The following is a 66,952-nucleotide window of genomic DNA, read 5'->3' as shown; positions in this document are numbered from 1 at the left end:
TTTTTTATTATTGAAAAAAATTAATTAAAAAATCAAATATTCATTCATTCTTATAATTTAAAATCTCATTTTATAAGGTAAAAAAATAATACACTCACATGTTTCACAATTCATTTCGTTTCATTAATTAAAAAGTAATTTTTAATTGAAAATTACCTTGATGTTTCTATAGTTTAGTAAATAACAGTTTATATTTTGGATTAACGCAATTTTTAAATCTGGATAAAAAAATGAATCTCTTGTCATATATAATATAACATAAACACCCACAATAGATCAAATAAATAAAATTTATTTCTTTTTAGAAATAATTTATTTCTCTTCATGCAACAAACACAATTTTTGAACCAAAATCCAAACCTAATATACTGTTTTCAATTAATTTGTTTAATCAAATAAACCCTCAATGAGATTTGCAAGTGGGAAAGAAATTAATCATATTTTTCAAAAATACCTAAAACTTACATTAACCGATCACATTCTTCTTAAACTTTTTCTCCATTGATGGACTTGTTGTAAAACCTTGTTCCTCTAGATTCTTTTTAAGTGTAAAACTTGACGGCGTAAAATGGACGGCAATAACTATGATTGTAACTTAATTTGCTGCCAAATATACTCAACATAAAACCTATCAATCAAATTTGATCAAAAAGCAATTTAAAGACATGGAGATTTGTTGAAGAGGAGATATTTTTACAGGCTGTGTGTGCCATTTCAAATAGTAAGGGCGATGGTGCTAGCCATAGTTGTGTGCTTGTAGGTTTTAGACGAAAATGGTGAGTGAGGTTTAATGGTTGATGTTGTCAAGGTTTTAGGTTCTTCTTTTCTCTTTATGCAATCCCAAAAACGAAAGTAGACATGAGACTTCGACTAATTTCTTCATAATCCCTCATTGCACTCCCCGTTCTATCAAAAGCCCAGGATTCCTCTATCTTCACAGCCTGAACACCCTATTAACTTGATCTCAAAACCCTCACTTTTCTAGAATCCTAATCCAAACACTAATTTTGCTAAAAAGATCATTATTTTCCATGGAAAATCCACACCAGCCTCATAATATTCGATTTTAAAAGAAACTCATGTCATCTAAGCCCTCCCAAATCACGAAAATGTCCACAACCAACTAAATCCCACAATAACCCAATCTTGGAATCTCCACCTTCCCACCTTCTCAATCCATTGAAAGATACAATTCAATTGTTTTAATTCATTGATTGAGAAAGACCCAGTTCCTTTTCGTAATGCTATAAATATAATTTTAAGTGAATTAATTAAGAAAAGTATGATATATGAGGTTCGGGTGGCGGGATTTTGAGGAGAATAAATGAGGATTATGACTAGGGCTTTTTTTTTTTTTTTTTTTAATTTGATAACAAAGTTGAAATACTTAATATAAAGGCTTTTTACTAATTAATTGGAATATAAAGACAATCTTGTAAGTAATCGGGACTTTTTTGTTTTGGTTTTTTTTTTTTTTTTGCTTAAATTTGAGGATATAAAGTTTTATACAACTTTAAAAATTATTTTGACTATAAATGTAAACTGTAATTTTCAAAAGAGTTTTATACAACTTTAAAAATTATTTTGACTATAAATGTAAACTTTAATTTAAAAAAAAATGAAAAAAAATGAAAAAAAGAAAAGAAAAAACAATTAGACTATAAAAGGAAAAGGGTAATGTTTCCTTTTATTAATTAAATATCTTAATTACTTCATTCATTAATTATATAATCTAGCTTAATTATCTATAAATCTTATTGAATCTCTTACTTTGGTTATTGAAAATTTACATGTTAATTTGGATAACACCACTTTTTTTCTTTCAAGTGATCATGTATATATGTAAAATATATTTTTTCTCAACAAAACTAATAGGAAATACCAATTAAAAGTGAAACATGGTACAAAAGCAGTTGTTCCTCCAACAGGATGTTCTTTAAGCAAAGGAAGAGCAATATCATGATATTCTAGCACTTGGACATTATGAGACACTTGGCTAAGCTTATACATGGACCATCCTCTTCCCTGACCTGCAAGATGTCAAAAACAGTAGAAGCTGAGTCCAAAGTGGCAGAATCCAGTGCTATCTCATTGATACGCTCCAAACAGAATGACTCTATACCCAGCAAGCTCCATTCCTGAGATTTAATCCAGCTTAACGCCTCAACTGCAAAAGCTTCCATAGTTTCAGGACTTGCCACTGAATTCAAAAACATATAGCCTTTGCAGCAACGAAATTGCCAGACGAGTCTCGTACCACATAGCCAAAAACAACATTTCTGGAGCCCTCGTACCAATTCGCGTCAACATTACATTTTAATAGCCCAAACTCAGGAACTTGCCAGTGAACAACTTGATTCATTGCATGTGAGGGAGCCGAGAAGAAATGATGAAAATCCGACTCCAATGCCACTGAGTATTCCCAAAACCAGGCTAACTCCACTGTTGATAACGCATAAGGCTGAACTCCTCTTAAAACCAACTCATCCCCCTGATTCCAAATTCTCCAACAAAAATGGTTTGATCATTATGAAAGGGTTCTCCAACAAAAATGGTTTGATCATTATGAAAGGGATCATAAGAAACTACATCAATACAATTGTACCAAAGCAACTTCCCGGCATGTGCAGCAACATTGCTAATACAATAGCATTCTGTACCAAACAGAAGAGTATCATTCCGTTCTCTAGCCTCAGAACAATACATATCCACGGATAAACGATCCTTTACACACTACCTTAAATTGACTTTCATATTGTTGTCCTTGCGTAATCTTTGATAAATTGGCTTACAAACGAATCCGAAAAAGAGCAAGCCGAATCTGTATTTCTTTTTTCTTTCCTGACAGGAGTTGTAGGGAGAAGAAGCCGTTGCATTGTGAAGGGATTACGTACATATGTAATGAGTATCCGTGTAAAGTATACAATACTGTGCTTCGCTCGGCAAAATAATAAATCATTGCATGAAGCCGCAATAGAAACAGATTCCCTTTCATATGGAATGAATTCTAAATGGAAGTTTACATATATATCTTTTGTACCAGTTATAGTGAAAAGCTTCTGTTTTTTTTTATCTCTACTAGTAATAAAGAGAATAGGAGGAATTTGACATGCAGCATGATGATATAACTGGTGGTTTTGTTGCTGACATTGATATAAATTTCTCAGCAAAATAGGGAGTAGAAATTAGTGACCACCACTGACCTTTTGGAGACCAACTTTAAGCCACGGGCAGATTTGCCGTTGGAAGTCGATGTAGAGTGAAACCAACAGATTGCTAAATCTCTAGTTGTTCTTGATTATGAACTAGCCTTTTGCTTTTTCATTGCTGCTGCTTCTGCTGATTTATCTTCGTTTGCAAGGTCTCCAGCCATTAGGGTTTTTCTTCGGTGCTCAGTGTTATGACAGGACGCAAAGAGGACTCTTTTCTTTTTATCAAGTAAGATAAAGGATACTTAAATTGCATGTATACAAGGATTCTTCTATAGAATGAAATTCCCTATCAGCTTACTTGAACACAGCTTGTGAAATGTGATAAGTTTGCTTATTTGAGATTTCTTCTGTTTACCAACAGAACAATGAATTGAAAGAATACATTAATATTATCGCAAGAAAAAAGAATACATATTTCCAACAGAACTCACTAACTTGTATTTACTTATAGTAACCAAGAATATAAGAATTAAAGAATTTGAGAACTACAATACATATTTCCAACGGAACTCACTAACTTGTATTTACTTATAGTAACCAAGAATATAATTAAAGAATTTGATAACTACCCTCCTATGATAGACCTTGTAAACCAACCAAAAAAAAGAAACAAAACATTATTTCTTGCACATACAAAAAATATACTACACTCTCTACTCTGTCGTTGGTATTTTGGCTCCATCATCAGCAGGAGCAGCAGCTAGCTCTGGCTTAATCTCCTCAAGTTGCTGAACAACTTCTTCGGCTTCAGGACGAGCAGTTGGTGTGGGATCAACACAATGCAGAGCTAATTTCAATGTGTTAAGTAACTCATCAACTATAGTTTGTGAATCCCTCACGAGCTCTAAATCAAAGATTTCATTAGTCCACTCCTCCTTCACAATGGATGCAACCCATTGGGGCAAATCCATGCCATTCATTGGTTCACCTGGTGATTTCCCGGTCAGAAGCTCCAAAATGATCACTCCAAGGCTGTAGACATCAGTCTTTGTGTTGGCATTCTTGAGTTTTGAGAGCTCTGGTGCACGATAGCCAAGTGTTCCAACAGTGGAAATCACGTTGGTGTTGGCAGCAGTAGTCATGAGCCTGGAGAGGCCAAAGTCCGCAATGTGAGCATTAGTTTGCTCGTCGAGTAATATGTTGCTTGATGTGAGATTCCCATGAATGATCTCCTGCTGGGTGTGGAGATGGTTTAGTCCACGCGCAACACCAATGGCTATGTTCATCCTTGTTGGCCAATCGACAGCGATTTCAGGCCCACGAGCTGCAAAAAAATGATTTTAAACCAAATTGCTCCTGATGGTTAGGAATTTGCATAGCATGACTAGGTAGTTGTTACTCAAAATTATCGAAAAGCAGAAACAGAACAATATCAAATTCATCACTCAAAGTTTTATCTTTCTACGTCCAACTATTTATGTAGAACACAATCATCATTAACTCTCTCTTCTTTTGGGATATTCAAGGAAGCACACAGTTATTATGAGTCTGAACAGGATCATAATTTCTTTTTCATTCAATAAGCTTCCAATGGTAGCTTCAATCTTGTTAATTAGATTGTATTGCAAATGTTTTTAACACCTTCAGGGTGGAGTCTCATGTGACTTGAAATTTCCAGATATTAAATTTTTCATTTCATCCTTGATCTTTAATTCCTTGCAATCAATGGTCATCAATCCATCAAAGCATAAAAGACAGTTCTTACTCAAAATTCATCATTTTACACCAAAACTATACAATACAAGTTCAATGCTATCATCAAGAATCTGTTTTGGTTATTCAGAGTTTATGAAAGCAAGCTATTATAAATGAATAATTACGAGCAGACAGAATTTGATATATGTATGCACTGATAGAATTGGTGGAATCAACTTACCATGGAGGTAGGATGCAAGACTCCCTATGGGCATATAGTCAAAAACAAGAAGCTTCTCTCCTTTGGGACCCAAATAATAGGCCCTCAGTGCTAAGAGATTCGGGTGCCGAATCTTACCGAGAGCAGCAGCCTCTGTTTCAAAATCCATCTGCCCCTTTGTAGTCTTCTCCCTCAACCTTTTCACTGCAACTTGACTGCCATCCTCTAATGTTGCCTTGTAAGCTGTTCCATAACTACTCTTCCCCATTATCTCCGCAGTTGCACACAACAAATCATCTGCTGTAAACACAAATTGCCCATCAAAGTGGACTAATTTCCCACCCATTTCACCTCCAGATTCAACTTCAGGACCTGCCACAGCACCTGTCTTCTCACTTTTCCCTGGGAGCCCCCGCATAGGAGCTTTACCATGCTTTCCTTGTGAAGCGGACCTTTTCTTCATCAAACAACATAGTAGAATGAAGCAGAGAAGAAGCAGCACAGCAAAGAGGACACCAGCTGCTATGAGAATAATATCTTTAGTGCTAAATTTTCTGCGATGACGTTTTGGTTCTTCTTTTGTTGGAGTTGGAAGAACCACAGGTGGGGGTGAAAGACATGGAGTTGAAAAGCTGTAGCCACATAGCTGAAGATTTCCCACAAAAGAGCTTGAATTGAACTTCTTAGCAAGGGAAGAGGGAACAGAACCAGAAAGATTGTTATAAGAGACATTGAAGTAAGTGAGAGTGGCTAGGCGAACAAGAGAAGCTGGAATTTCTCCACTAAAATTATTTTGGGCTAAATCAAGCTGGTTGATACTGGAAATGTTTCCAATAGAAGCTGGGATGGGGCCTATGAACTGATTATTTTTCAGGTTTAGCACTGAGAGGTTGTGTAATCTATCAAAACCATCTGGAATCTGGTTGTCGAGACGGTTTCCCTCTAGATTCAGTGAGGCTAGAGAAGTGAGATTGGAGAAGCTAGATGGAATACTTCCATTGAAAGCATTGTTCGAAAAATCGAGCTTTTGAAGCCTTGAGAGACTCCCCATTTCATTGGGTATGGCCCCGGAAAGCTGATTATGACTAAGAGAAATCTCTTGAAGTAAAGCCAACTTGTTAAGACTAACAGGAATAGTTCCAGAAATGCGGTTATGATCAAGGATCAAGAACTGAAGGTGATAAGAATAGTTTCCTTTTCTCCCCCAAGTATCCGGGATTGACCCAGAGAGGTAGTTGTGTTGGAGAGCAAGAACTATGAGAGAAGTGGACTGAGTAAGACTAACTGGGATCGACCCCATTAATGAATTAAAGCTCAGATTAAGTCTATATAACCTTGTAGAATTCGCAAGACTAGGAGGAATTGCGCCAGTGAGAGAATTGTTACTTACATCAAGAGTCAGCAGGACAGGACAGTTACCAATGGAAGGAGGGATAGAACCCGAAAGTCGGTTGTTGAAGAGGTAAACCCCTCTAAGATTGTGAAGCAAACCAAGAGACCTAGGGACAGTACCACCAAGTACATTGTCATGCAAACTAATCTTTCTGAGTGCTTGAAGCTGGCCAATCTTCTCAGAGATTCTGCCACCTAGTCCCTTCCAAGGAAGCTGGATAGCAATAACTTGTCCTTTGACACATTTGACTCCTGCCCACCGACCAGAGCAAGCTCCATATCCACTGCCATTCCAGCTTCGTAAAAACCCTTTGAAGTCGATTAGTTCATTCCTTATAGCTCGAAGAGCTTGATAATCTGCTCTGGTGACCATTACACCATCCCATTTTTGGCTTGAAGAAAATTGGGGTAAAAAAACTAGTAGAAATAAGCACAAGTGTGTGTAAAGAAAGTACTTGTCGCGGAAGTGACAAGTATTTTCCATGAACAAGTTCAAGAAACAAAAAAAAAAAAGTTGAAAGAACTGAAGAGAGTTTCTAAGAATGTCGTGCTCTCCTCTCCTGAACAATGAGGGGAAAGTTTGGTCTGTTAGGGAGCAATGTAAGGGAGGAGATAAGGGAGATACAAAAGGAGGCAAGAGTTAAGGTCCTTCACTGTTTTGGCGTTAGTTTCTCCTGCTTCTAACGGCTAGTTTTCCTCGTATTGTATACAATATGTTTCATGAGCTGAACCAGTCTTCTTCCCTGACCGGGACCCTTCACTTACAACGGTTACATTTCTTGGTCCAGGGCACATAACACACATGCTTTACTCTTGGTCAAAATCACAAATTTGCCACTGTAAACTAGCATCCGTCCTCGAGGCAATTTTTGGTAGAGGGCCCCTTCGGCATTGCCGCTAGTTTTATCCTACTTTTAACTATATTTTAAAAAAATTCTAATTTTTTTTAGTTTAAAATTAATTTATTTTAGTATTTTAAGATTGTTTTGAGATGATAATAATAAAAAAAAAATTAAAATATTTTAATATATTTCCAAGCAAAAAATTCTTTTTAAAAAAATTCTTAAATTCATTTCCAACTACCTTAATTTTATTTGTAAATCAAGAGAACACTCAGTTTTACGTGTCCTTTTTTCTAGGTTAAAATCATGAAACTCAAGCTTTTGCCTGCATGCGGCCTTCTGGAGTCTGACTCATTGCTCAAGTGATCAACAGACAGGTTTGCTCTTTGTTATCACCAAACTTGGGGGCATCGCTCCAAAGTCTAGGCCTCTTGATTACATTGATGGATATTTTTGGACTAAATAATTGATTACTTGTAATAAAATTGCATTTTCAGCTTTAGAAAAACATATAAATCCGCTGCCACAAGCCACACTGCACTTCCCGTGAATGAAAACCTTGTTAATTCTTGAATCAATAGTTGTACCGTCACATTTCAAAATTTAAGCCTGGCATAGAAGCCCACTGAGATGAGACTTAACTCCATCACCACTTTCCAAGCGGCGAAGGAGAACTGAATTTAATCGTTAGAGAACAGAGCCATGAACCATAGGAGGTGTAGGGCATCTTCCTCCATTTGACTGCAGACTTGAGAGTTATGGGTTTAGCAAGGAGCATGAGATATGGGTCCCTGGCTGGTAGACCCAGGAATCCAACTTGGGATTTGCTAGGTTTAAATTACAATGCTGAAGCAAAAACCAACAGCAATAACCCCTTTTAAAGTTCAGAAAACCAAAATGCAACGAACAATCATGCAAGCATGCTTTCTCAACAAATAAAAACAAAAAAAGCAAACTTGCTGCATCACCTGCATGCAGACAGCCAAGGCTTCTGGAGCACACCAAAATTGATAAATTCAACTGTAACAAAAGAGCGGGGTGACCAATAGAGAAAAGAAGGATCGATCAGGATCAAGATCATCTTGCGGGACCACTTCTCCACCCAAAAAACTGGTTATACGTATCTGAATTAAATTTAGATTCCAATATAATTAAGCACAAGGCATAGTCACAATCACCACACTGAAAAGAAAAGCCCCATGCAATTAAGATCGTGCTCAAATGAGCTTGCAGTGAGTTTACGAGAATTTTTGTGATCCGTTCTCCTCAGCAACTTCTTTCGACAACATGGGAGTATAGCCTATAAAGAAGGCTATTAATGAGGCAAAAGGAACAAGCAAACATCATCATACAAGAAGTCTGCAAAACCCATCCCTTATTGGCAAAAATTATAGCTAGTGGTTCACACAATATGGATCCATTGAAGCCTAAGAAGACAGGTTGCATGCTTGGAAAAGTAAGGAGCAGTGCTATTCTTTAAGAATCCATGGAAAGGATATTAACTTTTAAGTCAATATTGACTAGCTGTAAGTTTAATATACCCACCAAACCCACTGTCAAGCTGCTACACACACATAGACCACATAGATACCCCGGGCTCAAACCTGGATCGTAATACCCACTAAATTAGGCAATGTATGGTCAGATCAATCAACCTGGCCATTGCATATAGCTGGAGCACAATCAACAAGCAAGCACACCTGCAAACTAGAGTAAATAAAGCACAGAAAAATCAGAAGAACACACTTCCAAGACAGCAATAAATCAGATGGCAAGCAGCAAATAGCCTGTTTCAGATTATCCTATCAACATGACGCAAGTTCCGTTACATTGATCTCAAAAAAGGATAAAGGGGAAAGTAGTGTATTCAGAAGATCACAATGGCAAAAACTATAGCTGAAAAACATCATGCATGGAAAGCTTTTAGACCCCATCCTAAGATTGACAAAATCACAAGTAAAAAAAATTGAATTGATCCATTTAAGCCTACAATCATTTGTATCTAAGCGAATGCCAAATAGAGAATAGCAGGTGCAGGTTAGCGAGCAACGAATCCAAAGGAGACCACCGTATCTAAGTACGACCTGAATTGCAGGACTACTACAGCACTTAATCCAATTTCCCCAAATCCTGAATATTTGATTGACCATGCATTCCAATTAGACTATCTAGAAAGTTCATCAGCAATCCCAGTCATTGGACTCTGCCGGTGAGATCACAACTATCTCCTAGCCGTGCATGACCAGGAAGATCCCACGCATCTGTCTACAACGTACATCAAATACGAACCATCCAATCACTTATAGACAAGATGCAAATTCAGTAATCTTCAAATCAAACTAATTACAGTATGAACCATCCAATCACTAATAGACAAGATGCAAATTCAGTAATCTTCAAATCAAACTAATTACAGCCCAATCATATGAATTGCATCCTAAAAAAAATGAAAGAAGGAAAGAATTTATAGATCCGTTTCCACAATTACAAAATCCAAAAAAAAGAAAGACAATTTTAACCATTATTCATATAAATTCTGTATTTGTTTCATCTATCAATTTAACCAATTCTCAAACACGGGCGGCTGCCACAAGAGGCGCCGCAGAGGAAACAACATTGGAGGCAGCGCTGCCGAGGAAGGAAGACAAGAAGCCAGTGTTCGCATTTTCTGGAACGTCATCCAAGAAAAGATCCTCAGGAACACGAAAAGCACCATGAGCACAAACGATCCCAACACCGACCAAAAGCGCCGATATTATCACAGATCCGACACTAGTTAGAAAAACCACGAAAACACTCAATGCAATCAGAATCCCGAGCGTTTCCCGGTCACTATAAGTCCGGCCGAAGAGGACCAAAGGCTGATCCGAAGCGCGGAAGAGATACAAGAACAGCCAAGAACAGAGCAGGCCGAGGAGGAGGAGGAGAGAGAAGGGGTGAGAAAGGAGGGAAAATGCGAGGATTACGGAAATAGCGGTAAGATAGTTGATGCGGAAGTAGGAGTAGTTTTTACGGATGCGAGTTGTGGCTTCGGATATGGATTCAGGTTTAGAGAAAGCGGATCGGTCGATTAGTTCGGAAAAGGGGCGGCGTTGGGCGAAACCGTTGCGGACGGATTCGGTAATGTTGCTGAGGAATGCGCGGAGGGCGTGTGGAGGGAGAGGTGGTTGGGATGCTGCAGCGGCGGGTGGTTGTTGCTGGTTTGTGATCGGGAGGACTGGCGGAGACTGGGATGACATGGTGTAGATTTGTTTTTTGATTTGGGGAGGGGGAACAGGGAGATTGCAAGGGAATTTAGGGAGGGGAATAGGCTTAAATTTAGAGAGGTGTAATTTAACGGATAGAGAAATGAAAGGGAGTTTGATAGTTTATTTTACGGTGATTGCTTGCTTGCCTTCTTTAGTACGGTTCAGCACCGACACGGACCTAAGACCTTCCTTCCTAATGTCAATTCACAAATAAGAAGTTGACATATCAGCTTTCTTGGTATGTGCTTAGTTTCCGGGCTCTTTCTGCCGGAAGGAAGGGTTATATTAGGGAAGCCCAGTGGGCTTGGATTCAGGTCTAACTTGACCCGGGTATTACGGGGAACTTGGGGTCATAATGGTTTATGGTTGATTAAAAAATACCACCAATAAAATAGAAAAAAAGAAAAAGAAAAATGAAGAGCCCGAGCAACAATACCTTGTTGGATTTCTCCTGCGTATAGTTATTTGGAAATTTGGTTATAGTTATTTTTTAAAATATTTATATATCCACTTTCACTCTTTTCTTGTGGGTTCTTTCGGCAATGGACAAAAACTAGAATGAAATATATTTAGAAATTTGGTTATAGTTATTTTTTAAATTATTTTTTATTTATAAATATATAAAAATAATATTTTTTATTTTTTAAAAATTATTTTTAATATTATTGTATTAAAATGATTTAAAAATACTAAAAAAATTAGTTTGAGATAAAGAAAAAAATAAAAAAATTTAATTTTTTAAAAAACATTTTTGAAACTAAAAAACAAATCGAACCTAGAGTCATTACTCCTAGCCCACCTTCTCTTCCTATCTTCAATGGCTCGCGCAACAGCTTAAGCTTTTCCAATATTTTTTTTTCTCTAAATAAAGAAATTAACCCTCTTAAGAGCTGGGATTGTTGCCGATGCAGCAAAAAAAACTCAAAATTTTAATTCTCAAATAAATCACAAAATTCAAACAAGATATTTACAAAAATATTCAAGCTCACATTATCCTTACCTAGAATTTATAATTCCTAATGTCGCATAAAAGGGAGTTGTTGGAAGTCGCAACCTAGTTGTTTGGTTTAAGATAGCTAGAAAACTCGAGTGTACTAGTCTTATTAGAAATTCAAAGGATAAGTGATTAATTGTGGCTAGAGAATGTATTAACACCCCTAACACACCCTACTTGAAATAAATTACATTGCGTGGTTTAAATATGGTTTAAAGGTTTTGATGAGTTTCTAACTAATAATATATCTATGACTTAAAATTGAGATTTATTCGTGTGAATAAATCCAGCGTTAAGAATTTATTATGAACCCGTATACCAAAATAATTTTTTAAAAAAGATTTTCTGTAATTCGTATATTGTGGTGAAAAATACTCTTAATTAAAATTGATGAATATTTAGAATAACTCTAAGAATTTTTTAGTTAACTCTTGATATTTAAATATCAGCCTTACTTGTAAGTCAAACATTTATACAAGAATATTGGCTACTAATTCTCATGAATTAAAATTTTAGTTATTATTAGAATATTGGTCAAATTTTCATAGATTCAATAAACTGATTATTAAATTCAAAATACATGCTAAAAAACTAAAACATACTATATGTTTTATTTTATGAGATATGAGTTTGTATTTTTTTTTTTTAAGAAACTTAGTTGTATGCAACATACATAAAGACATTATTTTTTATTATTTTTTTATATTTTTGTAAGACCATATTTGAAAAAAAAATATTTTTTCTTGAAATGAAAACTACCCAAAACAACCCTTAATAGTGTTTGACAAATACATCGTTGAACCAAATAAACTTTAACAAAAATAATAGCTAACCAAACAGGGTCTAAAAACTAACTTAGTTTTGACCTGATCAGGCTGACTCAAAAACAAAGGCCCAAAACCAAACCAAAACAAAAACCCAAAACCCAAACAGATTAAACATAACAAAAACACGAAAACTGAAAATCTTCCAAACAAAATAGATTAAACATAAAAAAAATAAGAAAATATGAACATCATTTAAGTGTGAACCCAGCAAATTTGAATGTCTTCCAAACAAAATAGACTTTTAATTTGCTTCAATTTGACCCTTGATTTCACTAATTTCAGTCCTCGAAGTTGTGTGCCTTTTACAAGTTGACTCTTAGTTTATAAATTGTTCAATTAATTCTCTAATTATCCATCAGATTTTAATTTTTAAATAATTAAGTTCTTGATTTGACCAATTAAACTTTTCAAAGTTCAATTTTAGTTCCTAAACTTCAATTTGTTTCAATTAATATCTAAATTAACTTTAAAAATTGATTTTCCTCGTGATTAAGTCCTCAATAAATTTAATTAAACCTTCCAAAATTTCAATTAAGTCCTTAAACATTCAAATAAAAATATTTTCATCAATGAGATCTTTTATCAATAAAAATTGAATTGCTAGTTTTGTCAATCTTGTACATTTTGATCTTCTACATTTCACTTATCATTTTAGTCATTTACCATCAATTTGAGTAGTTTTTTAGGCTTTTTTTATATATACTCTCTTATATTTTTTTTGAATTTTTTTTGTGTGATAAAAAAATAGATAACAACATCTAATTTAGTCAAAGTCACTAAAACTTTGCACATGCTCTCTCTCACAAAACCTGAATTTCAAAATCAAAATTCAAATCATTAAAACCAAACAAAAATTCAATTTGAACTCTAATTTGAAAAGGAAAAATAAAAAAATCACCACTGATTTTTGTGGACTTCCCTCTATAGCCTCTTCTTCCTTGGTGTGGCCTTGCCTCTCTTTCTTCAATTTGATCACCTCTTTTAAGAATATTTGAAAACATGTGCCAACTTATTTTTTAAAATAATTTTTTTGTATGATTTAAATTGTTTTCATGCTTGATCTTAAATCAATTTTTTTAAAATTAAAAAATATTATTTTAATATATTTAATATAAAAAATATTTTAAAAAATAACTACAACTAAACCCCAAACAAGGCATTTATTCCTCTCTTTTGTCCTTTGGGAATAGACGTGAGTTCATATGTAAAAAGAAAAGAAAAAAACGCAAGCAAGATATTTAAAAAATAATAAGTAAAAAGTAAATCAAAACAAGGCTTACATAATCCTGACCCTGAATTTTTAATTCCTAATTCAGTCAAAGCAGCTAAAACTCCACACATGCTTTCTCCACTACACTCAAATTCCAAAATTAAAATTCAAAATCATTAAAACAAAACAAAATTAAATTTGAAACCCTAATTTGAAAAGGCAAAAAAAAAAAAAATTCACCATTGACTTTCATGGACTTACTTATGCAACCTCTTCTTTTTTTGTGTGGCCTCGCTTCTCTTTCTTCAGTCTAGTCGCCTCCCTCATCCCTGTCATGTTCTTTTGGTTGTGAGTTCAGAAGGATAAACCACATCCCCCATGAAAAATTAAGGAGGAGGAGAAGTACGGTGCTTTCCATCCCTTCTAGTTTTTTTTGTTAATGTGATCTTACCATTCATCTGCTTTTAGTTAATCGGATTACAAGTCATTGAACATATTTTCTAATATTTTTGTTTTATTATATCCAACAGCTTAAAACAAGAGAAGAAATGTGATACAAAGATGGCAAGAACATAGAATAGAAACAAACAAGAATAGTTCATGCTCGCCACTCTAAAATGCAAAATCATTGAAGTAAAGATACAAATTTACTCACCAATTTAGAAATACAGAGTTATGAAATAAAAGTATCACACGCAATGAGATGTAGAACTAAATAGGGTGTCAAAAAGGGCAAATAAAAAACTTTTCAGTTCAAATTCTTCAAAAGATGCTTAATATATGGTTTGAATAGTCATTATATACTTGGAACAATATTCTAAGTCTAAAGATAAACTAAAATAACATAATTGTGTTCAGAATAAATGATTTTTACATAAAACTAGATAAATAATACTTAGCACACATTTTTGACTTATTAAAAACAAACAAATATATGAAAGCTTAAAAAATAAAACAATCACAACTTCTTTTACATAACTTTAATATATGCATGATTGGATAATATGAAAAGATCACGTTTTGAACTTTAAAATCACATGATAGACTTATTTTCCTATGCAATGAAAAAATGCAAATTCAGACTCAAAATTGATTCATAGGTTGATAGCAAACAACATCAAGAACTTCATTCATCCATCTACATTACCAAACCAAACTCATGTAGCTCAACATCAATAGGAATAGGATCATTAGAGAACACTCGTATGTTCAAAAGGTGCATGCAGTTAGAAAACCAATATTAGGCTAAATCATGCACTAAGCCCCTAGCAATTTGGTTTAGAATATGCTCAGACCATTACCTTAGCCTTACAATGCTAACTCCTCTAGCTCCATTGAGAAGTCTTTACCGATGGGATTGTAGAGAGACCAACAGAAATAGTTGTTCAGAATTTTAGAATGGATGAGCATCATACGAACAGAAAGGATGCATGTAAACAAGCAGGTGCCAAGGCACTTTGAATTACAGTTTTTTGATTCACGTATTATCATTTTAAACTGCCTGAACAAGAATCCATAACCAGTTTAAGATCGTGGAGATGCAAAGTCTAATAAAGCAATGCTGAGCATGTCAAAGAACATTCATTGATGATTAAACGGTTATTTAGACTAAGATTTCACGCAAACATATTGTTTTCCCATAAAAGAGGCACAGTTTAAAAGCTTTCATGTTCTAGATATCATAAGCCTAGACAAAAACAGACATACTCTAATTAATCAAGTTTCTACAATAGTAAAACACCACAGACACATCTGTCTGAACACATGGTGTCAAGTCCGAGATCAACTCAGGTGAAAAGCTGGATTTAGAAGGTGGAACCATTCCATCCAAAGTGGGATCCCTGCAAAAGACAGCAAGCAACAAACCATTATTCGTGGCAGAAAAAACCATAAAATGGCAGCCAATATGAACATAATCTGAGAATAAGTTGAATCCTCAGGGAATTCAATAACAATGCTCACAGTTTAAAAAACAGTAAGTATTTATTTACATGATCTACTGCTGGTGTAAAGCATGCAAACACTGTGCATATTCTTGGCTTTGATGGGCCTAAACAAACAGGAAGAATGCAATGAGAAGAAATGTGTGCATGGAAATGATCTATCTTCTTGACAATTAAATGTTGTGATGGCTTGCCTTGGAATCAAAAAATTTGAGGAAGAACCGTGACTTGGGCACCGACAGCTTCGACTCAAGAATGATAGCAATTGCAGAACTCAGTTTCTTGTTCACATCACCGCTAAGGCCGCCAACAGATACCAACTCACCATAAGCTGCTGGCTGTTCAGTTCCTCCAAATGCAATTGGTACCGAGCCCTTCAACACAATCATCACATACTGCACAATCACACACATAAAATAGTTAACTGACACGTCCAGTGAGCAAAATATGGTATCAATCAATGCATATTATGAGCAAACTGTGGTATCAATCAATGCAAATATGCAACTTCCTTCTAGGTTGTAAAAATTGAAAAATAACAGACGAAAGCACAAAATATTGAAACAAGGAGGTTTGCAGGTGTAGGTGTACAAAACACAATCCCCGTCCACTATAGAGATAAACTAGCAAAGAACATGCAAACAGAGATAAAATCCATTTCTTCTTTCAAGGCCAAATAAATGATACTAGAATCAACTGTATTATAAGCTACACAAGACACTGCAGCCAAATCACACTTTGACCATCATAGTTTTCAAGGGAACTCTTTAAAAGAGACACCTCCCAGGAATTAAAAAGAAAAAACCCTTTGTACAGTCCATTGTGAACACAAGCACAACTAGATAGTAAAAACCTTAACTTATCCAGTTCAAAATCAAATGATAAACAGCCCAATCATACCAAACGATTCTAGAACCATACCACATCAACAACGCAAGTATCCAGAAATTCTTTCCGATGTAGTTGATAGAAACTACTTAATAGAAACTACTTACAGTTATTACTCTATCCTTGTCACCTTGAAAATGAGCATACAAATACACTTCACAGTAACCAAGAAACTCACCCCCATTCCCCCTCCATCATTACAAAAACTATTTACAATTATTAGTATTAACAAGCTAAAACAATTTTAATACCAGCTAGAACACACATTAATCAAACCCTAAAAACCCACTATAAAACTTGTAGCAGGCCAATTGTTGAAATAGTTCAAAATCTTTCTATATGCACCGAGGAACCCACAAGCTAAAACCCATTTTAACATTTTATCCATATTTCAACAATCAAATCCAAAAACAAGCATGTATTTACAAGAATCCGAGGCAAATGGAAAAAGAAAATCTTACGGACTCAGGTTTGCCGATGATTTTGGCCACTTGAGAAGAGGCTTCAGAGAGGATGGCGGATGTGTTGACGCCATCGAGATTAACGTTGGTTGAAATGTTCAAGCAAGGCATTTTCTCTGTTGATAACAACACTGGTTCTATTTTGCTACTAGCGTCCATATATACACCTCAGCTGAGCTCAGTTGCCTTCACGGATTAAGGTATGGTTACCGTAGATATTATTTTTTAAAATATTTTTATTTAGAAATATATTAAAATAATATTTTTTATATTTTAAAAATTATTTTTAATATAAATATATCAAAATTATTTAAAATTAAAAAATTAACAAAATTAAAATTAAAAAATCCACAACTAATCACATAAACAAAAGTTGCAACGGAGACAATACTGCTTCATTCTTTATATGTACGGTAACAATTATAAAATATAATTTTTGATTAATTTAATATTAAAAAATAAAATTAAAAAAATTAATTCAACTGGTTTAACCTATAACTCAAGTTATAAAACTATTATAATCCCCTAAAAAACAAATAAAAATCAATTTATAAAACTCAATTACTCATCAATCCAATATTAAAAGATTAAATTGAAAAAAAAAAATAATAATAATAACTAAAAGCAATTCAAGTTAACTTATCAAACTTAAATGAAAAGACTAAGATAATTGAAGCCTCAATTATCTAGAGAGTTTGATATGAAGAATTTGTGATAAAATTTAATTACATATCAACATAATATTAAAGAATTAAATTAAAAATAAAATAAAATAACAAAAAAATAATAATAATCAAAATTAACTCAAATTAACTTGTTAAATTTAGATGAGAAGATTAAGATAATTGAAAGATCAATTATCTAAAGAATTTGATATGAAAAATTTGCGATAGCACAACAGGGTTTTAAGAATGCAAATTCATTAATTTAAAAAAGATAAAAAGATTTAATTTTCTCTAAAAACTTTCATTGGAAAAATCATACAAGTCAATTTTTACCCCACTTCATGTCAATTATAAATTGTTTTCAATAATGAGTGTTTGTAGTGAGGTACAGAAGATGTAAATGTCTTGAGTTCTTGAAAAGAAGTTTATTTTTTTTTAGAGTCCCAAGGATTTTGTTAGATATATTTAGAGTTGTTTAGGATTTATATTAATATTAACTATTTTTTTTTCAGCTTTGAATAATTACTTAAAGGTTGTGCTATTGCAAACTATAAACGGCTCAAGTATTCGATCTTTAACATTAATCCATACAAACTATTAATAACAAATCTCATAAACTCTTTTAGAAAAAAGAGATTGTTATATCTTAGAGATCTAACTATTTTATTTTGTGTTTAAGATATTTCTATATTGTACTGTACTCATCTTAGAAAATAAGAGATATACCTTTATATTTATAGAGAAATTTAAAAATTTTATAAATAAAAAAAATATCATTTTTTAAAAATAATATTATCTATATTATTTTAGTTTAATTTTATAAATTTATCCAATCAAGTCCTTACTTGATTGTTTTTAGTAAAATTATAATTTTCTATAATAATTACATTCTAGTACTCAATTTCTAAAACTTATTTACAATCAAGTCACATTTGATTAACCATTTCATTTTAATATCTGACCAATGATTTTTATGTGTGTGAATTATTAGGTTTCCTAATAAGTTGACCCAAATATATATCGTAATCCTAAACAAAATAAGATTAAATAAATTAAACAAATTAATTTATTGTTAATTTAATAATTGATTAATTTACATTTGAAGATTAAGTGCAATATCTAACAACCTATAATGATTCATCAAATATTAGAAAAGTTATGAGTAGTTTGACTTAACCTTTCATATACTAATTGAAATTTTTCAATGTAATTATTATTCATTCATCAACAATATAAATATGAATATATAACAACTACACAAGTTTGCAAGAAAGTAGTTTGGATTAAAAAGCCAATGGAAGAACTCAAGCATAAATAAATAAAAAAGATTTTGGATTAAAAGGCTAATGAAGAACTTGCGCACAAATATATAAAAGAAATTTTTATGAATTTTGATAATTAGAGTGCCTTGTATATTGCAAGTAATCTTTTCTTACATTTAAAGACAAATCAAATATAGGATTGCAATATGACGCGGAAGAAAATAAAGTGGATATACAAAAGATTCATACAACAATTTAGCATATGAAAAAGCCAATCAATATTGATAAGTCCTTAATCTTGGGGTGTAGATCAACTAGTTAGGCTTTATGTTTACTCTTCAATAATCACGAGTTCGAGTCCTTTCAGAGCTACTAGAGACTTATATGATCGTTAATTTTAGGTCCGTGTGATTAATTAAGGTATATGTAAACTAGCCCCCCTTCACCACACACACACACACACATATTAACAAATCCTTTTATGGCTTAGCATAAATATAAGCGGCGTGTAGTTGAAAATAATAAAAAAGAAAAAAGATGTGAAAAGTGAGTTTAACTGAAAAAAAAAAAAAAAAAAAAAAAAAGATGTGAAAAGTGAGTTTAACTAGGAGAATTAAGTAATAAGCTAAAGGGTATGAGTGATTCATTGTTCATCCACACCTAATGCATTCTGGATTATAACAGTAATCCATCATGCATTCTTCTTTTTTTGTTTTACTTTTTTTTCTTTTTTCCCTAACTTTCCTGCCTTTTTTTGTTTATTTTTTATTTTATTTTTCAAAATTCCTTTCTTTTTTTTTTCCAACTTTTCCTCTTTCTTTATTTATTTTTTTAATATTATCTTTGTCAATTTTATTTTTTTAATATTGAGCTGGTTAAAAATTTTGTTTTGTAATTTTTTTTAAATATTGTGGATTACTATGGTTTTTCTATTTTATTTTTTATTTTTCAAAATTATTTTTTTTTAATTTTATTTTTTTAATATTAAACTGATTGAGAATTTAGTTTTGTAATTTTTTAAAAAACATTGTTGATTGTTACAATGTTTCTCAGCATGATTTTGTTTTTATTTTTTTGATGATTTTCTCTTATTTTGTTTTTGTTTTTTTGATGATTTTCTCTTAAATTTTTTTTTTAATTTTATTTTTTAATATTGAATTGGTTAAAAATTACATTTACAATATGTGAGAAAAACACTGTAATTTTCCTCATAAATTACTGTGAATTAGCATCATGTTTTTTTCCATATGGTTTTTTTCCAGTTTCTTTTGTGTTTTTTTTGTTATATTTTTTTATTATCTTTGTTAATTTTATTTTTTTAATATTAAGCTGATTAGAATTTAACTTTGTAATAAAATTTAATCATGTAGGGAAACCATTGTAGCTTTCCTCACAAAATACTGTGGATTGCTAGAATGTCTCTCAACATGGTTTTTTCTTTTCTTATGATTTTTTAAAAATTATCTTTATCAATTTTATTTTTTAAATATTGAGCTGGTTGAGAATTACAATTACAAGTCATTACAAATAAGATTAAATTATGTGGGGAAGTACTGTAATTTTCATCACAAAACATTGTAAATTGCTACAATGTTTCCAAAATTATTTTTCTTCTTTTTTTGTTATTTTTTCTAAAATTATCTTTGTTGATATATTTTTTTAATATAGATATTATTGAGAATTTAGCTTTGTATTTTTTTAAAAAATATTATAAATTGTTGCAGCGTTTTCACATATAATTTTTTTTTTAAATTATCATTGTTGATTTTTTTTTAATATTGAGTATGTTAAGAATTATAATTACAATAAAGTTAAATCATATGGGGAAAGTGCTGTACCTTTTTTCACAAAACATTGTGAATTGCTATAGTATTTATCTAAATGGTTTTTTATGATTTTTTTTAAATTATCTTTGTCGATTTTATTAGAAAAAGCATTATAGTTTTCCTCACAAAACACTGTTAATTGCTATAATATTTTTTCTCATGGGTTTTTTTCTTTCAAAAATTATCTTTGTTGATTTTTTTTAATATTAAGTTGGTAGAGAATTTAGTTTTGTGACTTTTTTTTATTTTTTATTAACAAAAAAACTAAATAATATGACAAAAATACCATATCTTTCTTCACAAAACATTGTAAAATGCTATAAAGTTTTTTGTTCAGTTTCTAAGTTTTTAATTATCAACACAATTTCTTCTCTTTTTTTTCTATCATAAAATAAGTTTTTAATTATCAACACAATTTCTTCTCTTGTTTTTTCTATCATAAAATATTAGCTTTATTATACTTTTAGTTTTTATTATTTATCTAGCTCTAATTTATAATTATAATACTATTAAATATATTTATTTTATAAACCTGCGATTTATAGCTATAAACTCACATTTCGTACTTGGAAAGTCAATTACTTGGAGAAGAGAAACATGGAAAACAATCTTCTTCTGTCTTTCGCAAAGTATATGGTTGGAAAATCTGGACATGAAAGTGTCGAAGATGGCAGCATGCACAATTGCAAACGCTGAAAGCGGAGGAGTATCCATGTCAAAAATCGATACTGAAAAGGTAGCTAAGCTAGAGTGTTTAGCTGGGTTTTTTTTTTTTGGCTTAATAAGCAAGGCAGCTCTCTAGAGACCTTTTGTTTCTCTTAATTAACAATAAAAGAGAGTTCGTGCTGTATCATCCATTAAAAATCCTTCGATTTTTGTTTATTGTCTTTCCCTTAAATTTGTTGGGAGTTTCGTTTTTCAATTTGTTGGGAGTTTCGTTTTTCAACTTGAATCTTTGTCTCAACACTTTAATTATGTGATATTGTTTCAACCCAACTTAAACCATTAAAATCCTAACAAGCTATACAAAAAAAAATAATAAAAAAAATCAAAGAATTCCTTCTTGCCGATTTTAACATGGCATGTGAATCCATCTTTTAAGTCTCAATCCCTTTTTGAAATACAGATACTGAAAGAAAAAAGCCGTGATATAATTTGGACATTTAAGGTTCTGGATTTTGCATTGAAAGAACATTTCGTGAACCTATATTTATTATTTCGTTAAAAAGTTCACCTGAAATTCTTAAAAATGAAAAAAAAAAAAATCAAATACAAAACACCACAAACACCCTTTAAAGTTTAAACACTAGTAAAAGAAAGGTCTGTTTTGGCTAATTTGCTAAAATAAGGGAAATACCATCTCATAAAGCAAGCCTAGAGCACGTCTAAGAACATTGCTCATAGGCTGACAATGGCTCAAGAACAATAGATATTCACTCCCAAATCATGTGCCATGAGCACCACGATACAATACAATTGACTAAATGCCCAGCAAACGTAGTGTTTCCTCATAGAAGGACACAACAGCATTCACATTCTATATACATACATGCATATGCCTAAATGGATATCTATATAACTCAACAAGGCAATGTTTATGCAATAGCAGAACACCAAAGGCGCATAACTTATTGAATCTCCAACGTTAAGTTTGAGGGCAACAAAGAAAGAAGCTGGATTTAGAAGGTGGAACCATTCCATCCAAAGTGGGTACCCTGCAAAAGAAAGCAAACATCCGTATCATTGATAGTGGCTGCAAAATGACTTTTTATGAGGACATAATCTGAGAAATATGTAGAGGTTGACTCCTAAGGCAAGTTTAATTTAATAACTATGCTTGCATTCAGGAAAAAAAATGATTTTGTTCTACAGGAATTAATGCTATGACCGGGCCGGCCAAACAACAGAGAATGCAATGCGAAGAAAAATGTGCACCGCAATAATCTATGTTCTTGGTGACAATTAAAAGTTGAGATGGCTTGCCTGAGAGTCATAGAATTTAAGGAAGAGCCGAGACTTGGGTACTGACAACTTTTTCTCCAGAATTGATGCAATTGCAAAGCTCAGATTCTTGTTTACATCAGGGCCAAGGCCACCAATGGATACCAACTCACCAAAAGCTGCTGGCTCCTGAGTTCCTCCTAATGAAATGGGTATCGATCCCTTCAATACAATCATCACATACTGCATGGCAACAAACATTAAATACTTAAGAAGGCACATTCCATAGCCAATATACATCAAACAAACAGCTGGGCAAGAAAAACTTAAAAAGAGTATGATCAAGATCACTTTTTTCACAATACCAATTGTAAGAACCGGTAACAAGCACGAAATGGGGGTTGGAAGTTGATGTCTAAAGAACATATTCTTGTCTAGTTTATTTATAAACGAGTAAAAACACACATGGTGATCCATCAGAACCCATCTCAATTTCCTAAAAAGAGACACACTAAATGACATTGTAAGCTAAATAACATATTCTTGTCTAGTTTATTTATAAACGAGTAAAAACACACATGGTGATCCATCAGAACCCATCTCAATTTTCTAAAAATAGGCACACTACAGGCCATTGTAAGCTAAATCAAAACTCAGATCAGAATTAAATTATCCAGAACCCAGTGTTGTGGATTCTTCATCAAGTGGCTGCAGAATCATAAGGAAACCAAACTTCTAAGACCCCACCAAGAAATCAAGCCTGATCTCATCTGACATCCAATAATTCTTTATGTGGTCACAAATTAAGATTTTCAAACTTGAAAATAATAAATAAATAAAAATAACCAGAATAAACAAGCACCATAGCTTTCAAGAAAAAAGACATATTTGTTTCATGTGACCAAATAATAAACAACTAGCACACCTACCATACAGCATCTGTCAGACACAAAGGAAAGAAAGAAAGAAAGAAAGAAAGAAAAATCGATAACCCGCAAAAGTTTAGTATTATTATAATTGAAAAATCCAAAAGGATATGCATGTAATATTTACAAGGAAATCATAAGCTTTTAGGTCAGATCATATACAAAAACCCTCAAAATGGATTATTAAGAGTAAAAACACAAACTTAAAATTAAAGAACTGAAGAAGACCCCAAGAACGAAAATGAAAACAAAACTTACATTGGCTGGCTTGCCGATAAGCTTGGCAACCTCAGAGGTGGCTTCGGAGAGGATGGAGGAGGTGTCAACTCCATCAAGGCTGACGTTTGTGGAAATGATCAAGGCAGGCATCTTCGATCTCTGTCAAAAAATAACAAGGCTCTCTCTCTCTGGTGCCTATTCTCTGTTTGCAAGTGTGAAATATCCATCATACATAAAAAGGCATAAGAATTGTTTGTTACCAAATAGCCCTTCGTTTTGTGGCCAGCTAACAACTTACATATATTTAAGAATAAGACGGTGATTGTTTTTTAAAATATATTAAAATAATATTATTTTATTTTTAAAATTGTTTTTTATATTTATACATAATATAAAAATATAAAAAAAATATTTATTTAAAATAAAATAAATAAAAAAATTAATTATTTTTAAAAAACACTTATAATACCAAATATATCTCTAATAAAAGAAGTCAATAATATGGAACTGAGGTTTAACGTGCTTTTTATTGAAATTTAATTTTTTAAGTGTTTTTTAATTTTTATTTTGATGGATTTATATAAAAAAATATTTTTTAAAATAAATTAACGTAATATAATTTTTAAATTTAAAAAATGATTTTTACGTCACTTTTATATCGTTGTTTTATGAAGGGACCACAACTTTCCCACCTTGTCGGAATAATTTTGTACCATTTATCAAGTTTCTTTTCGGATTTCACTGTTAAGAAGTAGTTTTGTTTTTATAAAGAAAATAATTATGAGAAAGCATTCTTCAGAACAACACAATCTAGAAAAATTCCCACGCTGAAAAGCCATTCAAGAGGGAGACGGTCAGGAATATTAAGATTTTATTTTTTTTTGTTTTTTAAAACTATTTTGTTTAAGATTTGAAAAGTTTTTATTTTTTATTTTAAATTTATATTTTTTTATTTTTAGATTATTTTAATACATTCACTTTAAAAAATAAAAAAATATTATTTTAATACATTTATAAATAAAAAATATTTAAGAAAACAACTATAAACAAACTAAAAAAAATCTAAAAGCTGATTTCTATCCTCCTCCTCTGTAATTTAGAAACGTGATGTGTTTTTTAAAAATTTAAAAATTTATTTATTTTATAAAAATTAATTTTTTTATATTTTAAATTATTTTAATATGTTGATTTTAAAAATAATTTTTTAAAAATAAAAAATATTTTAATATAAATTTTTATAAAAACAACTACACTTTTAAATAAAGACTAAATTTAGACTGTCATTTCTACCCTTTTTGTCTAATAAAAATGGTCCACAAACTAGGGCAAGTAATCAAAATTGTTTTGACGGATCTACAACAAAAATCTTACATGCATGAGCATCCAATCACAGAATTAAATCACAACTTCAAAAACCGCATGATGTTGACACGTAGACAACTTGCCCTGATGGGGTCTATCAGGATCATTAAATAGAAACCCTGGCCAGTGTGTCAGGAGGTTACATGGTTAATTTCTCATCTCAATCTGTAATTTACATTTAATTTATATATATATATATATAATTTTTCTATTTTAATTTATAAATTTAAATAATATTTATTATCTGCAGATTAAGACAACCGCTGCATTAATTTAGGAGATAAAATAATGCTAGAAATGAGAATAGGATTCAACATTAATTTTGACGACACAATTAAAAAAAAAAGACACAAAGCAAGAAGCAAGAGGACTCGACCTAGAGAGCGAAAATACAAAAAATAGAGAGGGAGAGGGAAGAAATAAGAGAGTTTTGAGCTAGCAATGAGAGTTATTTTTGCTAGAAAGTAGCAGAGAGGAGAAAAGAGAAAAGAAAGAAGAAGAAGAAGAAGAAGACCTAAAAAGAGAGAGAACTAACCAAAATCGAACCAAATTGCGGTCTAACCACCATATCTACCACTAATAACCACCACAGTAGCTCCGCCTTCATCTAGAACCAGCTGAAATGTAAAACTCTAACTCTCTTCCCTCTTTTCTTCTTTTTACCTTAGGTTTTTGCATGATAGTTACTATTCATTCATGAGGTTTTTGCATGATAGTTACTATTCATTCTTTTTTTTTTTTAATCGATTTGCAATAGCATTAGATTCATTTATAATTTTGTATTTTCACCATTTAATGTACACACGTGTGCAAAAAAATTCATTTAAAAAAATTGTTAACTTCATTTTCATTCATACATTCCTTTTATTTTATTTTATTTTATTTTTCATATCTTCATTAAACTCATTTTACAAAATTATACTTTCACTTTCGTAAGAACGCATGTGTTTGTAAAAAATCATTTTTAGAAATTAATAACTTTTCATTTATGTATTTTTTATTTTATTTTCTTTAATGGCTTCACAATAGCGTTAGATTTACTTTACAAAATGCTACTAGCTATCACTTTTTTTAAGTACACGTGTGTGTAAATACTTATTTTCAAAAATCAACAACTACATATTTTTTATTTTATTTTTAAGACTTAAAAGTAGCATTATATTCATTTTATAAAATAGTATTGTCACCTTTTAAATATGCCATGTGTGTGTATTATTTTTAAAAATCATATATTTTTCACTCATCTAGTTTTTATATTATTTTTATTGGCTTCACAATAGTGTTACTTCCATTTTGTACATTTTCATTGATTCCTTTTTACGTATTCATGTCAGTGTAAATATTTATTTTTCAAACTAAGAATAAAAATATTTCTACAAGTTTTCATAAAGTTTAACATTATATTTTGATCAAAGTTAGAGTTTTAGAATCTAGGTAGACATTTCTCCTAGTCTTAAGGACCGACTTAGGCCTAGCATAATATTTTGATTAAATTTTGTTTTTAATAGCTAGGTTAGCAAATCTTCTAGTTTTAAAAACTAATTTAAACCTAGCGTAATACTTCTAATTAATAATAAAAAACATAAAGAATAAATTATTAAGTAGCGAGACCTCTGCTTAAGGGATTGATACATACTCAGTGAACATCAATCAATAATAAGTCAAATAATCTTAGAAAATAATTTGGATAGTAATGACTTGTATAAAAATAAATTTAAAACGAAACATATAATTAAGATAATCTTTCATTAAGAATGAATTTTATCTTTTCTAAAGTATAATCAATCCCTTACTCGATGTACAGTATTAATGTATACCAATATTTGTTTATAATTTTGCATGTATTAGGATATTACCTCATTATTACAAGTAAACCTGAGTTGGGTTAATATAACCCTACGAAGACTCATTAAGTATGAGTGAAAGCTTTAAGTTTATTTAGACATAACAAGCTTAAAATTTAATCTATATTCTAAAAATAAGAATTAAGTTTTATTGTCAGGTTTCGATTTCAAATCATTATTATAAGTTTTAATAATTTTTTCTTTTAATAACGCATATACTAGTTTAGACAAACTTTATAAGTTTTAATAATTTTTTCTTTTAATAACACATATACTAGTTTAGACAAACTTTAGCTAGAGCATAACATGTACCTTATCATTAAAAACAAAAAACAATGTAGTTCATTTTATGTAAGATGTATATAATGATTATTATCTTTTTTGTTAAATAATCAATCTCGTATTTATAAGTCTAAATACTAACTAAAGTTACTAGTTATTATAAAACTAGATAGTAACTTTTATTTTTAATTTTACCTCATATAAACCCTAATTATATATCTTCTAGATATCTATTTGGAAATATAAACTCACAAGGGTATATGAGATTTTTTAATTATATATCTTCTAGATATCTATTTGGAAGAAAATATAAACTCGCAAGGGTATATGAGATTTTTTTAAAAATATATATAGAATAGCGCAACTATTTTATAATAATTTACTTGTATCGTATCCCAAAAAAATTTAGAGTATGTTGAGCAGTGTGGTAGCGGTTACTTTTCAAATAACTTTTTGTGCCGAAATATATGTCAATAATATTTTTTTTATTTTTTAAAAGTTATTTTTAATATTAGTATATTAAACGATTTAAAATATACAAATTATATTAAATTTTAACAAAAAAAATTAATTTTTTTAAAAATATAGATTGAATCACGTTTCTAAATGGTTCTTTAATCTTTTGGTCAGATCTTAGTCATAAGGTTAAGGAACTTCGAAAGTTCTAAATGGTTCTTTAATCTTTTGGTCGGATCTTAGTCATAAGGTTAAGGAACTTCGAAAGTCAGTCAAGAAGTGTTTGAAAAGACTTTTGATAATACGAGTTCAAAATGGTTGTGGTTGCTTATGCGAGAGAGATGTGTGCCTGTGGAAAGACAGAAAATAATGTAGAATGTTAATAAACATTGAAGATAGGTAAATGTGTATCTTCATATATTAAAAAAAAAAAAGAGTAAGGGAAAGGAAAAGGGAAGAGGGAAAATAATTTCCCGTTTAAAATCAAACTCCATTTTTCTTTTTTTAAAAAAAAAAACAATTTCCAACCCCATATAACATGGTTGTGAAACATGAAAGTAAGCCTGTATGTTGTCGTAGTCTTCCGAATCTAGTTTAGTTTCCTTCATTTTTTTTGGAATTGAATAGAGCGTGTTCGCTATACCTTATGCTGGCTGTTTATTTATTTTTATAATCCTTACTGGGAACTTTCAAGATTAATTAATTAGCTAGATTGATTAAATTTATTGCTAGCCCTGACTATGGGAGAATTTAGAGGTATTGATGGTATTAAGAAAACTTGGAAAAGAACTGCAATGGTCCAGTCAGATCTCAAGACTGAGGGATCTTTTTAACAGCATCTGCACACATTGATAGACTTGCTCTAAAACAAAAATGAAAAAAGAAAAAGAAAAAGTGGGAGGATATGCAGTGTTTACATCTAAATAGAATAACCGTCAGATTCGGAGTCATAGTAATCATCCTCGTCCTCATCCTCATCCTCATCAAAGTCTGTATCATTTTCAGCATACAAGATATTATCCTCATCCCAGAGTGGACAAGAACATGTTGCTTTCTTGTCCTTCCACTCAGCTCCACAATTATAGCAAAACTCATAGCCACATCTGGAAAAACATCACACGCATCAGAAAAGAGTGAGAATCTAGTTAATGTTAAGAAACATGTCATACTCATCATCTTCAATGGAAGCAATTACAAAAGGAATTCATCTATTCACTTCATAATTATCAGTAATATATTCTTCAGGTGAAAACATTGGCAGTAATATAGCTCCAAAAGACTCTGCTCGAGTCTTTCCTCCCGTGGATTGGCTCTAACTGACGTTCAGATTGAGAGACTTTCTCATGATGTACCTTCATTGAATTAGAACTACTACTAAGCAGTGAGCACCATGAAAGATGTTTGTCGTACAACAAGGGGAAAAAAAATCCTCTATTTACACTGGTTGCAGTTTGCACCCATTGTTTTATAAGTTGCACTATCCTTAGTTAACCACATAAAAAAAACACTTCGTACCCCATATTTCTTCTCTCCTAACACTTAACACCTATCTTTAGTTGAAGCCTTTAAGAAGATTCTTAATCGAGAATGGCAAGTCACCACAGTGCAGATCTATCATGAGGGAAATTTCCAACTTGATGCCACGGCTAGTATGGGAACAGGGGGGGCTGGGGGTTGCAGAATTTTCTTTTAAAAGGGATCTAATGGGCACAGCAGGCCCTAGAATTTCATCTTTTTTGTGAGGGTTTAGTGTGATTGGTTTTGTTTGTAGGATTTTTTGAAAGATCTGTTCAGTTCATGATTTAACTTTTGATGATTAGATTTCAGTTTACTTTGGAAGTTGTTAAACACAATTCAACTTCCATTTTGAACATTGCCTGATGTAATGTAAATCCACCAGACTGGACTTATCTTGCTCTGTCAGAGCCAGCAAAACAGAAATTAATGCAATTGTTACTTCTGATCAATGTTCCTGTTGACTCTGTGATCATTAACTCCAGATATCTGTACTGGTTGGTATTTCATTCATTTCAATAATTTTCTTCAGTAACCTAGATAGAATGCCGCACTTCATTTTAATCAAAAGAGTCTCTTTTGAATCTACACTTATAGATAGCAGCTTAACACTAGTAGAAAGCACTAGGATGCAATCTGTGAGAGAGAGGCCGAGAATAGGCAGGCACAAAATTATCATCAGACTTTTACAGTGACAGAATCTCTGTTAACATTACCTGAGTGTACTCAGCATAATAATAATAAAAAAAAGAGGATGAAAAACATCAGAGTGTAAATAGAGGATGTTTCTTGTAATTTTTCCTTAACGGCCTCCTATATAGGTTTGAGGATTCATCAAGCAATAGAAACCATGCATTCTTCAGCTTCATAGGTGGTTTGTAAATCCAGAAATTTAATTCAACAAACTTTTATTTGCTAAAGAAAATGCATTTAACTATTCTCAGACAAGTCAATTTGAAAGGAGGGTGAGTATTGTACCTGCAAGTCATGTGGTAACAACCTTCAGCAAGTTCAATCATATGGTTGCACTTCACACATTGGCGCCATAGGTTCCTTGTTGCAAGAGATTTCAGTTTGACATCTTCTGCAGGGTTGTTGGGATTCATCCTTTTGTAACTAGAACATGTCATGTTATTATGCCATGGGACCTTGCAATTAATACAAAAAAGACCATGGCATTTCGAACATTTCCTTGCACCAACACATTGCAAACCAGCAGCAACTGCACTTTTAGCATATTCAAAAACCTCAGTTTTCGACATCAATGCAGAGCATTTAGGATACGGGCAGTAGATTTTCTCCGAAACTGGGATCGAAGCTTCCTTTATACGGAGGCACATCATCTCAATTAATTTAGGTGTCAAGAATTTCCTACAACTTTCAACATTAAGCAAGGACTCACATCCTTCGTGAGGGCATTTCGGCATCATTCCATGGAGCAATTTAACCTCCACATGCTGTTTCATACAAGAAAAACAGTACCTATGCTGGCATTCATCAACCGAAAAGATATGTTCAACATCAGTATCTTCAAGACAAATAACACAAGCCTCAATAATGGCAACCCTCTCGTGGGTGGATTCTGCTGGCTGCATCGTGATCTGCGAAATTATAGCCTCTCTAGCAAATCTAAACGCATATTCAATATCATTCCGTGGCACAAGAACAGGGTTACAATAGACAAACTTCCTTCGAAGAAGAGCTAACTGATTGATTAACACAGCAACCTTCCTCTGCTTCGCAAACCATCTCCCAGTAATAAAATTATAAAGCGGAAAACAATGGCAATACACAGCAATTCTCTTCAGGTCCAAAGCAAGAGCAGCATTAAGGCCTTCGATCAAAGCCTTAGCTTCGGCCGCATTCTTGCTCCTTCCATTCCCAATCAGTGGCTTGCTTATTTCAAAAACCAAATTATTCACCGGGTCACAAATCGCAATTCCAATTCCACCAAGAACTTTATTCCCTTTTTCTTCACTAACCAAACCCTTGAAATACAGCTTGAATACTACTGATTCAGAATCTTCTTCGTCTTCTTCTTTTACGAAATCATCTCCCCAGTCTAGCCACTCTTCCTCTGGTATTTCCAGAATCTCTCGAGCTACTTTCTGGTCATGGATTCGACGGTCGAGATCTTTTCTGATCCTGCGCGATTCGAGTTCTGATTGTCTGCGATCTTCTAGCTTTTGCTCTAATTTTGAGATTTCTTCAAATTCTAGAGTGGATAGAGGTGCAGTAATTTCGACTTTGCCAATCGGAGGCGACGCAGTTGAGGTAGAGGTGGAGGCGGATGTGGAGGCGGACGTGGAAGGGAGGACAGGTATGGAGGCGTTTATGGCTTCTTGGAGTTGAAGTCGGAAGGCAAAGTCCAGGTCGGTTTCTAGGGATTGGGCAGCCATTAGTTCTCGCCGCTGTTCTGAAAGGAGGGATAGAAGGTCCTCGTCGTCGAAGTCGTTGTCGTCGTAGTCTCCGTTGGTAAACGTGCTCATTCTCAGTTTCAGAAGGAGAATCAAAAAATAAATTTATCTTCTGGAGAGGAAACGACTGACTAGGGAAACCTAGACAACTGAATTTCAAGGCATTTTTTCATTCGGATTAGGATCCGAAGCCTTTCAAAGTCAATCGGACTCTTTCTTCAGAAAATAATTAAAAAACAAAAGGATAAAGAATTACGTTTTGGGCCAGGAGGCCCAGGACCCATTTACTCATGGATTTCTTTTCTTTTGCTTTTATCTTAAAAGCAAGGGCAAACCTCATGTTAGTCCCCTAACTATCTACCAGTTCTCAGATAGATTCGCAGCCACGCCTTGGATTCTCTATTAGGTTCCTAAATTTTTATAAGAATGGAGTCCATCTAGCATTTTGGGTTAATTTTTCCATCTATTTTGTAAATATTATGTTGGATTTGACGCAATTATTAAGAAAGAACAATAATTTATAATCATGCAATCAATAGTTAGTACATTAAACATAATTTCTTTTTACAAAGCTAACAATATGTTCTGGTTCTTGATTAAATTTTATTTTATTAGATAAATATAATTAAGTTTTTCTAAGTAACAATCTTGATAGGAAAAAAAATTAATTGAAGCTTTCTGTTCTTGATGACTCTGAATTGATACTTTGGTGAAAGACAAACTGAATTGATAATTTAATATATTGTGCAATAAAATGACACTATTTTAATGAAAATTTACATAAAAAAAAGGGAAGATTTTAAACAAGAGGATGGGAAGAACATGGTAAATCGGGGACCTAACTGAAAACCGTGATAATTTAGAAATTATATTTACAATCAGCTCATAGTTTGGTGACTAAACTGAGATTTGCCATGAAAGCAAATAGCGAGTTTATTGTTGACCCCAGCAGGAGCATTTGCCGTTTCTCTTTTGCTGGGTTTTGGATTAAATTCCCGCAACTTCTTCTTTTCTTCTTCTTTTTTGTTTATTTTCTTAAAACTACGGGGTTGGTTTCAATTTGAGGTGTGTGTTTCTGTTGACATGTGTTTATTTCTTGAACTGGCAATGAATTCGTTAGCATTTCTAGCTCATTTGTGACGAATATGGCAACCAATAAAGTTTAGTTGCTAAAGCTGAAACTTGATTTCAATGTAGATAGCAGCATTCATCTTTCTTTTGTTCAGGATAAGCTCAAATCAACTAGTTTACAACGACCCGATGAAACCATGTTTCTCTCTCTGTTTTTTTTTTCCTTCATCTAGTTCTGTTGTGGACCGAATTCATTGTAAAATGTGCACCGTTTCTTATTCAAGATGTTGCAGCAACTATACTTTTAGAATGTTGCTCCCAAGAGGTATATTTGTGTGATTTTTGATAAATCTATGGCAATATAGTGGCAGTGACTGAGCCATGCAGCATCGTCAATCACCATAACTGATGCCTGATGGGATCAGTTATGGTTTGGAAATGACATCATGCTTTAGATATGTTCTTCTGCAAAACACAGATCATCAACACATAGCCAGCAAACAACCCTGAATCAAATTCCTTTTTTATTTGCTTCAATTTAGTGGAAATCATGATCATGTAGGCCTTCTTCAACATGTTAATTTCCTTTTCTTGCCCTTTTTAGCTTCCCTGACAGGATGTCTTCTAACAATTTGAAAATAAGCAGGCATAAAATGAAACATCAATATGGTTAGGATGAGACTCGCTGATCATCCTATCAGAAGCTACAACTTGGAGCTGTTACCAGCAGCTGTTGTATCACAAACTTTAAGGAAGAATCGTGCCCTGGGGATAGATAACTTGGCCTCAAGAATTGTGCCGAGGGTAGCTATTAGATTCCTCTTAACTTGTTTGGTAATGCCACCCATTGACACAATCTCTGCATATGCAGCTGGTTCTTTGTTCCCATTGAATGATATGGCCACCAGTCCTTTCAGAATGACCATCACAAGCTGCATAGATATAAGTACATGGAGAATTAAAAGAAAATAAACAAGTGAGAGGAATATTTGCAGGATTTTGCTTTGATTGCAAGTGAGGAATATGCTAGACACACGCAATAAGATTTCATCAAATCAGCCGGTCTCTTGTCGTCTCTTCTGCATCGTTCAAAGTATTCTCCGCAGATGTCGTCTCTTCTGCATCGTTCAAAGTATTCTCCACAGATGCCGTCTTACTTTTACTTTACCAATTAGGATCTCCACATCAATAGTCTATTTACGAGGAATTTCTTCCTCGAAGTTTTTCTTAAAAGTTCGATGATAGCATTGGAGCAAACCCTCTCACTATCTATTCAAAGCATAAATTGGATCCTTTTCCTCCGGTTAGGCAAACCCTTTTATTACTTTGTTTCCACTTCCAGCCAATTCCATGTTTCAAGATTAGACTCTCAAGAAAAAGGAAAGTTTGATGTTAGCTCCAGGCCACCAGCTATAGGGCTTCTTTTTTTTAATTGATATGGATACTTTGATAAGTTTATATGTATTTTAACTAGTTTTATGAATTTTAAAATTAATAATTATATAAATTTTTAATAATTTTAAAATTTATAAAATTCAAACCAATAAATTTTAAAAATCAAATTCCAAACTTTCTGCTTGGTATAATTTTGGAAAAAACAGATGAATCAATGCAAGTCAAGGTGTGAATATAATGTTATAACATAGTGAGCGGTATGCTAAAAGTAAATTTTTAAAGTATTTTTTATTTAAAAATATATTAAAATAATATTTTTTTATTTTTTAAAATTTATTTTTGATTTTAATATATCAAAATTATATAAAAATATTAAATAAATTCAAAAAAAAAAAGAGAGTTGAATCTTGAATGTCGGTACTGAAGAGGAACTTATAGTAGTTTTGGAAACTGAGGATGCTGGGCGGCAGACATTAGTTCTTTCTCACTTGTCTCTTCTGTATTTTTTTGATAAATGGACAATCCATTCGTTCGTTCGTTCACATTTGCCTGTGGGACCTTCTACAGGACCACTTTTCCAGGTTTTTGCACTAACACAACTCTCTGTCAAGTGGCTATGGGATTGATAGCTACAGCCATTGATACCAAAAAGATCCGTGATCTTTATCCCACTAAGAATACCTTTTTCTCGTTGTTTCCATTCCAGTCCACTCAAATGATACGATGCAAAACAACAATTAATGAATAATGCTTAGGAAACAACTTGTGATTAGTCGAAGGAGGATAGGACTTGGTTAGGTCAAGTTTACTTGTCTCACAGTGCAACAGTTTTCTCAATTCTCAAGCATCCCAACTGGGTTCTTGTTCATCGTCATCCTGGGAATGCGTTTGGGTTTGTGTAAAAATGAATTGACTATGTATCCCTCCTTCTCAATGGCTAGAAATCATGTGCAGTTTCTTTACTTCATATTTAATCAAACACTCTATTTTAAATTTGATCAGATGAACCCCTGCGCTTCATATAAAAGTCGATTCAAGGTTCATCATCCAAGCCCTTCATAGCATTTGGCACTCAGTTGGCAACCGAGTTGGATAAAATGGCTAAAATTACCTTCAACTGAAGGAAGGGAAGTAGATTTGAACAAACATATGCTTGGTTTGACCACATTTGTAATCGTAGAGGGACCAACTAGATTCTAGCGTTGCCTTTAAAAAAGGGGGAAGAAAAAGCTGGTTTGGAGCATCTCATATAGTAGATAACCCCTTCAGCTAGGAAAAATGAAGGGAAATCAAAGCTAATAAAATGGTCATGACTCGTTAGCATTACTCTAAAAGAATCTGGATTGTAACTTCAAAATATTGTCCCAAAACTTGGAAATGAAAACTGAAATCATCATAAACAACCACAGCAAGTTAGGTCAAATGCATTGAAGAATGAATAGGGGAACATGATCCTTGTTGCAAGCTGACAACTTATTCTACTCACCAGAGCTCAGAGCATGGCCTGCTTAAAATACTAACATTTATAATGTGCAACCGATCCTTCTTCCACATCTAATCTTCCCTAAGGATTACCATTAAAGAACATCAACATACAAAATGAAAGATCTAATCCCTTAATTTCTATATATGTGAGACATGCATTTGTAGGCCACAGAATTTAAACCTGAACAACTCCCTAGTATATATATATATATATAAGGCTACAGGCAAAAGAAATGAATGTAAGGAGTTGAAGGGACAGAGAAATTTTACGTGTTCAGGTCTGCCGATGATGGTAGCAACAGCTTTTGTTGCCTCGGAGAAGATAGGATCCTTATCAACATCATCAAGGTTGACGTTGGTGGAGATATAAAGGCAAGGCATCTTATCTAATTTCGATCTTTATATCTCTCTTTCTTACTTCTCTGTGATTGAGTGAGTATATGTGTGTGACAAAGGTTCAGTCACCAACGTATCTGGGTCTGGGAAATCTATACTACCGGCTTAAAAAATGACGCTTTAACTCTACTTGTATAATCGAGGATGAGTTGCAAAATTCGAAAAAAGTCGCACTTGCCCCTGTCACGCTTCCTTATCTTGAGCTGGAATGCAAAGGATGTACAGGAAAGTGGTAGACAGGCGTTCCTCGCTGGGTTATAGTTAAGGGGTTTTTTTTTTATAAAAAAATTAAAATATTTCTAAAAATACAAATAAAACTTAACTTGATTTAATAAATTTATTAAGTTAATAAAATGAATAAAAAAAAGCAACTAAATCAAATAAACCAAAAAAAATGACAATGAAAAAATATATAAAAAAATCAATTTAAGTCCATTCAGGTAAGCAAGTCAAATATACGACTTGGTTGTAACATGAGGGTAATTCTATTAAAAATAAATTAAATAAAAATATAAAAATTAATTATAAAAATAATTTAATGTTGAAATGAGAAATTAAAAAATATATTTTAAACCGCAACAAAAAAACTCAAGTTAAACTAAGTTAATCCACTAATCTCGTGATCATGAATAACAAATTGAGGTAATTCTATTAAAAAAAAAGACAGAAACACCAATTCCTAGTCATTCAAATGTTGAAAAATAAAATTAAAATAATTTTAAAAAATTAAATACTGAAGAATCTTATTTGATAACAAAGAAGAAATAAAATAGAACTCAATAACCCTATAGCAAAATGAAAAACAATTCAAAGCTTATTTTCTATCGAATAAAATATTAAAAAATAAAATTAAAAAAAATATATAATGATAAAAAGGTCAAAAAAATTGTTTGAGAAAGGAGAGAGATCGGTGAATTTCAACGATAAAGAGATAAAATCAACGTTGACGTCAATTTTAATAATTAAAATAATCAATTTTGATGTCATAAGATCTCATTTGATAAGAAAAGTTTCACTTATATGTGTTTTCTCACCTTAAAATTATCTAAAACAATATATTTAAACTTATATAGATTTTTTGTTCTAGATTAGTTTTGGATTTTTGCGTGTTTTGTTAATGTTGTTTATAGATTTGTCAAGGTGTGTAGGCTTTTTTCTTGATGTTTTAGATTACAAATGAGATGGAAATGAGTTTTAGGTAACAAAAATATAAACCTTATTTTTCCAGCTACAATAACAAATGTTGAAATCTAGGGAAAAACATACAACATGTCTTCTAAAATTCATTTGTTTTTAAAAAATATTAAGACTGATAACATATCATCCATCACAATTGTATTTTTTTAAAAAATAGAGCCCTCATGCAAGCCCTTTCTAAATGGGACAGGCGTTGTCCTTGTTTACCAAACAACCTCTTTTTTTTATATATAAATATTTTTTAAATATTTTTAAAAATTTATATTTAAATTAATACCTTTTTTCTCAATTTTGTTTTTGTATTTAGTGTTTTTTAAGTAGTGGTTGTTTTAAAATTATTTTGTATGTATTTATTTTTTTTAAGATATTAATCTAATTCTTCTATAATTACTTTTATGTTTTATATAATTGAGCTTTTTTAAAAAGTAAAAAAATATTTATTTTTGAATAGTATTTCTAGTAAATGCAAAGATAAAAAAAAATAGTGATTTTATTTAATCAATTTTATATGCATGTCTATTTCTACTATCATTTAATTAAGTAAAAGTTAATTTTAATAAATTGAATAAATATTTTATATTGCGACGTTAAATATCTTAATGTACATTCACTTTTTAACTTTTTTTTTTATATATATGCATTTAGTTATCTTTAATAATTTTTTTAATTTATTGATATAAATAATTTTTAATTTATTTAATTAAAAGTGTGCGTAAACATTTCAAGTAAAAAAAGTAAATAGATGTATGTACGTGTTAGTGTTCAATTTTTTGTCATAAAAAATATGTACTACAAGCCTATAGAATAGGGTGGATAAATAGCTAGGTAACACTAGAGAAGATACAAATACAATATTAGTTTTATATAATAATTAAATTTAAAAAATAACAAAACAAACAATAAGGAAACTAACTCTAAGAAAACTCATAAATGGCCAACCCTTGAACTTGAAGGAACTAAGAATTTCAACATTATAGTTCTTATTTGGGATAGTTTCCGGGAGGGTAAAGTAATAAATGAAGTCGTGTTCTTGGTGATAAACAAATCATATTTGATATTTCTTCAGATGGTAACAAAATGGGTTGGCATAAGTAAAATTTTCAAGTGTTTGGGATCCATAACTATAAGATTCCTCAACAAAAGTCTATTAAATTAAATATAAATAATCGAAATCAATTAAAGGTGACCGAAAGACGATGAAAAGAAAAACTCAAATATGTGAATCCTCAGTCTTGCTTTTCCAAGAATTCAATTAAAGGCAAACCCGTCTTAGAAAAAAAAATCACATCCTATGAAAAAAGGAGGAGGAAAAAGAAAAGATCCGACGTTCCTTGGATCCTACGCAAAAAAGTCCCACATCGACTGGAAAAATATAACTTTAACCTATATCACCCTCGTTCATAACATATATTCCTCCTTGCCATGAGCTGGAGCGAGCGGATCAATAAATGACCCAGAAAATTCCCCGGGCCCTACTCCGCAGAAATGCGGTCCTGGAAACAGGACTGCTCGGTACAACGAATCCGCCTGCCTGGTGCCGATGGCTGAGACAGGGTGTGGAGCCTAAATGGTTCGTTGCCCAGGTAACTGGCCAGTTGCTTGTAGTTTATTCGCTCAAGTCCACAACACTGTGGGCCAGCAGAACGGGGCTTACATCTCAGGGCGTCTTCTTTTGCAGTTGGAGTGGGGCCCAATCCTGTCCGAAGCTTGTGATTTACATGTACTAAATTTGTCTGCTTAGGGCAGGTCTTGGTTTGGTTCCTGAATTTTGCAAAGTGATGATCAGCGAAGAAGGCACCCCCAATGATTAAAATGTTTTTCATTTAATTTTTTTTTTAAATAATCTATTCAGGTTAATCATTGAAGTTTATGGGTATATGTCGAAAATATTTTTATACATGCGCACACACGTGTGGGGGAAGTTTAATTTAATTACCGAAATACACACAATGGCAATACTATCTCAAGTATAGAACATCGGAAAATTTCCTTTGCCGCTTGAGCAAATATGAATTATCCTCCCACGTCGTTTGAATTTTGAAGGAAACCATCTGCCTAATGCATTTTCTAAGCTTCAAAGCTGGGCCTTATTAACTGTCCTTGGCACAGGTTTCAGATAGCATTAAAAAAAAAAAAAAAAAAAAGTTTTGAAAAGAACTCTTCTAGAAAAATATTATTTATTAAAATATTTTTTTTAATTTTTATTTTTATTTTATGTTATCATTCTTCAATATTAAATTTATTAAAAATTAAATTTTAATTTTTTTTAATTTATTTTTTATAAAATTATTTCAATCTTATAATGTAAATTTTAAGTTTGACAGGTTAACTTGAGTTTTTTTTATTTTTTAATTAGTTTTTATTTTTAAATTCATCTTTCAAAACTAAATTAATTAATAATTAAGTTTTATAATTTATTACAGTCACGAGTTTAGTGAGTAATTTAGGTTTGACTTGAATTATTTTTTTATAATTATTTTTATAATTTTATTTTTATTATTCAACATTAGATTTATTGAATTTCATAATTATTTTTAATTTACTATTTCGTAAAATTATTATAGTCTCTTAACTTGAATTGCGGGTATGACAAATTATTAAATTCACTCGAGTTTTTCTTTTCTTTTCTCGATTGACTTTTTTCTTCAATATTATATTTTAATATCGGATTGATTGAGAATTGAACTTCATTTTTATTTATGTTTTTTTATAAGATTATCCTCAACTCATGACTCGAGTTACGAGTTAACTCGAGGAGTTTTTTATTTTTCTTAATTATTTTTTTTTAATTTTATCATTCAACATTGAGTTTTATTAAAAATCATATTTCATAATTTATTTTGATTTATTTTCTAGGTTATCATGATCTCATAACCTGACATGCAAATTGACAGGTTGATCCGGATTAATCTAAATCAATCAAATATATTGTTCTCTTAATATTTATATAAAAATTATGGTCTTAAATATATATTTTGAGTCAAACTATATAATTATTAGTTATTCAAGTTGTTTTTAACCTGTCAAGTCTAGTGGATAATATTGAGTTAATATCTATATGATTTAAGTTTTTTTTATTAAAAAACATTAGAAATTCCTAAAAAAAAATTATAAAAAAATTTAATCTAATTCATAGCATAGTGTACACTAATGATCTACTCTTTACCTATTGAAAATAGAAACACTTGAACAAGCTTTTTATGGGATTTTTCTCTTGAGGGCTATGTGCTCAATTTGATTTTGAAAGTCGAACTTAAAAACATATAGAAAACTTGTTTCTTTCTATTTTATAATTTCAAAACCAACAACCGAAGTTTTCCAAACAAAACAAAGTGGTTTTGAAAAGCTGTTGATTTTTCCTTTTAAAAAGTTTCAAAAACAAAAGGTAAAAGAATTGGCTGGTGCTTTTCTCTTTTTCTTTTTTCTTTTTTGTTCAAAAAAGTGCTTTGTCCTTTTTTGTGTGTGTGCTGTTTCCACCACATTAGTAATACAATTTTATAAATGATGTCTCTAGAAAGGCTCTCTACACGGGTTGAAACCCGAAAGATAAAAGTGTGTCTGCATATATATATATATACACACATAATTCTTCCATTTTTCACTTATACAATAATAAAGAAAGTGAAATTCATAAGAAAATTTTAGAGCATTACACAAGTCTTATACAGGGTCAACTCTCATATCAAATTTGATAACCATGCTTTAAGAAAAAAAAAACAAGGAAAAACAAACAGCGACTATCACTAATTTTACCAGTAGAGTCTTCAATCATCTGCCACAAATAGTGAAGAGTGCTACGAATGACCATTTATCTATTAGTATTTCCAGTTAAAATTGAATTGAGGGATAATTTCAAGCAAAACGGGGAGAAACCCAGCATGGTTCTTAGCTTTCTATGTTTTTACAAACGAGGCATAAGTATTCCCAGAAGTGCAGGCCACTTCGGCATAACCTCATTGTTAGGTTTAAGACACAGAAGAAGATTGTCACCAAGCTTCAACAGCTTCATAATCTTTTGTTAATTTTCGCCGACTCAAAACATGGCGCAATCGAGGGAACTTACCTGATGAATTTACTTTGTCTAATCTGGCAGGAGGACAGTCATTCTCGTCCGAGTTTAGATAAGTCTTGGCATTTTCGGAGATTTCCCCTCTTGTCTTGGATCTAAACTTTCTTGGAACGGCTGCAATCTCTGAGTGATTGAGACTGGCCCGGCTCACTTCAGAGTAGTTTTCAAGCTTGGCCAGGCTCACATCAGAGCAGGCTTCAAGCTCTGAGTGATTCACACTGACTTGGGTCAGTTCAGAAAAGGATCTGGTTAACAAGGTTCGATTCTTCAGAAACAAGCATATAACTGCACAGTCATCGACCTTGCATCCGGGATATTTAATTTTCCATGCACGAACAGCATACTTCACTACCAATTTAGCAGCCATGGATCGCTTCCTTGCATAAGCAACAATCTTTACGACCTCATAGTTTGTCAACACATCCCATACCTGTAAATAAAAAAAAAATCATCAAATTCTACAAGGTGAATCGAATGTAGTGAAAAAGCAATCAATAAGCTATATGGTACAGGGCTTATGTCACCCTCGGCAAAAAATAACTGTACAGGCTTTCTCCCCTTCTATTCTGACCAAACGACTAGTGTTTGTTTTGCTTCATACTAGACTGATTATTGCATTTCCTGTCAATTCACGACTTCTCCAGTGAATTCAATTATCTTCAGTTTCAAGAACTTCAATGGTGAACAGCAGCTAGTTAATCAATAATTTAATTTATCAGAGATTTTGGTTTTTCATTCCTCTTACCCCATCAGTTGCTAGAACCACAAATTCATCCTTATCGGTTAGCCTTCTATAAGAAACCTCAGGAGTTGAAATGAGGCCGTAATCTTTCAGGCAGAAATCTCCAAAAGCCCTTGCCATGGCGAGACCAGGACAATCTTCATCAGGCATCCATACTCTGAAAACTTCTGGTTCTTGATCCAATGCAAGAACTCTGCCATTGGAATTCTTGATTCTTTCAGCTTCACCTGAGTTACCGTAAGAATCCAAAGAAGGTTAATTTGATTCGCAACCCTTGTCACGCATTGAAAGGTAATGAGAAAACACCCACTTGTAATATTTGGTTTTAGATCAACAGTGAGTTGGACGGGAACAAGTTGATTTTTGGGGCCCCTAGAACAAAGAATAGCACGAGAATCGCCCAAATTGGCAATTATCAAGTTGTTTCCCTGAAAATTAAAAAACAAGGACTCAGAAACAAAAAAAAATCTCCATCCATTGACAACAAATTTACTTAAGAGTGAACTTATACCTCCTTAATTACAGACACAGCAGTAGTTCCACTGCAAAAGCTATCAATGCTGGCATCAAGGCTAAGTTCTTCATCCATTTCCTTGAAAGATTTCATGAAGCTTGTTTCCCACGAAGATAAAAGCAGACTACTGCTATCATCATAGTCGCCACTATCTTCGTCACTTTGATTTTTATTGACCTCGTTGCTATTCTCTCCTTTTCCTTTGTTATCTCTACGTTTGAAGCTATTATTCTGTGATGCTTTGATTGCACTAGAGAGCCTCGATGGTAAAGTATCACGTACATGGCGCGCAACTTTGTGACCATAGGGGCCATGACCATCAAAAACTCCACAGAAAAGCATATCCTTATCACCAGTAAATTCCTGGATCAAGCTTCAAAGTTTAGTTGAATACATGAGATTAATTATTTACTAGCATTCAAAATGAGCGATGCTTGGAGTAATATAGAGCAAATAAATTGCATCTAATTGAGCATAAATGAAGAGGCGAGGTGTGTCTTTCCTAGTTTAAGCCCCAAATTAGCTTACTGAAATCAAATTCTTTTGTTCTTAGCCCTGCAATGCTAATTATAAACCTATATATTTTTCACGAAATTCTCTTCAAGTCAGAACAATGCATTTCAGATCTCCATTGACCAACTGGCTAGCAATAAATGCAGTAAATAATCAACTTTTTCAACGTTTCTTTCATCTCTTGTGCTCTGCAGGTTGATGATAAAAATACCAGATCGTAACCAACAAATACATGGCAAAAAAACGACAAAATGCATGAGAAATGCAACTTCCTCTGGAAACCTAAAATCTTATTGTCAAAGTAACTAACATCCAAATAAAACATTGAAAACATGGGCAAGGCAACAAGAAAAAAGAACGATAATGCATAAGGCAATGAGATGTTATAACAAATTCAATATCACAGCAAAAATTTTGAATTTCATCTTCATGAAAAAAATAATGTCATCTTTCTACATGAGAAAACAAAAGTTTGATCCATAAAATAACATACCTCAATTGATCAGAAATTAATTAAGACTGTAATAAAAAAAATAAAAATAAACCAAAGCAAGAAATGTGGTAACTATCAAAACATATTGATCATGGATGGATCATATGAGAAATAAAACTCCAAGTTGAAGAAGAAGAAGAAGAAGCAATGAATGGCGTGCATATCATTTTTTTTATTACCTCCCAAACAGTCATAGCATCTTGATTGGTCACTTTTCTTCCTTGTTGGGTGTACATTGATGGATATTTTGAAGCTCCATATAACCTCACACGGGCCCCGTAATCTCCAATAGTTGCATCACCTTCCTCATCATCCTCTTGTTCTCTGTCTGCAACAGCATCCTCTACATCCACCCCATTACCATATGGTTCCCTACTGCAACAAGCTCCCATTCTATAAGCAACTAGAAATGTCGCAAAAAAAATCAAAGCGGACCCACCAAGATCCCATCAACAACCAAACATTTTTCTTCAAAAACAACAAGGAAAACGAAGGAAAATGAGATTTTCCATGGACCCCGGAGGCTGAGATTAAGAAGGGGCAAAGGAGAAAAACTAGGATGGTTTTCATATACAACACAACATTTTATTTGGATAAGAAAAAAAAACAGAAACTAAACATGCCAGAGCCAATCATAGGACATTAGAACACGGCAGGTTCCTCGTTTGTATCCGTTTAGGTAACCTGTTTTAGCCCTTATAGATTTAGTGATATTTCACTCTGGTTTCTATAGTCTTAAGTTTTCCACTTTTGATCCAATAAGTTTCAAAATTAAATGTTACCGTGCATGTCTCTTGATTGTTAAATAAGTGGCGGAAGTTGATGACTCGCATATTGTTTATAGCTAATTCTCTACTTTATTATAATTAAATTTAATTATAGTGTTTAATTTAAATTTTATTTATTTATTTATTAAAATATATTTAAAAATAAAAGGGTTAGATATGCATTTTAAAAAAGCTAGTTTTAATATTAAATATTTTCTATTTAAAATTATAAATCAAAAGAGGTGATCTCTGATTTATTTTTGTAATATTTTTAGAGATTAAATTTAATTTAAAATTCAATTCTTAACATTTAAAAGGATTCTAAATATAAAAGTTTATTAAAATCTCTAAATTGAATTCAATTAAAAAGTTATAAACATGTTGAGGTGAATTTAAGCTTTTGAAAACTACAAGACTAATATTAAAAAGTTTAAACTACAAAAATCTAAAGCGGTATGTTTTAATATTTATTTTTTTTTAATAAAATTCTTTTCGTTATTTTTCCAAATCCTTTCAAGACATGTAAAGCCAGTCAAGAGAGGTCTTTTTCTAGGGAAAAAAAAGAGAGGCAAGAGAGCTTTTTTCGCTGATGTTACAATTAAAATGAGATGTAGATGCTTCATGTATGTTTAGTAACAAATACAAATACAAAAACAAAAAAAGAAAATACTTTTTTTTTCATCTTGATTTTCTTCTTCTTTCTAGCTTTTTTTAAATAAAAATTAAAAAACATGATTATTTCAAGAAAAAAAGAATTTTTTTCTCCAAATAAAATATAAAATACATCAAGATTACGACTATTTTTCAAACAAAATTAAAATAATAATTTATAATAGCCATTTTTATATTTATACATGAGAATTTAATTATAAATTATTATTTTTTGTCATTTAAATTAAAAATTATCATGAAAAAGTTGTGATTATAAAAAAAATGATGTTTTACATTAGATTTATAACAAAAAATAAATAAATTTATGAAATAATAAGTATGTTTATATAAATGCTTACTTTGGGAGGATTAATCTTCAGCTACATGCATGTTTGTAAGAAAAAGAAAAAGAAAACTATTTGGCTGCGTGGATGAATTAATAATCTATCATAACTAGTAGGGTACCCGTATTACAGGAGGGTATACTACACAAGTTAGAAAAAGAGAATGTTAATTGTGGTGAGAATTTTAATTGTAAATAATGGAATTTATTGTTTCCAATAAGAGTGGCCTCAATCACATGGGAGGTCTCGTTACTACTTTTTTTTTTTTTTTAATATAATATATTTATATTTGATTAATTTCATTTGTAAAAATACTATGAGTTTTGTCCTCAATACATACATATTAGGGATTTCTCTAAATACATGTACGTAGGTGTAAAAAGAGAGATATTCCTCACTAAATATGTGAACAGCCTAGCTAAACACAATTTATAGTGAACTTAATATTATGGCTATACACCAGCCTATGCCTTGTGTGGTAATCTCCACTTCGTTCGGTGCTGAGGCGCCTAAGAGGAGGAGGTAAAGGGGCATGCATCATTATCAATAATATTGAACCAAAACTGATTGAGCTAGACCGGAACTGTGTCGTATACAAGATAGTCTGCCGCGAGTATGCCTGTTTTTTCCCCTTAATCTTTTCAATTTTGCATGTTGAAGGATGTTTCGGAGTAGTTAACGTCGAGTGTTAATTTAGGTTCTGTTACGTTGTTTGATCAACGTATATATTGTCTTTACTCATAGCCCCCCTGCAACTAAATTATATCAGCACAGAAAACTTGAGTTTATATATATATATGTGTGTGTGTGTGTGTGTGTGTGATTCTGCTTATACGCATGTAATATTCCTCTAATCACAAAGGGCTTACTGTTGCTGAAGGGGATAAATCTTTATCACAGTGCTCAAAGGCTACTGATGCAAGCATGCCCCCAAACCACCACTGGACCATGGTTTTGGATGCTTGAAGAGGGGGGCATGCAAACTCAAAGATTGTGCCAATTTACTTTTTTATGCAGTTGAGAAACAAGCTTGGATTTGTTAGTGAGCATATAATAAAACTAAAGAAACACATTGTTGAGGATTCTCATATCTAAAGCTTGCCATCTTAATTAATGCATGGAGAGGTCTCAACGACACAAAACCAAAATCAGTCAGCAACAATACTGAATTTTGAACAAATTGTATCTCAATGGTAGACAGAGATTGAAATCTCGTTATAAATTGTAACTAAAATCACTTCAATAGACTGGATAGTGATTCATACATTGAAATCTAACAAATGGAGAGAATATAAAGTAATGAGACTTTCATTTGCATCTGCAATTCTTACAAGAAAAGAAACTTGCAACGAAGGAAACACTAAAAAAACAAAAAAAGATTAAATCCTAAGGCGTTTGCACTATGATTTTATTTCCCTTTTCTGAAAAGAAAAAAAAAAGAAAGAAAGAAAAAGAGAGAGAGAGAGATGAGCAGGATGGTCACCAATCAGGCAATCACCACCACTGATGAACTAGAACTCCCCTGTCTCTAAGAGAAGTAAACAGATCCAAGCACTGCCCATATGTTTTCTCATACTTGGAGCTCCTCTGTCCAGGACAACATCTTTGCCACCTATTATAATGACATTCAAGAAAGATTTCATCAATCAAACAAATGGCTCCAGTTTCAAACAACCTCGGTATCAAATCAAACTCGGTCCCTTCAACATCCATCTTCATCACCACAAAATCCTTCTCCGTAACCGTGCTCTTCAACCACTCAGCAAAATCAAACCCTTCAATCTCATTCACCTCCCCATTAAAACCTCCCGATGATGAACCAGATTTCACTGGCTGAATTCTCCCCATCCCTCGTGCCTTATCCTTTACTTTCTTGCCCGGATCATGATTAATCTCAAACCTCAACGTCTCATTCCTCACCCATGCAGCATATGGCAACAATTTGACCCCTTTTTTTACTCTATATTCATCATAGAACGCCTTATCTGCCTCAATCGCATACACATCAAACGTCCTATTCTGTTTAGGATATTGCTTCTTAAACCAACTCCCTATACTAGACCCATAACTCCTAGCTCCAACATCAACATACACATACCTACTCTTAAAACTAATATCCACCATGGCCGGGAGATACTTAATATTCTTTATATTCCTTTTCAATGTAATCCACGGCTTCAATGGCTCTTCCTTTATCAGAGACTCGGCATTGCGCACCAAATCCCTTTTATACCCCGGAACAGAGCACGTATTCTCCAAATTGCCATCAGAATCTTTGCTAAGAATTTCACTTCCTCCTTTCTTTTGCAAAACAATTTCTCTAATAAAAGGTACTGACGAATTATAACCTTCAATGTCATGTGACTTGATTAATTTGCAAGAATTGAACAAATCAAGAAACGAATTGAGACTATAGCTATCTTTAGCACTCACGTGAGCCACAAAAAACCCGTCCGGTTTTAATGCTCGCTGGATCTCTGACACCGTTAAATCCAACGGCCTCTGTGAAGCCTTATCCAACCGGTCCCCGCCGGAGAAAATAAAGTCAAAAGAATTCTCATCGAACGGCCATCCATTCTCCTTCGACGAAATCACTAACGGCTTCGATGCTTTTTTGTAAATCCCAATCGAGTCCAAAATGCCGATTTCTTTCAAAGCGAAAACATCCTCTCCGTTCGGCGTTTCTACACACAAAGTCTTGGAAATAGCCGAAAGATAACCTTCGGATACCAGATCATGAAAGATATCGGAGTAGAAATGAACGGCCTTGATCCAGTCTTCACTCGCGTAGAGATATGGCCGTGAGGGACCCGCTGGGATGGATTCAACTGCTCTGTTCGCCGTGGAGAAACCGGTTCCGGTGCCGGTGATGACGAAATTGAAATCCTCCGGTAAGAAACAGAATCCACCGAGATTGCATGATTCGCCAGTGATGGTAACAATGTAACCGAATCGAACGATAATGATTAAAACACCGAATAATAAAACCTTCACAAGAATGTTGCTCAAGAAGTTCGGTTTCCCTGCAGTTGGCTCCATGACTATTAATATACAATTACAAAACAAATATTTAAGGAAAAAAGAATCTTTAGAGGAGTGAGTGATTTTCTCTTTTTTCTAACGAGAGCAGAAGCGAGCGGAGGTGTGGTTGGCGCCAATTAGGGTTTTTCTTTGAGAGACAGAGGTGGAGATTGGGAAATAAGATGAAGTATGAGGGGTATAACGGGAAGACATTTTTCAATTTCTGAGAGAATTTGGGTTCTGTCAAGCCATTTAGCTCGGAGAGGGGGTGGGGGGGATTCGGGGAAGGAGATAAAAGGCGGAGGAAGAGGAACGCGGTGTGTTGACCGGGATAGCCGGTTAAATTAAATATTACGCGGAATAGAAGCGGATAGAGTTCCGTAGAAAGTAAGGCGGTGATGGGATTTGGATTTGGCGTTGGAGTTCGAAGAAAATATCGAGATGGCCACTGGATGCCTTGAGCCAGCTTGAATTGCTTGATGTTGACGGTGTCTATTTGTTTGGATAGAGACCATATGATACCGATGTCTCCCTCCATATTTTTGTTGGGTTAGTTGTGTTTAATATATATATATATATATATATATATATATATAGTTAATTGAGTTCATGAAGGCATTGGGGACGCCGTCTCTAACTCCATATTTTGGTTTGTTAATGTCTGATTAACCAAAAATAAAATAAAATAATAATTCATTATTTTGTTTTTTTTTCCATCAAATTTTTAAATATTGTGTTGATTAAAATTGAAGGTTAATAGCTTGTTTTGGTATTTTTTTTTATGTGGCTGGCTTGATATCAAAATAACATCATGCAATTGACTTGGTGCTAAATTTAATGAGAAATGGTTTAATTTCATTGTTTGGAATAATTGGAAATGAAAGGACTAAAACTGTTTCAAAGAACAATTAGGAGGCCATTTAAATCAGCGTCTTTTCCACAAATTTGCTCTTTGGGTTTGGGGAAAAAAAAATCATTTTTGATCCCTTGAGCTCTGGAAGCTGCATGCTGTTGAACACTACTGCTTGATGCTGGTGAACATGTTGAGCTGTGTTGGAAGCTACGGGCTGCTACTTCAAAACTGGAGTTTTTGGAACTCTATAATAGTAAAAACATTATGATAAAATAACACAGAAATATGGTTACAAATACAGAAAAGAGAGAAAAAAAGAGAAAGAAAATAAATCCCATAAGTATACCCAAACTTCAATAACAATGTCACAAATATTATATAAAAAATCTCAACAAGATAAATTTAATAATATCAAATAAAATTACTAATAAAAAACGAAATGAATCACATGAATTGTTCAAAGATATAAATGCATATTTATCTTTAAACTACTCATATGACTCACTTCAGTCACTACTAATATTTTTTTTTAAAATCAGTAAATTTATTTTGTTAATATTTTTTCAACAATTCCGATTATATTATTATTGGAATTTTAGTGACTCTGAAATTGGTTTTTTTTTTAATTAAATTTTGTGCTTAATATTTTTTTTTAATTTGACAGTCTCATAATTGCTATTCACAAATTGTGATTTATAAATTATATATGATAATTGTGACTCAGAAATTATAAATGTTATTTATGTATTTTTAAATTATATTATTTTTTAAAATATTTTTTGTATTATTTTATTTTATCAATTAATTTTACAATTCAGAAAACTAAAAAGAACTCTAAACTGTTGAGCTGTTGTAATTTTAAATTGTTGTGTTGACTTTGTAACTGCAGAACCAACTGCTATGATTTTTGCACGAAAGGAGGACAACCGCTATGCTTGTCTCTTGCTGCCGAAAACGCTGATGTGTTTTCGACTAAAAAAAAAAACCAGCAAAAAATAAGATGCTATGTTTCTTTCCCTCCTAATTAACCTGAGCTCCGAAATAAATTGTTAAAACACTAAGTTTATGCTCTTATTTCAATTATTGAAAATAAAACATACAAAAATTTGGATAAACTTCCCGACTTTATTAACTAATCACACTTTTGTCAACACATACTTGTACACACACACTTTTAAAATGTTAAATATATTAGCCTTTATATTTATAAATAGATTAAACTATTATAATTTAATAAAGATTTTAACCAAATAATTAAACAATAATTCTAACAAACTAATCTGACATAATTATTTTTTATCAAGGATTTCTATATTCATTAAGACGTTTGTTTCCCATTATTCAAGTGTATAATTTTTCTTGAAGTTAGAGAATAATTATGTCATTTGATTTGATGATCATAGATGTTCCCCTCCCGGGATTTTACAGTATTAAAAAAAATAATTTTATCTATATTTATATTTTTAATTGCTAAGTCATATTTTCATGCATGATTGCTTTGCTCCTTGGATTTTGTCTTTTTAATTACTACTTAGCATTCGGATCAATTAATACGTCAGAACATGGGATCTCGTTAATGAAACAGTGTCTGGTGCGATTAATGATGCTTTTGATAGGACGAACCTAAATTGACTGTATTCACAGTGAAGCAGTAATTAAAGCGTAGGCATCCCCGTTGGAAAACTCAATAACTAAATACATATAATTTGTCAAATAATTCCTCTCAGTACAATGCCTTAATTGTACCCTTTTTACTGAGATTGGTAGAATCTCGATATGGGGAAAGTAGCAACAGGAGTGTTGAAAAAATTCGAGTAATTGATTAAATTAAAAAATAAATAATTAAAAAAATTAAATCATAAAAAAAACTAATGAAACCAATAAAAATTTTTAAAAAACTAATCTGATTAGGTTTTATAAGTCTAAAATTAAAAAAATTAAATCAAACCGAACTCAAATAAAAATACTTAACCAAACCCAAAAAAATCAAGACAAATAAAAAAAATCAAGTGGAACTAGTTTGAATCGTTTTTTGCTCTAAAATAACTAAAATTAATCAATTTAAACTAGTTTTAATTTTTTTAAAATTAATTTAATTACTTTTTTTTATAAGTATGAATCAAATAAAAAATAATTACCTTTAATATCTTTATTGTTGTTATGTCTTTCCTTCTCAACAAAAAACTTCAATTAGTAAAAGAAAATAGGACGCCTTTCCTTCTCAGCAGAAAACTGTAATTGGTAGAGAAGATAGGATGTATGCCACATGTTTCCCCATAACACCAAACTCAAGCGGCTTCTGTGATTGACTCTCACTCCAAAAACGATATAAAAAAATAAGATGAAAATTAGATTAAAAAAAAAGAAAATAAAATGTTGAATGACAAATTAAAAGAAAAAAAATGAAGAAAAGGGCTTAAAACATAAGTCCCTTTTGATTACTATGCAGGAATAAGACTATTCTATTGTATTTTTATTTTTTGGATTAATAAGAAAAATGGCTAAGATCCCGAAACAAACACTAAAAAATATAAGTAGAAGGCAAAGCGATAGCCACTCCATAAGCTCATTTTCCTGTTCTCATGACAATACTCGATATTTTTTTAGGGCAAAATATATAGGGGAAGTTTAAAGATGCATCATTAATTCATTATAAAATATTACGCGTAAGCCACATCATCAACATCAACCTAATAGAAAAAGGAAAAAAACAATAATGATCATTACTTGTAACAATTAGCAATAATGCATGTCACCGGCAGCTAGCTGCATGTGTAATCAACAAGCAAGCAAAAAGAAAATTATTTTTATAGATTTCAACGAGATGCTTCGAATATATTTTAATTTCATCTCCATTTTAATAATTTCTTAATTTTTTTTTACATTGTTATACTGTATTTATATTTAAAATAAATTTTAAAAATAAAAAAATATTATTTTAATATATTTTTAAATAAAAAATAATTTAAAAAACAACCACTACCAAACATTACCCTACAAAAAAAATAAATATTGACATATTTTTTTTTCTCTTTTCAATATTTGTAGCCAGATAATTTATATGAGATAAATTTATCTTAAGATAAAAAATGTAAAGTATAATGTCATCCTAAATAAATAAAAAACAATAATTGCATAAAAAGTAAACAAATCAATATATTAAGTCATATCAAATTATATGCTTGAGTAGGTAACAGTTAACAAATCGATTATACAAACAACAATTGAACCTTCTTATCCTTAGATTAGCATAACCGTTGACGTGCCACGCACCAACATTATATAATTTGTTGAAAGCCTGAAATGTGCAGAGTCGTGCACTGAGCAACAAGTAAATCAACTTGCATCAATGTAAAAGGGAACCAATTTAAAATATATTAAATTAATAGTTTTTTGAAAAAATATTTGTAATCTCAAAAAATAAAAATGATATAAAAAATAAATAGAAATAATTTAACCTTTTTTTAAAAAAATCTATAACATAAAAACAAAACAGTTTTTCTTCGCTGTTTGCTTGCTGGACCTTTTCCTCTGGTATAACAAAACGAAGCACACATGACACAACCGAAGAATAAAAAACACATACAGGAATTGCTGGCTGGCTGGCTGGCTGGCTGGCTGGCTATTACCAGGTGAAATATTGGGATTGGCTGTTGTGAAAAAAAATATTAGGTAAGCTTAATTTTGCTGGCGAATGGCAGCTCACCAGCTGTTGCTTACCCAAGGATGACCAAAACATTTAATACAGTCATGAAAGGGCTGATATTCTTTTAAATGTTTTAGTTGTTTTTATTCTCAGTTTGTGATCTTTTTTCTTGTTGGAGTAATGCTTGCGAGGCAAGTGGGCAGGCATGCAGTTGGCTCCTTCGGACACCATTTGTTTCTTACACGGGATGGTTTGCTGGACATCCCGGTCCAATCATAATTTAATTGACCGTGTAAAATTATTTAACACCTTTTTATGCATTTAAATATAAGTTACAACTTCAAGCTTGTCCACACCAATAAGGGAGGGGGGAGGTAGAAATTAAAAAAAAATGGCATGAAGCTCAAGTCCAAATTGCCACACTGAAATATCCTGTGGGAGCGCTTCTGACTCAGTTTCATGATCACACTGATGATTGCCTTCAGATTGCTGAGATTCATCTTCTACAGTCAACGCCTTCTTTCATCCTTCCCTTTACTTTCCTCAATTCCAAGTTGTTTGCACGGTTTGCGACCTGCAAACATTGATGATTCACGTGCCAATGTCTAAGTAATTAAAGGTATTCCGTCAATTTAAAATGAAAATTAGATTTAATTTGTGAAAATTAATGACACGATTTATGATGCTATTCGTTAACATGTTATATGGTTTTTGTCCGGATATAATTATTTTATCTCTGATATAATTTAAAGTAGATTATTTTATATTCATCTTGTAGTTTCCATTTTTTCTTCTCCTGTTTTTACAAAGGGTTATTTCTAGGGTTCTAGGATTCACCTTTGTGATTCTATACCAAGAGCATCTCTAAGCGACAAGTGTTAAATAGAGAGTTAAAAATAAAAAAAGTAATATTTTAGTTTTTTTTTCATGCTATAAGGGGAAAGCAAACAAAATATTAAAATACTTTTTTTTTCATAAATATTATTTTTATATTTCTCTCAAAAAAGTCAAAACTAATAAAGTGAGGCTAATAAAAAATAAATTGATTAAATATAGTCATGTAGAAAAAAATAAATTTAAAGTCATTAAAAAAAATAAAACACTTATTTATTCCATTTACTATAATTGGCTTTTCAAATGGTTTTTTTTTTCCAAGTGAAATGGATATAGTAAAAATAACTATATTTATACTATTTAAAATATTATTTTATCAATTTACTTCTTTAAAATAGTATCTTTTTTTATTAGAGATGCTCTAAGAGACATTCGCTCTAATCAGGTTTAAAGTGGGATAAAGAAGCAAAGCATATCTAATCTTAACATGAAAAGAAAAAATTGTTTATTAAATTGGGAGGATATAAAAAGCCTTTGGATTCCAAAGAAAGAAATTAAAGCTTTCTTTATATATCTTTTAATTTATTGCTTCCCTCTCAACCTTACAGAATATATTCTGCCCAGACGGTGGGGCTTGGTGCCAACACCAACCAATGGCTTGGCCATGAGAGTGCTGACCAGGGAAATAATCCCTCAATCTCTCTCTTCTCCGGAGATGATTAAATTCTAAATGCTCGTAATTTGTACAGTTACAATAATACAAAGTGTGAGCCACCTCTCCCAAAAGTCTAATTATATTCATGGTCTTCACCTTGTAGTTGAAGCCAAACCTCTAGATTCCACTTACAAAACGACACCATTCAAAGCCAAGACTCTAGAGTCCAGACCACAACAGATTTCTTGAGGTGGAAGAAGGATAGGATGTGGAGAGACTTTACCTGCTAAGAACAATGAATTTCTTACAGTTTTATCAATAAATTCACAGCATCAGTTAACAGAAACTCAGAGCTTTTTTCTTTTATATTAAAGCTTCTTCAAACTCATTAATGGACCACATGCAAAAGAGTTGTAGTAGCTGGAGAACCGCATTAATATTGTTTTCCAAATTTAGAGTTTTGTTTTTTGTTTTTTGTTTTTTGGTACAGCTCATGCTAGCAATATGAGCCAGCAACTTGTTTTCTAGTAGTTGGAGGATTTTGCTGACTATGGTCCAGAATTTGATAATGGTAAATAATGATATAATAGAATTTTGTCCCATGTTAAGATATATGATATATGCATGTAACTTTTCACACTATATATATATATATATATTCTGATAGTTTTCTCATTTATTTTTCCTGGAAAGAATAATGCATATATCTTATATTAAAAAGGAATTTAAAAGATGAAGGATTTTATTGACCGTGAAAAAAATAAAATTCGAGGATCAACTTTGAGAATGAGATAAAAAATAATTTTTTTTAAGCCATTGTTTGTCCCATGTTTTTTTTTGCATTTTTTACTTAAGGGTTTGCTAAATTTTGTCTTTGGTCCTTCTAGTTTGTCATTTTTTATATTTTGATCTAAAAATTTATTTTATTTATTTTTTGTTCCATATAGATGAGAAAGTAGAAAGACTCATAAAAAGATAAAGAAGAAAGAAAGTTGTTGATTGATTATATTTCAGTGATAAAAAAAAATTGTTCTTGATATTAATGAATTTTATTTAATGTTAAAAAATTTCATTTGATGAGAGGTGTTCCGTTAATGTATTATTTATCTTTTATCTTGTAAGGTAGATTACGGTTGAGAGAGAATTATTTTTGTTTGTTTTTGATCAAGTTAGGAGTGTTTTGAGTTGAAGAGTGAGTTTAACATTATAAGGATATTTATTAGCTATTTTTATGTGATAATAAATTAAAAAATAAAATTTTAAATTAAACAATCCTAACCTCATTTTTCAACCACTTTTCCGGTGATTGGAAACTAGGTAATTAGAAAACATATTATTTGCCTTCTATTCTTAAAAAAAGGTTACATGCCATTTATGGCATAATAAAATAAATAAAAGGTTTGTGTGCCGCCTTGTAGACCCACACACATAATATTTTTTTTTTTACTAGGCTAAACATGCTAGTTATTTAGGTCTAGGTGACTTGTATCTTTTTAATTTTAATTTTTTAAAATTTAAATTAATTAAAATAGAGTGCTTAAATATACGTGAAATGTCCCACCAAGCATGCATTTAGTTTTTATTGAGATTTAAAATAAATAAATTAAAAAAGTTTGTGATATTTTTTAATAAAATATAGTTTAATTTTTTCTTGGTTTTCAAATAGGATTCTGACATTTGTTTTCTAAGACTAGGAGGCATTCTTTTTATTTAACCCTACATAATTCTCAATTTTTTTAATTAAATATATGTATTATTATTTCAGTTTACAATTAAATGTTTTTTATTAAAAACACACGTTGAAAATGACTATACACATTTTTTTACGTTAAAATCTTTTTTTTGTTTAATACACGGTGAAGCTGGAGTCAAACAAGTACGAACTACCCTTGAAAAGAAGGCTGATACACCAAAGGCTTCGGCTTTCAGCTTTCCAATCTAGACCAATAGAAGCCAAAGTTGTAGCACCGATGGCATGTAATCCTCACATGAGCGTAGGCTTAATGTCGATGTGATTTCACATGTGTAGGAGTACAAGTGGCGATCTTTTTCCCAGGTTTGGATGACATGGCATTGGCTTCTTCGAACCAAATAACAAAAAACGGTGGGGGTAATGAAGAGACGTGGGCTGGGCCTTGCAATGGCGATGGCGGATGGATGCTGACAAAGAAAACAGGGACAACGGGGCCCACGTGGAAGTGAAGAGCCAATCCTCGAGCAGGAATATGTAAATTGTAAATTGAGAGAGAGACGAATGTTTTGGGGAAATGAAATTAAGGACGATAAAGCAGATTGAAGAACAATCATTAGTGTTGGAACCATAATAAATTCGTTGACTCTGATTGGATGAGTTAAATGACTTGCCTTGTCCAATCATTCTGGCATGGCCCACAGCCATCATGTGACGGCCGGGTGGGGCCTACACTTGCCCCTTAATGGAAGGCGAAACCAAAATTAATATTTCTTGTGAAGATAAATCCTCAGTTTTTAAACCTGACCTCAGATAGTCCATGCGGTCAATAACAACTCATTCTAGATATATATATAATAACAATGTATTGGTTTTGTTAAAATAAATAAATAATCAATGAATTGCATCTAGTTTTTTTATTAAATTTTATAGGATTAATCTAATTTTTTAAACTAAATTACCTAAGTTTTTACCTACTTTTATTATTTTAAATTCAATTGAGTTTGAGCTTTGAATCAATCAAATTCTAAATGATTTATTGAACTAAACTGAGTTTTAAACTATGAATAAAACAATCCTATGACTTATGTTTCTTTTTTAGAATCATTTTGTTCCTCAAGTTTTAGTTTTCTTTATTCTCCTCAAATTATAGTTAAAATGACACCTTATTTTAAAATAATTGATGATTAGAAATTCATTTTTTAAACAATATAAAGAAATTAAACAATGATAAATCAGAACATGAAATTAATCACTTTTGTGTTTGTTGGTGTGTATTAGATAGGTGACATCACACTATAGGCTAGATTAATTATTATTTTTTTTACATAAAAAATCTGGTGATGCCAACATTTTTAAACAATAAGAAAAATTTAAGACCCAAATTATTAAAAGTTCAATAAACTTATTTAATTTATGAATATAATGAAAAAAAATATATCAACATTACATGAAGTGATAAAAGAAATGAAATAGTTAATTATAAAAAATATATTACTAATATTATACTTGGAAGGAAAAAAAAAAAGAAATATGATGGGGACTTAGTGTTTATCTACTGTGAATATTGTCTCATCAACAAAAATAGCTAACTGAGACAGTTCTAAAAAACTGCATAGTAACACGGTAAGAGATCATAAGTTTTATAAAAATAATAATTTAGAAAATAAACCAAATAAAATATTATGAAGTGAGTATCTCATGTATATATTTAAATAATTAATTTAATTTAATCAAAAAATAAAATTTTTTAAAAAAGTTAAATTAAACAAAGATGAAAAATAATTTTTTTTTATAAAAAAACAAATAAAAAATTATAAACATAAAATGTTTACTTTATGATAATTTATTAATTTATTTAATTAATGTAAAATTTAACAAATTAAAATCAATTTCACATTTCCTTTAAAATTCAACATAAACCCTAACTCTTCTATAAATTGAAGATTTTTTTACAAAACATTAAAATAAAAAAATAATTAGTGGAGAAACATCTTATCTACTATTTTTTTTCAAACAATTATATGAGATTTCTTTGAAATTTCTCGTGACAATTTCTTTCCTCTCCTTGATTACTTGTTTCTCTCTCTATAAACTAATCTCTTTACTTTTGCTAACCCAAGCAAATCTCTAACACTAATTTCTATAAATATCCCTCTTTTAAAATCTCTTTAATTTGTTTTATGAAAAATATTCTTGAAAGAAAAAAGAAACTTCGAATGAAAAACACTTTCCCTTCTCCCTTTTCTCTTTAAAGCTCTCGGCATGAACAATACCTTAGAGGGTTGCTTTTTACCCAGGGGCTTACATTCATACACTTTTAAATTACAAATTACACAATCGTTATATCCACTTAATACTTATTTAAACTCTTTCTAATTATCATTTACTTATTTTATATTTATTTTATTTTCTAAAATTTCCAACTTTAAGGGGGTTTACAAAATTATTTCTCATTTATTTTTTTATTGTATAATTAAATAAAATACTAAAAAAAAATTATTAAACTCAACAGAATTTATTATACAAGTTGCTTATTTAATAAGTTAACCTAAGTTGATTTAGCTAAATTTAATATATTATCATCTTAATATTTTTTTTTAAATTATCACCTTAAAAAATATTTTTAAAACTGAGCTATATTTTTAATAATTATCTAGATTTATTTTAATCTACAAAATCAATCAAAGTCACACTATCATAAAATTTATATTGTGATCAGGCTTTGGATATCATTCAAGTGAAACTATCTACATAAATATTCTATCAAACAAAGAGGGTAAGCTAGAAAATAAATATTAGTATAATATAGTCTAGAATAGAATAAGCTGCATTCGCTACGTTAACTATCATTGGAATGGGGAGTTCAAATGTGATTTTTCATTTTTTTTAAGAAATAGATAACAATAAGATTAGTGGAGTAAATGAAAGCATTGAGAAAAATGATCTTTTGCAACTGTTATTGGAACGGGCTCTTAGGCCCACCTGGTCCAAACAATCTGGAATGAATGGGCTTGCTCAGGATTGTTGTGCGTGGTGGCCTGGCCTCTATTTTCCTTTTAATAGGGGTTATGATGTTAATGCCATACACGCAGGTATTATCTACAGAGCTGCTGACGCAAAAATAATCTCCATGTATTGCTACCATACACTAAAATAAACTGACCATGATATTTACTCACAAATTAAATATTTTATATGAGTTGGAGAGTGATATGCTTGCAGTATCCAATAATATTAAAGGAGTCTCCATGAAGTGTTGTTAATTTAAATGATGCAACGATATTTTTATCTCTCAACTCAAAAAACTTAATGCGAACTTTGAAGAGTATTAACATCTTTTTGCAACTTGATTACGTGGTAAATTAATGAAATATTTTTAAAAGCAAAAATAATTAAACTCAGCTAAGAGGCATTTTCAGAATAGTTTTTTGTTTAGCTAATATAATATAAGTTGAGGGATACTTAATTAAATATAATAAATAATTAATAATTAAAATTCATATTGCAATGCAAGTCCACGAGGAAAAAGTACGGAACGAGGTCCTTTGAATTGTTTGGCCAACAGAATCCAAGTCCATGAGGCATCTCAAGATGAAAAACCACTACAGATTCTGGTGGAAATAACCTCTCTTTTTTTGTGTGTGTTTTTTTCCCTTCCCTTGTAGATGAGCATGGTTATCAACGAATCTCTGAGGCTATATCCCCCAATTGTCAGTGTTCTACGTGAGGTCAAACAAGGAACAAGATTGGGAATCTAGTTATACCAGCAAATATGGAGGTCCATGCTCCATCTCTAGCTCTTCAATGGACTTCGACTCCTGATGCAGGCAGCGTGAAAACAGAACCAAAAATAAAAAAGAAGTTGAAGTTTAAGATTTTCACAATAATCGTTCATTTCATAGACAAGAGCATTACCTTTAACCCCTTCTGAGGATATTGTTATGTTTGTAAATGATGATGCATTCTAGCCCGTCAATTAAAATTACTGTTATCATACATTAAATCTATTAAATTCATTATTTTTATTATTTTATTCAAATTCAACAGTACCAGCATGCTAACTCACCCTAAAGGGAAAAAAAAAATAACTTAACTGATCAGGTTTGAGTTTGCTTTCTCAATAGTCATAAATTCGAGTCATTTTTGAGCCACTGAAAGCTTATATAATCGTTAACTTCAGGGTCCATTAGATTAGTCAATTTGCGCGTAAGCTGACTCGAACATCTACATTAATAAAAAAAAAAAAAAATATTGTGATTGATGACGTGATACACATTCATGAAAACAACTAGTAAATCAAATTAGCAAAGCAATGAATAGTTGCAGGGTTCATCTTAATTTACACATTTTTATATATATTTATCGAAGATGATAAATCATCTCTTAATCACTCAAGTATCTTCATATAATTCACACTATATTTAATGTTTGCCTTTTCGTTACATCGATTAAGATAACATGTAATATGATCAAAGCATAATATTCTTTATATAACATGACCTAGTGATCTCAAATCTAAGAATCACTTATACAATTATCATATGAGCTTTTCAATAGATATAAGTGATCTTTTTATATGGAACTCTTATACAAGTTATGTTTTATGACAAATATCTATATATTAGTTCTAACTTATGAGAATAATTATTTCATTTCATAAAAAAAATAATATATATCAGTATTTATAGCTCTAATGAATGCCAACTATTTAAGAAAGTATTAGGAATATTTTAGGATCAATAATTTGATGCAATATAAATCCCATAATTATAACAACTTTATAATTTTTTTTATAAAATATTTTTGTCTCGTGGATTTTATTTTTACTCTAAATTCATTAATATAATATTATATAAATATTAAATATAAATTAAGTCTTTATAAATAATAAATATATATTTATATGAATATAATAATACTATGTATAACCAACTGATTGACTGTAAAATATAATAGACTAAAATTTATTTTGTTTTGTGATGATTTTCCGTGATATGTTTAGTTTTTAAGAGATGGTTAAGTATTGGAATTTGATATTTGATTGGGACTTTAATGGATTTAATATCCTTAATTTCTTATGCAATAATACCTTGGTTAATTAGTGGTTAAGGTTTGTTGATTTTGGTGAATTAGGGGTTATCTCAAGTTTGATTCTTAGCCCATTTGCCGTGGTCTCACTCTCGTAACTTTGAAATTGATCTTAATAATGGTAAATTATTCAACTAGAAAAAAAAATTCAGATTTCAGAATCAATAAATTACAGAGTCCACCAAACCCTCCTCCCCCATCTTTTTCTTTGAAGCTGAGAACAATGCTAAACCAAATTCAAAGAAATTTGAGAGAATTAGAGAAATTTTTCATTAACTACTATTATTTAACAAACTCTCGAGTCAAATTAAGGAAGGCCTTGCTATTAGATTTCCATAGTCTCATTCCCTAGATTTTTCTTCATTTAGAACTTTATTTGTAATATATGGTTTAATTTTTTATCGAGTCAACTTTGAAATTATAAGTTCTTAACTATTTTGTATTAACCCTTGATTGGTTGGCGAGGAAAGTTCTGTTGAGAGAAGAATCAGAATCACTGTTCATAGATTGCCATTTCATCATCAAATTATTTCATGCATTATGGGATTGGAGAAGTTTCCAGTCTGAATCGGCATCATACCCTCAAGTTATTTTACTGAGCTAAATTGATTCCTACTTCAATGGTCTGCACGTGGATGGTGGGGCCAACATTCAACCTTGTAGAATCTATCCGACTAGTGCAGAAACTTCTCAATCTGTAGTATCCTTATCTGGGAACTGCAACTCATTGTAGCTAAATGCTTTGATTTCCTGTTTAGAGAGTTTGCAGATTTTGGTCTGCCCGTTTGTGTCTTCAGCAGTTCCCTTGACAAATAGGATGAGAGAAGGAGCGGATAACATATTTACAGATTCCTCGGAAGCTGCCATTAGTATTGGATTCCTTGCATTCGTATCACTGGCTATATCAGCTCTTATTTCAGGATATAAACTATCAACTCAAACTCACGTTTAAATATCTGTCACTTCGCTTGTGATTCTTTGTGTATGTTGATTGTTTCATGGGTGAACTACTTGATATACTGCTAAGTAAATCTCCGTGTTGAATAGAGAAAAGTGTGCGATAAAGCCCTTGTTTAATTTGTTTGTATCTAATACAGGAGAGGGATCTATTATTTTACCCTTCATATATATATATATATATATATATATTTTGAGCTGCATTCATGGTTCTGTTTTGGAAAAGCTGTCCAGAGAAAAAGCATTTCGTGTTTCCTAGTCCTTCGCTCATTATGAGCAAATGATAAATACTAATCAATTATTGAAGGACCAATTCCACGATTATAGCAAGTAAAGAAATAAAAGGTTGACCCAACATTTACAGAGGATTCAGGAGGGGGCATAATCTGGTAGCAGAGGAACATCCAAAGTCCATGGTTAAATGAGACTGCATACAAAAAATGAACATTTAGCTTTCTTCTTAGATAACCTTAAACAATGATACATGGGAGTAGTCTACTGAGCTTCAAAGGGCCCCCCAAGACAAACATATCTAATTGAAGATGTTTTTCCTGTTGCTATCTTTTCAGGCGTTAAAGTCACTTTTAGCTTAGGAAGGAATTAAAAAAATGACTTATTCTAGGATCTTCCTTGGCTTTAGGGAAGACACCCTCAGAGTACTGTGTTTGATTCATGTAGGTGCTGGTCTGGTTTCCAAAACCTCAGTATCCAAAACTCCCTTGACTCTGTAACATTTGGAGGGTAAATGGTGCTTGACTCCCTGATGTTGGCAATAATCTTGTGCTGTGAAGGGAGTTTGGATGATAACTTGTCTGGTTAGAATGACTGGCCATGACAGAAGGCCTTACAGGGATCGGAGCGTTGGCAGTGCTGTTAGCATTGGATGGAGCTTTATTCACATTACCCCTGCCCCGGGCAGCTGGAACATCATGGTTGTGTTTTCCTTCGTAAGTTGTAATCACAGCTCTCAAATCATGCGATGCTCGCTCTACATGTTTTCTCACAGGACAGCCAACGGATGTGCATTTGTAGTAGCTCCTGCTTATCAGAAAATTGTAACAATTAAGAAACCAAGTGATGACCACAGTTTTGGGAAAATGATCCCTTTAGATCAAAACTTGGATGCAGGGCAAGCACTCAATACCTTGGATTTGGATTTCCCCTGACGACTTTCTGCCCGTATTTTCGCCACCTATAGCCGTCATCAAGTATGTCAATGTCACTTGTTGTTTGAACCACAATTCTAGGTTCTCTAACAGTTTTGCTTCCAGCACCTAAAGTACTCTCATTTTCGTTCTGTCCCAGCCTGTAAATTCACAAAATAACATGATTAAGCTCACTATCCAATTTAATCTCAAAAACAACAAGTAAGGCCATGAAAGACAATCTTTTCCTGGCTTACCATCTTTTGGCATCAGGTTCGTTTTCGTTGTCCTCTCCTCCAGAATTGCTAATTGGTGAGCTATGGTCAATATCATCCTCCCCAAGAGAAATTGAAGAGTCCTCCTGCATCATGCCAGACTCCATTGGTGCTCCTGATTGATAAGAGATTTCAGAGTTGGCACCTCCAGAAGGATAAACTGATTGAGAGGATGATCTTCTAGTGGACTGAGGCTTGGAATGGTTGTGACTTCCTTTATAAACTATTTCAGTAATCTGTCCATCCAAAGACCTCTCCACTTTTTTCTTCGTTGTGCAATGCGGATATGTGCACTTATAATAACTCCTCGGATTTTCACTTCCTTTAACTTGTTTTTGTCCATATTTTCTCCACTTGTATCCATCCTCTGACCTTCCATTCTCCCTCGTATAATGACCTGCTCGATTGTATTGGTTGTAACTTGGTTTTGGAGCAGTGCTGTTTTGCATGCTTGCTTGTAGCGGAACCAATTCTGAGGAGAAACTCTGCACTGGTGCAGATACTGATTTCACTCCTGTTTTCTGATCTAATGAAAAGTCAGTTTGCTTCGACTGGTTAAAATTCCATTCTTCATGTTTCCTCTTCAATGATTTCTCCTGTCAAGGTGGAATCACAGCAGGTTATGGAAATAATTCCATGGATAAACTACACATATATTTTATATTTTTAAATTATTTTGATATACTAATATCAAAAATATTTTTAAAAAATAAAAAATCATTATTTTAATATTTTTTAAATAAAAAATATTTTAAAAAATAATCGTAACCATCATCTATCCATAAAAGGGAGGGACCTTTTGTTCTGACACCCGATAAACAAGAGATTTTTGTCTATAAATACTTATTATATTTGTCCAGGCCAACCAGACAAATAGGGCTTTGTCACTAAACAAGCAAATAAAATTGACTACAAACTCAAATTTAGTGTTTTTTTTTTTTTTTTTTTTTGGGGGGGGGGGTGTTATAAATCAGGAAGTTTTCTTGCAATTATTTTGAATTTTACAATTGCATTAATAATTTTCAATGACAATTAAAAGGGTCAAATATTGAACAGTCTTTACTTTTGAAAGGCTCCAAACTTTTGTAATATAAAACTGTGAATGATGTGTACATAAAAGTACCGCGACAAAACTGTTTGAAGAAAATTGAAACAAAGATGATGATTATGAAATTGTATATAAAACTGTGAATGATGTGTAGAGAAAAGTACCACGACAGCACTGTTTGAAGAAGATCGAAACAAGGATGATGATGATGATGAAATTGTAGGAGGTCTTGTTTGGTTTTGGAAAGAGAAATCACTGCAGTCTTTCTCTTCTCCGCTAACACCTCGCTGAGTGTGATTGTCATTAGAATTACTTCTCCAGTTGAAGGTTTGACCAGCAAAAGACCCCCTTGTTGGAGATGCAAGAGCCTGAAAAGACATGACATAAATAAGACACTAAAAAGAAAAAGGAAGCAAACCCAGTTATCACCGTAAGAAACATGTCCACACGAGCACAATTCAGTCCCCAAAAACTTACATGGGAAGTAGGGAAAAGTACAGGTGAGTCCAAGAGCTCAGTTGGGCTTAAACGAGGAGGAATGGCCCAGTAAGAAGAAGGAGAAACTGGGGGAGGAGAGAGAGGGAGTGAAGGCAGTTGAAATGACTCGAAGTTTGGGATTTCAATTCCATTTCTATCATTAGTTCCATGGTCATAAAGTCCCCAGCTTAGGTTGTCCATATATTTGTTATTGCTAGAAACAAGATCAGTAAAAGAAGGAGAAGAGAAAGTCGTGAATTGGGTTGGGAGAGAGAGGTTAGATGGAGAATTTATAGTAGTAGTTAAGCTAGCAGAAGCTGAAGATGCCATGAAATTTGAGAGATTCAGAGGAGTCTTTTAAGAGGGTTGTAAGGGAAGATATAAAGGGTTGGATGCTAGTACAAATTCAGATGAGGTATGATGCATTGAGGTCTCTCTGTCTCTATCTCTCTCTATATATATGCCTCTTCTGAGAGGCTAAAAGCAAAGTTTGACCGTGGAAAATATTTTTGGGTCAAGGCCACAAGCTTTGACTGGACTTATCCCATATTGAAAAACTTGTCTCATATTGAAAATGGCGGCTTAAAAACTCAGCCTCGGTGATTAATTACGAGCCTGGAGGTTGCATAGTTAGCCACCTATCTCGCATCCGATTTGCTCAATTTAGAGCAGCATCATGAATGGCTTCACCCCACCCTTTATGGGTTGTTGGGGGCTTCTGTCCGTCTGGATCTTCTTCATCCACGTCTACAAAAAAATAAAAAAAATAAAAAATTGATACTTCATCGATAAATATTTAGAATGCGTGCGAATTGCATGAGATGATTAACAAAAGATAAAATCCAGCTACCAAGTAATTGTGTTTTTAAAATTCTTGCATTGAGACTCTAGTGACACCGATATGTAAATGAAAGTAAGATGCAATGATTTTGAGATTTGGGAAAGAATTTTAAAGTATCAAATTCAAATATTAGGATGAGTTTAATTTTTTTTTTTAAAAAGTTGGATATGAATTTAAAAAAAATAGAAGAGGGATATCATAAACCTAAGAAAGTTGCATTTGCATTAATACAAGTTCAAGAATGGAAGGTAAATTTATAAGTTCTTAGTAAAGATCTATTAACCCTTTATTTCAAGAATTTACATCGATCTTTTCATAAATGTAAGAAAATTACAATTGTTCATATTAAATTAATTAATAAGTTCTTGATGATACTCCAAAATTTAAAATGCTTAGGAATAAGTTGTTTAGTTGTTAGCATGATAGCCTATTCTTTATTATTTATGAAATTTGTAGCTAATTATAAAAAGCTTATAATCTGCAAAATATTTTTTTTTTGAGGATTTGGGGCTTTAATTATAAAGTCAATGATTTTTAAATAAATAATTATAATAAATTAGGAGCATTTATCCTTAAGAATGAAAGTGTTTATTTTTAATTTTGATACAATAAATACTTTGAAATTAAGAAGATATTTTTGTAGAGAATACATATTATGAATTTTTTACTTGTGTGACTCTAATTATATTTATAACCCATGAATTTTATCTCTTTTTTACATAAAAAAGATTGGAGTGTAATTTTATCTTAATAACATTAATGAATAATAAATATTTCTTACATATAAATATTAATATGAGATGAAATATCTTTTACATTAATATTAAAAAGGGGATGGGAGATGAATATCCCTGATACTAACATAAACAAACAAAGCCTTATAGTCTAACATGGAGCATGTAATGATATTCAGGTCTTTAGCTCTTTTGTGTTTGACACGTAGTTGAGTCAAAGGATTTGTAGCAGGTGACACGACTAAAAGATTGATGTCTTCTCCCAAGTGCAGGAGTGTCGAAGTAATAAATAACCCGGCAAGACCGGGCTCGAACCACAGAGAGGTTAATTATACAAATTATAAACAACAATTATAAAACAACAATAACAACAACAACAATAGTAATAATAATAATAACAATAATAATAATAATAATAATAATAATAATAATAGTAATAATAATAATAATAATAATAATAA

The 66,952-nt window shown here is 31.8% G+C and overlaps 9 protein-coding genes and 1 long non-coding RNA gene across 11 annotated transcripts; 1 reads left to right on the top strand and 9 right to left on the bottom strand.

Annotated features, from left to right (window-relative positions):
- Positions 1-3,578: 3,578 nt before the first annotated feature.
- On the bottom strand, positions 3,579-7,295 carry LOC105121904 (probably inactive leucine-rich repeat receptor-like protein kinase IMK2). The gene is made up of 2 exons (XM_011020763.1): positions 5,089-7,295; positions 3,579-4,476 (listed from the first exon to the last, which is right to left on the bottom strand). Exons 1-2 carry the CDS (start codon positions 6,941-6,943, stop codon positions 3,866-3,868), a joined length of 2,466 nt encoding a protein of 821 aa, XP_011019065.1. The 5' UTR covers positions 6,944-7,295; the 3' UTR covers positions 3,579-3,865.
- A 2,379-nt stretch (positions 7,296-9,674) lies between these two features.
- On the bottom strand, positions 9,675-10,685 carry LOC105121903 (PRA1 family protein B4-like). The gene has a single exon (XM_011020762.1). The coding sequence runs from the start codon at positions 10,538-10,540 to the stop codon at positions 9,872-9,874; it is 669 nt and encodes a 222-aa protein (XP_011019064.1). The 5' UTR covers positions 10,541-10,685; the 3' UTR covers positions 9,675-9,871.
- Positions 10,686-15,142: 4,457 nt separating this feature from the next.
- LOC105121902 (macrophage migration inhibitory factor homolog) lies at positions 15,143-17,021 on the bottom strand. 2 transcript variants are annotated; one of them, XM_011020759.1, is made up of 4 exons: positions 16,873-17,021; positions 15,718-15,918; positions 15,572-15,630; positions 15,143-15,421 (listed from the first exon to the last, which is right to left on the bottom strand). In XM_011020759.1, exons 1-3 carry the CDS (start codon positions 16,981-16,983, stop codon positions 15,577-15,579), a joined length of 366 nt encoding a protein of 121 aa, XP_011019061.1. In that variant the 5' UTR covers positions 16,984-17,021; the 3' UTR covers positions 15,143-15,421; positions 15,572-15,576. The 2 variants fall into 2 exon arrangements, with proteins under 2 accessions (XP_011019061.1, XP_011019062.1); XM_011020760.1 differs by lacking the exon at positions 15,572-15,630 and having other exon boundaries at positions 16,873-17,018.
- A 4,914-nt stretch (positions 17,022-21,935) lies between these two features.
- On the bottom strand, positions 21,936-23,936 carry LOC105121901 (macrophage migration inhibitory factor homolog). Its single transcript, XM_011020758.1, has 3 exons — positions 23,751-23,936; positions 22,609-22,809; positions 21,936-22,340 (listed from the first exon to the last, which is right to left on the bottom strand). The coding sequence occupies exons 1-3, from the start codon at positions 23,859-23,861 to the stop codon at positions 22,305-22,307; spliced, it is 348 nt and encodes a 115-aa protein (XP_011019060.1). The 5' UTR covers positions 23,862-23,936; the 3' UTR covers positions 21,936-22,304.
- Positions 23,937-28,394: 4,458 nt separating this feature from the next.
- Positions 28,395-31,800, bottom strand: LOC105121899 (uncharacterized). The gene is made up of 2 exons (XM_011020757.1): positions 30,149-31,800; positions 28,395-28,758 (listed from the first exon to the last, which is right to left on the bottom strand). Exons 1-2 carry the CDS (start codon positions 31,657-31,659, stop codon positions 28,575-28,577), a joined length of 1,695 nt encoding a protein of 564 aa, XP_011019059.1. The 5' UTR covers positions 31,660-31,800; the 3' UTR covers positions 28,395-28,574.
- Positions 31,801-32,408: 608 nt separating this feature from the next.
- On the top strand, positions 32,409-33,373 carry LOC105121897 (uncharacterized). Its single transcript, XR_841621.1, has 2 exons — positions 32,409-32,468; positions 32,509-33,373. It is a non-coding gene; the product is annotated as an uncharacterized LOC105121897 (long non-coding RNA).
- On the bottom strand, positions 33,201-36,052 carry LOC105121898 (macrophage migration inhibitory factor homolog). The gene is made up of 2 exons (XM_011020755.1): positions 35,809-36,052; positions 33,201-33,590 (listed from the first exon to the last, which is right to left on the bottom strand). Exons 1-2 carry the CDS (start codon positions 35,917-35,919, stop codon positions 33,363-33,365), a joined length of 339 nt encoding a protein of 112 aa, XP_011019057.1. The 5' UTR covers positions 35,920-36,052; the 3' UTR covers positions 33,201-33,362.
- Positions 36,053-40,913: 4,861 nt separating this feature from the next.
- On the bottom strand, positions 40,914-44,110 carry LOC105121896 (probable protein phosphatase 2C 65). Its single transcript, XM_011020754.1, has 5 exons — positions 43,642-44,110; positions 42,454-42,819; positions 42,253-42,370; positions 41,946-42,169; positions 40,914-41,630 (listed from the first exon to the last, which is right to left on the bottom strand). Exons 1-5 carry the CDS (start codon positions 43,852-43,854, stop codon positions 41,118-41,120), a joined length of 1,434 nt encoding a protein of 477 aa, XP_011019056.1. The 5' UTR covers positions 43,855-44,110; the 3' UTR covers positions 40,914-41,117.
- A 2,308-nt stretch (positions 44,111-46,418) lies between these two features.
- LOC105121895 (uncharacterized) lies at positions 46,419-48,629 on the bottom strand. Its single transcript, XM_011020753.1, has one exon. The coding sequence runs from the start codon at positions 48,261-48,263 to the stop codon at positions 46,719-46,721; it is 1,545 nt and encodes a 514-aa protein (XP_011019055.1). The 5' UTR covers positions 48,264-48,629; the 3' UTR covers positions 46,419-46,718.
- Positions 48,630-62,403: 13,774 nt separating this feature from the next.
- Positions 62,404-65,375, bottom strand: LOC105121894 (probable WRKY transcription factor 33). Its single transcript, XM_011020752.1, is given in 5 exon segments — positions 62,404-63,009; positions 63,116-63,277; positions 63,374-63,987; positions 64,604-64,807; positions 64,917-65,375. Coding segments are annotated over 5 exon segments (1,764 nt in total). The 5' UTR covers positions 65,247-65,375; the 3' UTR covers positions 62,404-62,555.
- Between the last annotated feature and the right edge of the window lie 1,577 nt (positions 65,376-66,952).

Source organism: Populus euphratica, unplaced genomic scaffold, assembly GCF_000495115.2.
Source record: "Populus euphratica unplaced genomic scaffold, PopEup_1.0 scaffold46.1, whole genome shotgun sequence".
Classification (NCBI taxonomy): domain Eukaryota; kingdom Viridiplantae; phylum Streptophyta; class Magnoliopsida; order Malpighiales; family Salicaceae; genus Populus; species Populus euphratica.
Note: the sequence above shows the minus strand (reverse complement) of the source record. Positions and strands in the feature narration are given on the sequence as shown.

Excerpts from the sequence above, each read along its gene's own strand:
- LOC105121902 (XM_011020759.1), bottom strand. The coding sequence starts at position 16,983 with ATGCCTTGCTTGAACATTTCAACCAACGTTAATCTCGATGGCGTCAAC. Across the intron at positions 15,919-16,872 it reads TCATCGGCAAACCTGAGTCC|TATGTGATGATTGTGTTGAA; the intron begins GTAAGATTTTCT and ends GTGATTGTGCAG. Across the intron at positions 15,631-15,717 it reads TCAAATTTTTTGATTCCAAG|GCCCATCAAAGCCAAGAATA; the intron begins GCAAGCCATCAC and ends CTGTTTGTTTAG.
- LOC105121895 (XM_011020753.1), bottom strand. The coding sequence starts at position 48,263 with ATGGAGCCAACTGCAGGGAAACCGAACTTCTTGAGCAACATTCTTGTG.
- LOC105121898 (XM_011020755.1), bottom strand. The coding sequence starts at position 35,919 with ATGCCTTGCCTTTATATCTCCACCAACGTCAACCTTGATGATGTTGAT. Across the intron at positions 33,591-35,808 it reads TCATCGGCAGACCTGAACAC|CTTGTGATGGTCATTCTGAA; the intron begins GTAAAATTTCTC and ends ATATCTATGCAG.
- LOC105121899 (XM_011020757.1), bottom strand. The coding sequence starts at position 31,659 with ATGAGCACGTTTACCAACGGAGACTACGACGACAACGACTTCGACGAC. Across the intron at positions 28,759-30,148 it reads TGTTACCACATGACTTGCAG|ATGTGGCTATGAGTTTTGCT; the intron begins GTACAATACTCA and ends ATGTTTTTCCAG.
- LOC105121901 (XM_011020758.1), bottom strand. The coding sequence starts at position 23,861 with ATGCCTGCCTTGATCATTTCCACAAACGTCAGCCTTGATGGAGTTGAC. Across the intron at positions 22,810-23,750 it reads TTATCGGCAAGCCAGCCAAT|TATGTGATGATTGTATTGAA; the intron begins GTAAGTTTTGTT and ends GTTGCCATGCAG. Across the intron at positions 22,341-22,608 it reads TTAAATTCTATGACTCTCAG|GGTACCCACTTTGGATGGAA; the intron begins GCAAGCCATCTC and ends TTTCTTTTGCAG.
- LOC105121903 (XM_011020762.1), bottom strand. The coding sequence starts at position 10,540 with ATGTCATCCCAGTCTCCGCCAGTCCTCCCGATCACAAACCAGCAACAA.
- LOC105121896 (XM_011020754.1), bottom strand. The coding sequence starts at position 43,854 with ATGGGAGCTTGTTGCAGTAGGGAACCATATGGTAATGGGGTGGATGTA. Across the intron at positions 42,170-42,252 it reads TCTAAAACCAAATATTACAA|GTGAAGCTGAAAGAATCAAG; the intron begins GTGGGTGTTTTC and ends ACGGTAACTCAG. Across the intron at positions 41,631-41,945 it reads TGGTTCTAGCAACTGATGGG|GTATGGGATGTGTTGACAAA; the intron begins GTAAGAGGAATG and ends TTTTATTTACAG.
- LOC105121904 (XM_011020763.1), bottom strand. The coding sequence starts at position 6,943 with ATGGAAAATACTTGTCACTTCCGCGACAAGTACTTTCTTTACACACAC. Across the intron at positions 4,477-5,088 it reads TCTTGCATCCTACCTCCATG|CTCGTGGGCCTGAAATCGCT; the intron begins GTAAGTTGATTC and ends ATTTTTTTGCAG.